The 70,541-nt window shown below is 46.3% G+C and overlaps 5 protein-coding genes and 1 long non-coding RNA gene across 8 annotated transcripts; 4 read left to right on the top strand and 2 right to left on the bottom strand.

Moving 5' to 3' along the window:
* Positions 1-16,484: 16,484 nt before the first annotated feature.
* On the top strand, positions 16,485-19,740 carry LOC136452630 (uncharacterized). Its single transcript, XM_066453232.1, has 4 exons — positions 16,485-17,013; positions 17,098-17,179; positions 18,205-18,419; positions 18,680-19,740. The coding sequence occupies exons 1-4, from the start codon at positions 16,553-16,555 to the stop codon at positions 18,801-18,803; spliced, it is 882 nt and encodes a 293-aa protein (XP_066309329.1). The 5' UTR covers positions 16,485-16,552; the 3' UTR covers positions 18,804-19,740.
* A 4,329-nt stretch (positions 19,741-24,069) lies between these two features.
* Positions 24,070-29,755, top strand: LOC136452631 (CASP-like protein 4A3). The gene is made up of 3 exons (XM_066453233.1): positions 24,070-25,100; positions 25,218-25,353; positions 29,463-29,755. The coding sequence occupies exons 1-3, from the start codon at positions 24,070-24,072 to the stop codon at positions 29,652-29,654; spliced, it is 1,359 nt and encodes a 452-aa protein (XP_066309330.1). The 3' UTR covers positions 29,655-29,755.
* A 3,297-nt stretch (positions 29,756-33,052) lies between these two features.
* LOC136450248 (uncharacterized) lies at positions 33,053-38,854 on the top strand. Of its 2 annotated transcripts, XR_010758286.1 has the most exons (11): positions 33,053-33,357; positions 33,459-33,533; positions 33,650-33,736; positions 34,221-34,277; positions 34,961-35,053; positions 35,927-35,999; positions 36,212-36,287; positions 36,373-36,463; positions 36,572-36,693; positions 37,140-37,221; positions 37,861-38,854. XR_010758286.1 is itself a non-coding variant. In XM_066450626.1 (10 exons), the coding sequence occupies exons 1-9, from the start codon at positions 33,310-33,312 to the stop codon at positions 36,689-36,691; spliced, it is 720 nt and encodes a 239-aa protein (XP_066306723.1). In that variant the 5' UTR covers positions 33,054-33,309; the 3' UTR covers positions 36,692-36,693; positions 37,140-37,768. The 2 variants fall into 2 exon arrangements, 1 of the variants encoding a protein (XP_066306723.1); XM_066450626.1 differs by lacking the exon at positions 37,861-38,854 and having other exon boundaries at positions 33,054-33,357; positions 37,140-37,768.
* Positions 38,855-38,874: 20 nt separating this feature from the next.
* Positions 38,875-41,804, top strand: LOC136450249 (AMSH-like ubiquitin thioesterase 2). 2 transcript variants are annotated; one of them, XM_066450628.1, is made up of 7 exons: positions 38,875-39,048; positions 39,443-39,484; positions 39,569-39,851; positions 39,963-40,052; positions 40,139-40,219; positions 40,324-40,398; positions 41,737-41,790. In XM_066450628.1, the coding sequence occupies exons 1-5, from the start codon at positions 39,041-39,043 to the stop codon at positions 40,214-40,216; spliced, it is 501 nt and encodes a 166-aa protein (XP_066306725.1). In that variant the 5' UTR covers positions 38,875-39,040; the 3' UTR covers positions 40,217-40,219; positions 40,324-40,398; positions 41,737-41,790. The 2 variants fall into 2 exon arrangements, with proteins under 2 accessions (XP_066306725.1, XP_066306724.1); XM_066450627.1 differs by having other exon boundaries at positions 38,876-39,048; positions 40,139-40,398; positions 41,737-41,804.
* Positions 41,805-52,283: 10,479 nt separating this feature from the next.
* On the bottom strand, positions 52,284-53,397 carry LOC136452632 (uncharacterized). Its single transcript, XM_066453234.1, has one exon. It carries the CDS (start codon positions 53,395-53,397, stop codon positions 52,585-52,587), a length of 813 nt encoding a protein of 270 aa, XP_066309331.1. The 3' UTR covers positions 52,284-52,584.
* Positions 53,398-54,663: 1,266 nt separating this feature from the next.
* Positions 54,664-57,974, bottom strand: LOC136452633 (uncharacterized). Its single transcript, XR_010758865.1, has 3 exons — positions 56,789-57,974; positions 56,643-56,697; positions 54,664-55,206 (listed from the first exon to the last, which is right to left on the bottom strand). It is a non-coding gene; the product is annotated as an uncharacterized lncRNA (long non-coding RNA).
* Positions 57,975-70,541: the final 12,567 nt, after the last annotated feature.

The following is a 70,541-nucleotide window of genomic DNA, read 5'->3' on the forward strand; positions in this document are numbered from 1 at the left end:
AATCGGACGTGTTCGGTCAATGCTGACTGGATGCTAATCAGGTTCTAGTTACTGACCGGACACTGCTCAGCAAGTGACCGGACTCTAGAGGTCTAGCGTCCGGTCGACATCAGTAAGGTTCTAGTGAGGGGAAAACATAACCGGATGTGTCTGGTCAGTGTTGATCGGACGCTGCCAGTGTCTGGTCAGTGTTGATCGGACGCTGCCAGCGTCCGGTCAACTCATAACCACTGGAGCTCAGGGTATACTGACCGGTGCATCCGGTCAACATGACTGGAGCGTCCGGTCACCCCGTAGAGGTGCATAACAGTTCATTTTTTAGCCGGTGTTATAAATACCACCTCCGCTCATGTGTGGGGTACTTTTGCTCATTCCAACAGCTGAGAAACACCTTAGAGAGTGCCAAGAAGAGCAAGGTCCTAGTGAGGTGATTGAGATTTGAGAATCCCAAAGAGAGCCCTCAATAGTGAAGATCAAGAGTAGCAAAGTGTGCATCCACCTTCTCATTAGGCTTATCATGGTCAAGTGAGAGTTCGTGCTTAATACTCTTGGTGATCGCCATCACCTAGATGGCTTGGTGGTGATTGGGAGTTCGGTGATCACCCGGCGGAGCTTGTGGGTGACCCAACTCAAGTTGTGAGCGGTTGTGGGTGATTCACCACGACGAAGTGTCGAAGAATCAACCCATAGAGAGCACTTGATCCTTGCGTGGATCAAGGGGGAGCTACACCCATGCGCGGGTGCTCCAACGAGGACTAGTGGGGAGTGGCGACTCTCCGATACCTCGGCAAAACATCGCTGCGTTCCTTTCTCTCTATTTACTTTGAGCATTTACTTTGAGCAATTCAATTCATGTCCTTACATTCTTAGAATTGTCATGCTAGAGTAGGATTGGAACTTAGGTTGCAAGTCTTTTGTGTGGTAGAACAATTAGAAATACTATCTAGGCATAAGGGGTTAATTGGGCTAACCATAGGATATAATTATTGTAAAGAAATTTAGAATTAGCCCAATTCACCCCCCCCCTCTTGGGCATCTTGATCCTTTCAATTGGTATCAGAGCCTCGTGCTCACATATTTAGGCTTAACCGCCTAGAGCAAGATGTCTCACGGGGATGGACCTCCTCCTATCTTTGAGGGAGATGACTTTCCTTATTGGAAAATTCACATGGAGGCGTATCTAGAGGCTCTAGATGTTGGTATACTTAGAGCCGCCTCACAAAGCTTCCCAAAACCTCGGGATGCTACTAACCTACAAGGCGATGAGGTGAATTATGAGAAGTGGAATGCAAAGGCTCGAAACACCATCTTTAGAGGCCTTTGCAAGGATGTGTTCAATCGGGTGAGGAACCACAAAGATGCCCATACACTATGGTCGGACGTTTGTGCGCTCCATGAGGGAACTAAGAGTGAGCGTGAGGAACACTATCATCTTGTCATGAAAAAGCTCAACTCTTTTGAAATGCTTCCTAAAGAATGTGCTAATGAAATGTATTCATGTTTGAATGTTCTTGTAGAGGAAGTCAATGGGCTTGGACTCACTCAAATACAACCATCCGATGTTGTAACAAAGATCTTGAGTGTCCTCCCCATTGACAAATATGGGCATATTGTGACCGTGCTACATCAAGGTGATCTTTCCACCGCTACACCGACATAAATCTTGGGGAAGATCAATGCTCATGAGATGTACATGCACATCACTCCACAAGATGGCTCATCCTCTACCAAGAAGAAAGATAAGGACTTAGCATTCAAAGCTAGCCAAGAGAAGGGCAAGGTAAGACTTGAGTATGAGAGCTCAAGTGATGATGAAGTTGATGATGAAAGTCTTGCTCTCATGGTGAAAAAGACCGCCAAGATGCTAAAGAAGCTCAACAAGAGTGGCATCAAGTTTAATGGCAAGAAGAAGAAGTTCTTCACAAGCTCTAGAAGGAAGCCAATCTCTGAGATGGATTGCTACAATTGTGGAGAACTTGGTTATCTAGCTCACCAATGCACAAAGCCTAAGAAAGACAAGTTCAAGAACAAGAACAAGGGCAAGAAAGATGACTCAAGCAATGAAGATGAAGATGAGAAGAAAAAGAACAAGACATACAAGAAGAGAGATGGCAAGAAGAAGAAGAGTGGAAAGGCTTACATCGTCGATGATTGGCTCACGGACATCGATTCATCTAGTTGATCATCCGATGATGAAAGTGACAACGAGAAGGTGGCCGCCATTGCTATTGACTCATCATCTTCACCGCCACCACCGCCATCATCCTCTACACACCTATGCCTTATGGCCAAGGGTGAACGCAAGGTATCACATGATGATGATAGTAGTGGTGATGATCATGCTCATAATGATGATAGTGATAGTGATAGCGATGATGAATATGAGTCACCTACTTATGATGATCTTGCTAAATTACTAAAGAAATACACTAAGATCATTATAAAGACTAGAGCTAAAAATGAAAAGCTTGAGATTAAGAATGATTCTCTTTTAGCTAAATGTGAGATAGCCGAAAAGGCTAGTGTTGAGCTTAGAGAAGCAAATGATGCTATGTCATCCAAACTCAAGGAGCTCAAATCTTCTAAGAAAGAGCTTAAAGATAAACATGATAAACTTGAGTGGGTGCATAAAGAGCTCATCACTAGCCATAACAAGCTAAAAGATGAATACACTACTCTCAAGATTAATCATGACAATCTTGTTATTGCTCAAGAATTTTTACCCAATAAGCCACATGATGCTACTAACGATGTTGTTAAGATTGATATAGCTACATCATGTGATGATTTAATTGATGAGAGCATTGAGCAAGGATCTAGTGGCAAAGGCAAGCAAGTGGTTGAGTGCAATGACTATGATGAGTATGTCAAGCTCAAGTATGACAATGAAAAAGCTAAAGAAAGAGTTTGAAGAGTTCAAAATCCACAACACCATTGTGCTAGAAAATCTTGATCATGATGGTGACTTGATTCTTGAGAATGAGAAGCTAAAAGAAGAAAACAAGAAACTCAAGGAAGAAAGAAACAAGGTTGCACTTAAGGAAGATAAAAGTAGTGAAGCACTCAAGGAAGAGAACAAGAAGCTAAAGTTGGAAAAAGAGCATCTCAAGATTGGATTGAGCAAATTCACTAGAGGCAAATATCTTCAAAGTGAGCTTCTAATGAACACCATCATGAAGATGGATAGAAGTGGCATTGGGTACATGGCAAACAAAGAGAAGAAGGCTCAAGCTCAACAACAACAATCAAAGCCAAAGCCAAAGCTAAAGAGATGCTTTGAGTGTGGACAAGAAGGCCACTTTGCTCATGAGTGCCAAACTCCACCACCACAACCCTTGCCCAAGCATGCTAGACCCTTTGCCTTCAATGCTCACTACATGCTTAGAAAGGATTCTAGTGGAAAGATGAAAGTAATGTTCTTAGGACCTCCAAATAAGAATAGGCTTAAGAAAATTTGGGTTGCAAAGTCAGTTGTTGAGAAGGTGAAGGGCCCTCAACAAGTTTGGGTTCCTAAAGCTTGATCTCTTGTGTGTAGGTGAACTACAAGACCGGTGGAAGTCATTGGGTTATTGATAGTGGTTGAACACAACATATGACCGATGATCCTCGTATGTTCACCTCACTAGATGAAGAAGTAGATGGGCAAGAAAGAATCACATTTGGAGATAACTCAAAGGGCAAAGTCAAAGGATTGGGCAAAGTGGCAATATCAAATAATCATTCCATCTCCAATGTGCTATATGTTGCTTCATTGAGTTTCAACTTGCTATCTGTTGGACAATTGTGTGATCTTGGTTTATAATGCTTGTTTACCGAGAAGGAGGTTGTTGTATCCAAGAAGGATGATGATCATATGATATTCAAAGGATTTAGATACAACAACCTATATCTAGTGGACTTCACCTCCGAAGATGAAAACTTGAAGGCATGCCTATTCACCAAAACAACACTTGGGTGGCTATGGCATAGAAGACTTGCTCATGTTGGGATGAGCTCACTCAAGAAGCTTATGAATAATGATTTGGTGAGAGGGTTGAAGGATACGAAGTTTGAGAAGGACAAGCTTTGTAGTGCATGTCAAGCCGGCAAGCAAGTTGCAAATACCCATCCAACAAAAGCTTTCATGTCAACCACAAGAGTGCTAGAACTCCTTCACATAGATTTATTTGGACCAACAACATACAAGAGTTTGGGAGGAAATCTTTATTGTCTTGTGATTGTTGATGATTATTCAAGGTATACATGGGTATTCTTCCTTCATGACAAATCCAAAGTTGCATCTTGTTTCAAGAAGTTTGCCAAGAGAGCACAAAATGAATTTGAAGTGAAGCTCAAGGAGATAAGAAGTGATAATGGGAAAGAATTTGACAACACAAACATAGAAGCTTATTGTGATGAAGTTGGAATCAAACATGAAGTCTCCGCAACGTATACTCCTCAACAAAATGGTGTAGTTGAGAGGAAGAACCAGACATTGATCACTCTTGCAAGAACAATGCTTGATGAGTACAACACCCCTGAAGCTCTATGGGCGGAAGCAATCAACACCGTATGCTATGCATCCAACCGCCTATTCCTTCAAAAGTTCCTTGGCAAGACACCTTATGAGTTGCTTAATGGGAAGAAGCTGGACGTCTCCTTCTTTAGAGTGTTTGGTTGCAAATGCTACATCTACAAGAAGCGGCAACACCTAGGGAAGTTTCAAAGACGTTGTGATATTGGCTTTCTTGTTGGTTACTCATCAAAGTCCAAAGCATATAGAGTATTTAATCATGCAACCGGCTTGGTTGAAGAAACATATGATGTAGAATTTGATGAATCTAACGGCTCCCAAGGAGCACATGAGAATCTTGATGATGTAGGTGATGAACCATTGAGGGAGGCTATGAAGAACATTCTGGTTGGAGACATCAAGCCTAAAGATGATGAAGATGATGTACAAGTGATTGATCCACCTTCCTCACCAAGTGTGCCACAAGATGATGAAAAAGATGGGAGAGTAGAAAATGAAGATACTCATGTCTCCCATGAACAAATGATGGTACAAGCACAAGATGTTGATGCTCCACAACCTCCCCCTCAAGTGATCAATAGAAGAAATACACCCCTACTTCAAGATCATCCACAAGATCTCATCATAGGGAGTTCATCAAATGGTGTAATGACTCGATCTCAAAAACTTGCTTCATTTATTGCTCATCACTCTTTTGTCTCTTGCTTTGAGCCTACTAAGGTAGAAGAAGCTCTTCAACATCCAGATTGGATAAATGCCATGCATGAAGAGTTGAACAACTTCACTCATAATGAAGTTTGGACTCCTGAAGAGCGGCCAAAAGGTGCAAGAGTCATTGGAACAAAGTGGGTGTTCCGAAACAAGCAAGATAATCAAGGTGTTGTTGTGAGGAACAAGGCAAGACTAGTTGCAAAGGGGTTCTCTTAAGTTGAAGGTTTGGATTTTGGAGAGACCTTTGCCCCGGTTGCAATATTAGAAGCCATCTGTATCCTCCTTGCATATGCATCACATTATGAAATAAAACTTTATCAAATGGATGTGAAAAGTGCATTTTTAAATGGCTTTATTAATGAACTAGTCTATGTTGATCAACCTCCTGGGTTTGAAGACCCTAGATATCCTAATCATGTTTATAGGTTGTCCAAGACATTATATGGGCTTAAGCAAGCCCCAAGAGCTTGGTATGAGCGCCTTCGGGACTTCCTCATTGAGAAGGGCTTCACCATTGGGAAGGTCGACACCACACTATTCACCAAGAAGTTTGATGGGCATATCTTCATTTATCAAGTGTATGTTGATGATATCATCTTTGGATCATCAAATGAAGATTCATGCAAAGAATTTGGTGAATTGATGTCAAAGGAGTTCGAGATGTCAATGATTGGAGAGCTTACATTCTTTCTTGGTTTTCAAGTCAAGCAAATGAGAGAAGGAATTTTCATCTCTCAAGAGAAATATACTAATGATCTTCTCAAGAGAAATATACTAATGATCTTCTCAAGAGATTCAAGATGGATGAATGTAAGCTAATCAAGACTCCAATGCCAACCAATGGACATCTCGACCTAGATGAGGGAGGTAACCCGGTTGATCAAACTCTCTACCGCTCTATGATTGGTAGCTTGTTGTATTTGACCGCATCTAGGCCCGACATCATGTTTAGTGTGTGTATGTGTGCTAGGTTTCAAGCTAATCCTAAGGAAACTCATTTAATTGCCGTAAAAAGAATCCTTAGGTATCTTAAGCACACACCAAGTATTGGCCTTTAGTATCCCAAAGGAGGTAGATTTGAATTAATTGGCTATTCCGATTCGGATTATGCTGGATGCAAAGTTGATAGAAAAAGCACATCTGGAGGGTGCCATTTGCTTGGTAGATCACTTGTGTCTTGGTCCTCCAAGAAGCAAAATAGTGTGGCTTTGTCCACCGCCGAAGCGGAATACATTGCCGCGGGTGCTTGTTGTGCACAAATACTTTACATGAAACAAACTTTGCTAGACTATGGTGTAGTTCTAGATAAAGTATCTCTTTTGTGCGACAATGAAAGTGCGTTAAAACTTGCAAATAATCTAGTTCAATACTCTCGCACCAAGCACATAGATATCCGTCATCACTTTCTTAGAGATCATGTTGCTAAAAATGATATATCACTAGAAGGTGTAAGGACCGAGGATCAATTGGTGGATATCTTCACTAAACCGCTAGATGCGGCAACATTTTGTAGATTGCAGAATAAGCTCAATGTGCTTGATTTTAGTAACTTCACTAAAAATTGAGCTTGTGTTGTCCCTTGCATTGCATTGTAATATACAACATGTTTAATGCTTTATAATGCATATAGGGCTTGTCTAACATGGTTAAGATAACCGCCGAAAAGCGTGTGAAGAAGCTTAACCTTGGATCAAACTTGACAAGCAACTAGATTCACTTTGAAGTATTGCATTGCATATGCATGATTGTTGTTTGTTGTTTGTCTTCAAATTGCCCTCTTATTGCCTATTTTCTTAAAAAGAATTATAGCCTAAGGCAAAATATTTTGAAAAACTTGAGGGTTTGAGAGAGGTCACTCACATCAGTCCCGATTGGTGTTTATTTGGATCTTATTCAAGTTGGGACTTGATTGGGAACAGGCAGCGCAAAGGACTTTGAAGATTTGCTAAAGAAGAAGTGACCGGACGCTCCACCGGACTTTGTTGTCCAGTGTCCGGTCAGTTCACAGGAGGTGAACATGCTACCGAAGGAGTGACCGGACGCTGAAACAGTGTTTTCCCAGCGTCCGGTAAGAAGGAGCTTCAGCGTCCGGTCGATGATGAAGACGTTAGGGCTAGGTGACTGGACTCTGGCTGCGTCCGGTCAGAGTCCACTGGACGTGTCTAGTCGCAATTCCAGAGGAATTGGACCTCTCTAGAATTGAACAGACGCTGGGTGGTAGCGTCCGGTCGCTACCATCGGAGCGTCCGATTAGTAGAAAACGTGTGGCATCGGATCTCTTTTCCCGTTTCCTTCTCTGACTCAGGGGGGCCACCCTATTTAGTCTTGGCGCATCGTACCGTGACCTAACCCATCTCAGCCACACCGTCATCGCCGTCCCCTGCTCTAGCCACCGAGTCGACATAGCCGCCACCGCCAAGTCACCGGTTCCACACCGCCTAAGCCCCGCGCGCCACCGCCACTAGCCCAAGCGCCTCCTTGTTGCCCATGCGCCGCATCAGCTCACCTGCATGCCGCCGCCGCTCGCTCGTGCACTGCCGCCCTACCACCACAGCAGCACCATGCGCCGTCGCCGCCCGTAGCTTGCAGCACCACCATGTGCCTCGTCGCCGCCTGTAGCGCCTCCCATGCCTCCTTGCTCCCCACTGTCGCCCAACAGCACCGCCGGCTGTAATCACCCCTGTGGTGCCCTAGATCCATCGCCACCAGTTAACCATAACTTTGGCACTGCGAACCCTCGGCTGTCGATTCATCGCATTGCCGATCCTCGTCGACCAGGAACCCTAGCTAATTCGGTGTCCCCCGATCCATTCCTCCTCTCGCCGCTTCGCCGTTTCGACAGGTAGCAAGCCCCACGTCTTAATTTCGTATCTAAATTGCGTGCTTCTTAGGGTTTCACATCTATTAGATATATTGTATTTATTTGTATATCCTATCTATTCCATCATGCAGTGAGTCGGTGCCGTTGAGATCGTGTGGCAGTTGTCAGTTAACTCGAGGCCAAGCTCACGAGTACGGATCGAGGCCAAGCCTTAGAAGCGACAGATTGACAGTTGTTCTTTGTCAGCGGCAATTTTTCTTTAGATTATCAGATGGCTCGCGTGAAGAATGTCGGTGGTGGTCCCGGTGATGAGGATCCGAGGCCCTCACCTCGTCAGCCTACAGAACCTAAAGGCAAGGCGACCAAGAAGCTGGCAGTTAGGAAGCGCAAGTATGAAGATGCAGATACAGTGAGGGCCACCGTAGTTGCAGAGGCCACAGAGCATGCTGAAAGAGGAGGTGCTCGTAGTGGAGTCTGGATTGTCGATCCACTTTCACCAGAGGTGATGGCTACACTTCAGCGTGCTGAGCGTCTTCATGGTGGTCTAGCTGGGACCCTCATGATTGGAGGACAGCGTGTTGCCATTAACAAGGTTCAGCCTCAGGGGGAGCCACAGCAGCAGCCTTAGCCCATATAGCAGACTCAGGAGCCTTAGCCAGCTCAGTAGACTCAGGAGCCTCAGCTAGCTCAGCAGACTTAGGAGGCACAACCGTCATAGCAGTCTCAGGAGGGTGAGCAGGTCCAACAGGCCGAGGAGATAGAGTCAGCACCACAGCCATAGTTACGTTGCTCTAGTCGCACTCATGTCCCAGTTTCACCAAGGCTAGTCACTCAGAGGAGGGGTTCTCATCCACCACCTCAACCACAGGGTCCGCCACTAGTGACCCATCTTGACCTGAGGGCCACCATGGCCAAGCAGGTGCAGCAGTTGAGGTTTGTTGACTTTGAGGTATAGTTTCCTCCGAGGAGGGATTATAGAGCGTTAGAGGGCTTCTATACACCACTCCAGGAGGATTTCTATAATGCATATCTAAACAGTGGAGCAGTTTTCAGATCTCAGAGGGTGTGCCACATTGACTCTATAGTTGCAGCAGCTGGAGAGCACATTCGCCCCTACCTTACATATCTACTGGGGCTATCAGATTTGATTGGATGGACCAGATTATATGTTCCATCTTGGGTTTGTTAGTTCTATGCTTCTCTCTTTATTGACCCGCACCATAACTTCATACACTTTGCATTCAGCGGTAGAGACTACCGGCTGATGAGTACTAGGGTTAGGGAGATATTGAGGCTCTAGGAGCAGCCAGTCAGACTTCACAAGGTGTGCTATGGCCAGACAACACCCCCAGATGCCCTCATGGTGGTAATGTGCCCCCTACTGACTTGGTTCACCACTGCTTCACTGAGCCCTTCAGCAAAGGATCACGCAGGAATCCTAGTGACCTAAATCCCATTGCTCGCATACTTGAGGCTATTATGAGGAGGACACTGCTTCCCAGGATGGGATATAGAGAGGGCTTGACACGTATACAGCTGTGGCTCATCAACTCTCTAATGCAGCAGACAGTATTTGACATTTGGGATCTTCTTCTGTCTAAGATGGAGGACACTATAGCTGAGGGATTCAGAGGTTGTCGACAGCTACCATATGCCCATTGGATCACCTTTCTCATTCACCGGGCAGTGACAGTTAGGCCACCAGAGATGCTTGCTAAGTACAGTGGTGCTACCACAGAGTTCCCTTCTTATAACCTATCTTAGAGGATTCACCATAGTACACCTACAGCACCGAGTCAGCCACGCCGTTGTCCTAATGTGCCAAAGTCTACAGCCCAGCAGGATGAGGTCATCAGGGGTATTGCAGCTACTAAGGAGGAGCAGCTTGAGGCTTAGCAGGAGGGGAGCGATCCCAGTGACAACTCAGATGATGATTACTAGCCTATTCCTCAGATGCCTGCACGTCAGCATGATCATGAGGCTGGTAGCTCCAGTTCAGCACCATCTGCCCCATAGATGGACCTAGCTCTTCTTGCTATACTTGAGCGGATGAGGCAGGACTAGGCACGACAGGCTTAGGAGACAGCTGCTACTTTTACTCAGTTCCAGACTCGACAGGACGAGTTCCAGCGCTAGCAGCTAGTCATTCAGCAGCAGACACAGGCTCTACAGCAGCAGCAGTAGGCCATGCATCAGCAGCAGCTCCTCATGCAGCAGCAGCTTCTTGGATTTATGCAGCATGTAGTGACAGCTATTGGGGCTCCACCGCCATAGCCTACGCCCTAGCTTGGTCAGCCTGCCACCACTTCCATGACTCTAGCGTTATAGCCTAGTGGGCTTTAGAGTTAGGGACAGCCACCAGCACAGTATGCTTCTCCTACAGAGCAAGTATCCTAGTGGTTTTCTATGTCAGTGCCAGCCCTGCAGTTCACACCATTTCGTACAGGCTTCACACCGGCTGAGACGTCATCGCTGCTAGAGCTAGAGACCATAGTGTCTAGGAGCCTTGGTGCTTCCTTCAGTGAGTTGATAGGGCAGCCCACTCCTTCATACCTGCATGTTCCAGGTCCTTCTACGGCTGCACCTATCACAGCGATGACAGAGACACTCCCCTCCTCAGTGGCATCATCAGAGCCTGCTGCTTCAGTCATACCAGCTCAGCCTATAGCAGCACCAGTTCCTAATCCGACCTAGACTACTTTAGTATCAGTACCAGCTACAGAGGGTCAAATAGCTTAGAGCTTAGGGTCAGACGATGATGGCACCCAGTTCCACCTTGCTCCTCGTACCTCAGCGCCCGGCTCATCCGCTGCAGCCCCGCCGACAGACCCATAGGTTTTGGTGTTTGACGCCAAAGGGGGAGAGAATTCGAGTATGTTAGGCTTAGGGGGGCTACTTATCTAGGGGGAGCTTAGTCATTATATTAGCTTATCTATTTATATTTGGAGTTTCTATTTGTGAGATACACTATTATGCTTTTGTGTGTGTGATACATTATGCATTCATGTTTACTACTATATCTATGTGATAGTGATATCTACGTGATCGTGATATTTGACATGTGTGCTCTCTACTTTGAATTCTTTATATGTCATATCACTTGTGTTTTGCTCATTTGCCTTTGCTTCCGCGCTTTACTCCGATGCAAATGAGCTTTATTAATTATACTCATGTTTATTTCATATCTTTTGAGTACATCATGATGGCTTGGGTCATATAAGCTTGTCTAACACTTTTGTTCTTATTGTCAAAAGCTTATATGAACCAAGCATGTTAAAAACCTCATCTCTTTCACATACTCGAGGTAGTATTGTCATCAATCATCAAAAAGGGAGAGATTGAAAGCATCTAGGCCCCTAGTTGGGTTTCGATGATTAATGACAATACGTGATTACTGTGACTAATGTGTGTTTTGTAGAAACAATTGAGTTAGGTCACAATAATGGAGATCGATTGGGCAATCATGGTTGTCATGCCCCTACGATGGAAATCATTTCGATTTTCAAAGGATGGACGACAAGGTTAAGGATAGACTAGTTCTAAGTGTCGATTGGAGTTGGAGAGACACTTAGAGTAGTTTAGGACTTTGTTTTTCCTTTGGCCGTACTACTAAGGGGGGTATGAATGGGTAGCTTGACCTAGGTGAGTCTAGTGAGTTAGGTGTGGTGCACACTTGTTAAAACTAGCACTAGGTAGCTCCACAACAGCCCTTTGATCCAATGGAGCAAACTTCATTCACATATGTTCGAGAGTTGGAAGTGAATAGAGGGTCAAATACTGATCGAACACTAGCTTCAATGTGACTGGACGCTGGCTTAGAGTCCGATCAGTTCATTTGACCAAGGTGAAATCATCTGGAAGTGACCGGACGCTGCAAGGTCATGGTATCGGACGCTGAGAGCCAGCATCCGGTCGACTCCAGTAAGGTCCCAAAGAGGGAGAATCCTAATCGGACATGTCCGGTCAATGCTGACCAGACGCTGATCAGGTTCCGGTTACAGACCGGACGCTGCTCAGCAGGTGACCGGACTCTGGAGGTCCAGCATCCGATCGACATTAGTAAGGTTCTAGTGAGGGGAAAACGTGACCAGACGCGTCTAGTCAGTGTTGATCAGACGCTGCCAACGTCCGGTCAACTCATAACCACTGGAGCTCAAGGTATACTAACTATTGCATCCGGTCAACATGACCGGAGCGTTTGGTCACCCCGCAGAGGCACATAACTGTTTGTTTTTCAGTCGGTGTTATAAATACCACCTCCGCTCGTGTGTGGGGGTACTTTTGCTCATTCCAACAGCTGAGAAACACCTTAGAGAGTGCCAAGAAGAGCAAGGTCCTAGTGAGGTGATTGAGATTTGAGAATCCCAAAGAGAGCCCTCATTAGTGAAAATCAAGAGTAGCAAAGTGTGCATCCACCTTCTCATTAGCCTTGTTGTGGTCAAGTGAGAGTTCATGCTTGTTACTCTTGGTGATTGCCATCACCTAGATGGCTTGGTGGTGATTGGGAGTTCGGTGATCACCCGGCGGAGCTTGTGTGTGACCCAACTCAAGTTATGAGCGGTTGTGGGTGATTCACCGCGACAGAGTGTCGAAGAATCAACCTGTAGAGAGCACTTGATCCTTGCGTGGATCAAGGGGGAGCTACACCCTTGCGCGGGTGCTCCAACGAGGACTAGTGGGGAGTGGCAACTCTCCGATATCTCGACAAAACATCGTTGCATTCCTTTCTCTCTATTTACTTTGAGCAATTCGATTCATGTCCTTACATTCTTAGAATTACCATGCTAGAGTAGGATTGGAACTTAGGTTGCAAGTCTTTTGTGCGGTAGAACAATTAAAAACACTATCTAGGAACAAGGGGTTAATTAGGCTAACCATAGGATTTAATTATTGCAAAGAAATTTAGAATTAGCCCAATTCAACCGCCCCCCTCTTGGGCATCTTGATCCTTTCACCCGGGTCGATCTCTGGAATGGCTCAGGCATCTGCTGGGTTGCAAGTAAAGGAGTAGTGGAATGTCACAAGAGTGCTATGCCGACCCCGTCATGAACGACGGACCCGGATTCCACTCGATCACACCCGTTAGCGAACTCACCGAGTGTGTCACTCGAGCCTAAGCTATCAGGATAAGCGACAAAACTCAGCCCCTCCGGTTGTGAGGAACCAAGGATGGGGTAACGCACGCAACTCACACCGACCCCTACTAAGGCCCAACAGGGCTCGAGGGCTCAAGACAAAAAGCCTAGGACTGTGACCCCAAACTCGCCCCTTCCGACTGTGCTCCAAAAACCTAGGTTTGCGACCCCGATCTTGCCCCATCCGGCTACGCTTTTGACTATGCTCCAAAAACCTAGGTTTGCGACCCTGATCTTGCCCCATCCGGCTACGCTTCCGACTGCGCTCTAAACACCCAGGTCTGCAACCCTGATCTCGCCCTATGACTCTGACTCGCTCGATCCTACGGCGCACATCAACACCAGGATCAGTGAACTCTGTCTTGTCCAAGACTCACTCCCTCGCTCAATCCCACGGTGCGCATCGACGCCAGGATCAGTGAGTTCTGTCTCATCCAAGACACGACTCCGGCTCACTCGATCCCACGGCGTGCATTGACGCCAGGATCAGTGAGCTCTGTCTCATCTAAGACTGACTCCCTCGCTCGATCCCACAGCGCGCATCGACGCCAGGATCAGTGAGCTCTGTCTCATCCAAGATTGACTCCCTCGCTCGATCCCACGGCGCGCATCAATGCTAGGATCAGTGAGCTCTATCTCGTCCAAGACTGACTCCCTCGCTCGATCCCACGGCGCGCATCGACGCCAGGATCAGTGAGCTCTGTCTCGTCCAAGACACGATTCCAACTCGCTCGATCCCACGACGTGCATCGACGCCAGGATCAGTGAGCTCTGTCTCGTCCAAGACTGACTCCCTCGCTCGACCCCACGGCGCGCATCGACGCTAGGATCAGTGAGCTCTGTCTCATCCAAGACTGACTCCCTCGCTCGATCCCACGGCGCGCATCGACGCCAGGATCAGTGAGCTCTGTCTCGTCCAAGACTGACTCCCTCGCTCGATCCCATGGCGCGCATCGACGCCAGGATCAGTGAGCTCTGTCTCGACCAAAACTAACTACCTCACCCGATCCCATGGCGCGCATCGACGCCAGGATCAGTGAGCTCTGTCTCGTCCAAAACCCTTGACTGACTCTCTCGCTCGATCCCACGGCGCGCACCGACGCTAGGATCCACAAGCTCCCTCTCACCCAATCTCTCAAAACAAACTAAAAACTGCCTTGGCTGCACAACGACGTCTTGGGCGACAAAACTCCGTCTTAAAATAAAAACTCCCCCATTGATAACACAAGAAACCCCCCAGACGGTTCTGCCCGAACCGCTCGGGGGCTACACCCACGGGTGCGCTCACGCGTACCCGCCAGCAAGACAAAAATCCTCCGGACGATTTTGTCCAAGCACACGCTTGAACACTTAGCTCATAGCGTAGCTCCTGTCGCTCTTGGCTCTTTCGACCGGAGTCGACCGGACCTCTTGTACACTCCATCTTTCTCCTTCTCGTTTGTAACCCCACTGCAAACTTCGAGCATCTAGGCTTAGGAATAAAGTCATTGACCGACCCAAACTGGATGTAGGGCACGTTGCCTGAACCAATATAAACCATGTGTTATTGAGTGATAGGCCACCTCCGATCACAACGTACGGCAAAACTACAAATATTTATTAGTTGGTCACATTCTGCACCGACAGACCCTATGAGGGGGTATTGGCATATTTGCCCCTGCTTTATTCAGCTTTGCACGTAGCCATGTTCGCTTCGCTGAAAAGTTATGGCTGAAAGTACTGTTCGCTGATTTGTTATGAGAGAAAAATATTGTTCCTTCGCTGAAACAGTATGGCTCATAAGACAAGCGAACAGGGTTATAGTACTCTCTTTTGAATGGAAAGAGCAGGGGGTGATCAAAGAATTTAAACATTCAAGTCGACAAACCATTAGGCCTCAATGCAAATGGCGGTAGAAACGTAGAGTTGGCATCAAAATATCTGGTTTGCGTATTTGGTATCCCTATGTTTGTTGTTTGTCGTTACTCATCACCTCTCATCTTCCCCTTTCTATCTCTAAAATTTAGTTGCCTAAAGTTAAATGCTAAATTTAAGATCACTTGTGTGGCCTAATAAACTAATAGTTTTGTTGTGAAGTTGGTTACTATAAACGTTACTTTATTAGACCATCTATTTGGAGTCTTAAGTGCTAAAGTGACCATTGGATCAGCCGGGCTTATAGCAAGCAAAAATTGGTAAGATCTCTTTTACCGCACCCTTAAATAACCTTTTGGTTATTCTGAACTGGCCTCGGATACATGACTATTTTCTTATAATCCACATGGCATTAGGGGTACTACCTCTATTCCAGAATAAATCAATTCATAGAGTTGTCTTAAGTTAAATTTTTTAAAGTAAGAACAAATTTATAGAAAAGAACTCTAAAAATTTATTGCGTCAAGTTAGTATCATTAGATACATTATAAACTATTTTTCACAATGTGCTCATCAGTAGCTGTCATTTGACACACTGTAACCTAAATTTATAGAAAAAACGCTAAAATTTATGACACCAAATTAGTATCGTTATACAGACCCACTGAATGTTGGCAACGGAACTTCATCGGTAGCTTTGCAGACTACGACATCAATCAACCAAAAGGGCCCTTATGTTACTGTGGTCCAAAACTATTGTAGTTAATTATAAAAGATGGTAATATCATATGTTCTGTTCTGGCTTTATATTTCACTAAGGATAATTCAATCCATCATCTAGTATTGTTTGGACTTTGTACCTTTCAAAGGAGTCACTGATCCGAACTGTTCTGTATTCAAGGAGCATTGCCAAAACTTGGATTGTAAATGTTAAGAGAGTACACACATTTCATCCTCCTTTCCAAACAAAAAAGAAGATTGTATTATTGAAGACTACATTGATATAAGCAAATTATTGAAAGGTGCATTTCTAAATTAATTACTATTGTTTGATTAATACATTATTCTTTTAAACTTGATGAATACATTTCTGATGGATCTAGGACTAGTGATCTTTAGCAGATGAGCCGCCCAATGTTCACTGGGGCCTTGTTTAGATCACCTCCAAATTCCAAGCTTTTTCACTCTCTTTCCATCACATCAATTTTTTGACGTATGTATGGAGCATTAAATGTAGGTAAAAAAATAACTAATTACACAGTTTGGTTGTAAATCACGATACGAATCTTTTGAGCCTAGTTATTCCATGATCGGACAAAGTTTATCAAATATAAACGAAACGTGCTACCAGATTACAAAAATTTCAATCTAAATAAGGCCTGGAAAACTTTTCCGGCCTGCGCCAGTAAGCATCAGGCCGGCCCAACTTGTTGGATATTTTACTCGTCTCGCACTCACCCCGGCCACGGATGCTCCTTTGAGCCGAGCGCACGTCCGTCGTCCAGAGCGCAGACGGCAATGCAGGCCCCCGCGCGCTCCTCCGCTCCATCCTCGCCGCTCGCCTCCTCCGCGCCACCGCTACCTCCACGGCCACAGCGCGTCGCTTTCCCCTCCCTCCGCCGCCGTGATCTCCTCCTTCTCCCGGGGGCGCTGACCCTCCCAATGGCGCCCGCCCCCTTGCCTGCGTCGGCGCGCGGGCTGTTCCGCATGCCCCCGCCGCGGCTGGCGAACCGCTACTTTCTGGTGCGCGCGGGCGAGTCCGTGTACGAGGGGCAGGGCCTCCTCCGCACCAACCCGGTCGCCAAGACCTCCGTCGACAGCGGCCTCTCCCCCGTGGGGCTCCGCCAGACGGCGCGCGCCGCGCTCGAGCTCCAGCGCCTCGGCGCGTGCGAGGACGACTGCTGGATATGGCCGTCCATCACGCAGCGCGCGTACCAGGCGGCCGAGATCATTGCCGCGGCCAACGGGATCAACCGCAGGTGAGGTGCCCGCGCCTAGTCTCTGTTACTTCAACTGCCTCTTTGATTCCATATGGATACTGAATTAACTTGCCTTGATTGCAGTCGCATCGTGCCGGAGTACAGCTTCTTGGATGCACGCGGATTGGGTGCGTTTGAGGGGAAGAGCTTAGACACCTTGCCCGAGGTACTTATTTCTGCACATTACTATATCATAAACAGGCTTTAACTACAGCTGCGTGTAAGGCTATCCTCACTCATCGCCTCTATTTCCATCTCTTAAAAGGAATATTCTATCTAGTCATCGAGATTCTTTACTCTATACACATTTCTCTCGCACTTATGTTATTTTTATCTCATACTCTATACCAACTACTCTATATTTTATTCCCCTTCCTCCCTTTCTCTCTCTCCAACTCTCTCTCTCCCCGCTACAGTTCATTTAGGCCCCGTTTAGATTCCAAAAAATTTTGCGTAGTACCCGTCACATCGAATCTTGCGGCACATGCATGGAGTACTAAATGTAGACAGAAAAAAAACTAATTGTACAGTTGGGTGAGAAATCGCGAGACGAAACTTTTGAACCTAATTAGTCCATAATTAGACACTAATTGTCAAATACAAACGAAAGTGCTATAGTAGCCAAAATCCAAAAAATTTTGGATCTAAACGGGGCCTTAGTGTACGCACAGTGGTCCTTCAGGAGTAGCGTTCGACCGGCCGGCCGATTGCGTAGCGCGCGGTTTCCAGGCGAGCGGTGCGGCCGCGGCGTAGCGCATGCTTTAGAGGCGAGCGGTGCGGACAGCCTAAGTAGGATTTGTGGGAGTACAAGAGCAGCTAGCTGCTAGCTTGAATGGAACAATGTTTCTTATTACAAGACAACAGGGATACAGCATGTTTTCAGGTTCAGATGTTGCTTAACTGCTTCATCATCATCATAAACCAAACTATTGTCAGATCACTGCCAATGCTTTTTTACACTGCTGAATTAATTAGTGATAATGGAATTCCAGCAGATACATAAAGCTTCTGGGCTTACTGGGCATGAACTAATAGTCAATTTTTCACGAATGTGTATCCTCCTAAGATAATGGATTCCTACTTTTCAATTACTTTAATTGAGCTGCATGCTCTACATTAGATTGTTTTTTGCAACAAATTTACTCCTATTCTGACTGAACTATGCTTTTCTTGGCATGATGGCTGCATTAGGTGTATGCGTCAGATAACATTTCTCCAGACATGAAGCCTCCTCCTATCAGTGATGGTACTCCAAATGAGAGCGTAGCAGACGTATTTGTTCGGGTGACGCAGCTCATGTCAATACTAGAGACCCAGTACTCAGGGGAAACTGTTGTCATTGTTTCACCAGATTCTGATAACTTGTCAATTCTTCAAGCTGGATTGATTGGGCTAGACCTTCGGAGGTAAAACGTAGTAACCTGACTAACTCTAGTGTATTCGGTATTGTACTTGGTTATGCAAGTTTTTTCTCTGGTGAACAACACTGCACATTCCTCATTTGGTTCTTAGGACACTTCTCTTATTCTTACTCTTAAGCAGAACTTGTGTCAGATAGGTTTGATTTGTCATTATAATGTTACGCACATAAACGGTCTTCTGGTACTGTTGCTAACTGAAGCCTCAAAGGGAATCGTGTCTTAACTGTTTGATGCTATTTCTGCAGGCATAGCAGCTTATTTTTTCAGCCTGGTGAGGTCCGGCCAGTTGATCCCTCAAGCATACCTGAATACAAGCAACCTCCTTCTACTGTTTTTAAGTGTGCAAATCCGCCAAGTTGTAAAGAGTAGTTCACGGGCCTGTTCGGATGGTATTAAAACAGGCTGATAAGTCGGCTTTCTGTTTTACTGCGAGAGAAAAATATTATAGATTCTAGCTGATAAGCCAGCTGATAAGTTTGCGAACAGGCCCCACTTCTTGACCCTACAGTTCATATTTTTCTGTGCCTGTATGAATGTACCCATGAAAAATGTCTTGGTGATAATCGTATATAGCTGAAAGTATGTTTTGTGTGTCACAAATTAGTGAGTCACCTTGCGATTGCATGGCACTTTTGCTGTACAGTGGATCGCAAGTTCTTAAGGGACACATGGGTGTGATCGATTATATTCTTGTAATAATAACAGTAATTGTATATAAAATGAGCTTCATGCAATGTGTGCCGTACGATTTGCAAAGTAAATCAAGGCTTTTATTTTACAGTAATACTCCTGATAGGGCGTTCGGCTGTCCGGATGGACCCCGCTCGCGTCGCCTACTCGTGGAACCGACCCCGCTCGCGCCGCCCCTGTATGTGTCGCCCCTGTTCATGTCACCTGCTCACTTTGCGGCGTCTGCGCGCCCCTGCTCGCGGGACGAATCCCGCCCTCCCCTGCGCCACCCTTGCTCGCGGGACAGATCTCGCCCTCCCTGAGCCGCACGCCCCTGCTGCGCGCCCGCATCTGGACTCACGCCTCCCGTTGTAGCCACGCTCCATCCGCCTGTCGCGGTCCGTGCCGACGATGAGCTCTACACAGGCGACCTCTGGCCATTCCGTAGGATTGAGCTCCACGCCGGCGTCAAGCTCCGCGTCGACGACCCTCCATTTTCGTCCAAAAGCAGCAACTAGATGTTCACTTGAATGCGCATGTTACAAGCGTCTGTTTCAACTGTTTAAGATGTTTCAGAGGTATGTTGCAAGTGTTTCATATGGATGTTGCAAAAGTATATCAAGATGTTACATATGTTGCAATGGCTATACACGTATGTTGTAAGCGTCTGTTTCAAATGTTTCATCTATTTTATCAGACGTATGTTGCAAGTGTTTTTATTTGGATGTTGCATATGTTTCATTCATATGTTGCAAGTGTTTTTATCTTGATGTTGCGTATGTTTTGCAATGACTTTTCAAGTGTTTTTTCAGGTGTTTTTTAAGTGTTTCACATGCATGTTTCAATTGTTTCATCTACCTTTAGATGCTTGTTGCAAGTGTGTTAATATAGATGTTTCAAAAATAGATTGGATGCTGCACATGTTTGCAATGTGACTCACCCGCCATATCCGTCTGCTGCAGTTGTTGGGGCGCCGTGCATGCATGTGGAAAGTTGAGGGATAGAGCACTGTGCGGTTATGGGCGCTAGACGCGAAGGGGAAGCGCGGGGAGCGACGCGGGAGGTCCCCGCCTAGCGCGGGCGTGCGACAGCTGCGGGCGTCCGGACGCGGGTTTCCATCCGGATATCTGGTCGCTAGTAATTCTGTTTATTTTATGCATGTGTAATCCTAATGACAATTCGATCCCACAAGCTTAGACACAAGTTTGGTCCGTACCCTCGGGTGCCGAGCTAAATTTTGGTCATGTCCTGTAACTTGACTAGAGTTTTGATTCACCACTAAAATTTGATGGTGCCATTGTGCCAAGATAAATTTAGAGTTTAAATACACTGGCGGCCCTGTGCCACTTAGGTTCGCGAACTCTCAAATCCAAAATATACACCCCTAAATTTGTTAAGTCGTGCACCGTAGGTCCAAACCCCTTCATGTAGCTGCTGACTAGGATAATTTTTTTTATCCTAGTCAGCAGGTGCATGAAGCGGTATGGACCTACGGTGAATAACTTGACAAGTTCAGGAGGCAGATTTTGAATTTGAGAGTTCCTGGATCTAAGTGGCACAGGAACACAAGTTTAAGGGCCGCCAGTGTATTTAACTCATAAATTTAGTTTAGCCATTGTGTCAAGATAAGACCTTGTTTAGTTTCTCTCCTTAAAATTTACTTCCTATTATATCAGATATTTAGACACATGCATGAAGTATTAAATATAAATTAAAAATAACTAATTGCACAGATTGTGACTAATTTGTGAGATAAATATTTTAAGCCTAATTAGTCTATGATTTGATAATATGGTGCTACAGTAAATATGTGCTAATGACAGATTGATTAGGCTTAATAAATTCATCTCGCGGATTACTGAGGACTTCTATAATTTGTTTTTATTATTACTATCCAAACACTCCCATGTGACACCCGATATGACATCTTTAAACTTTATTCCCTAGATTTAAACACCACCTAAATTTAGTTTGGTCAGTGTCACATTGGACGTTCACATGCTAACTAGGATGGCTAAACATGAGCTATTTATAAATAATTGCATAGGAGTAGACTAATTAGCGAGATAAATCTATTAAGTCTAATTAATCTATTATTAGCAAATGTTTACTGTAACATCATATTGTCGAATCATAGACTAATCTTCTGTAACTAAATAGGAGATATCCCCTAGCTGATTTTTCTAGCCTCTCCTTAAGCCACGTCTCCTCTCTTTTTTCCTTGCTAATCACCACAACGCGTGCGTTTGTGCTGTGCCTCACTAATCACCGATTGCACACCTTAAAAAAACAAGGGGGAATTCTATGTATGCCATTAAAAAAGATCACAATGCTCTATATATCTCTAAAAAAGTTCAGCGGTCTTCAGCGTCACTGCTTCAACTTTTTCGTGCCCTCCATACCACTTCCGTCAGTTTGGGCTCTAACGCCGTAAAACTGCAGGTGTAAAAAGACGAAAATGCCCTTAAGTGTAAATATGTCATTAATTTTTTTGAGCATCTTAACGACTTCAAATAAAAAAACTCGAAACTAGAAAGTTGTAGATCTCGTCGAGATCTATAATTTTCATATAAAAATTATTTTCATTTAATTTCGCAAAAAAATATGATTTGATATGATTAATATATCTTAGAAAAATAATATTATTTTTTTTTGCGAAATTAAATGAAAATAATTTTTATATGAAAATTATAGATCTCGACGAGATCTACAACTTTCTAGTTTTGAGTTTTTTCATTTTAAGTCGTTAAGATGCTAAAAAAAATTAATGACATATTTACACTTAAGGGCATTTTCGTCTTTTCACACCTGCAGTTTGACGGTGTTAGAGCCCAAACTGACGAAAGTGACATGGAGGGCACGAAAAAGTTGGAGCAGTGGCGCTGAAAACCGCTGAACTTTTTTAAAGACACACATGGCATTACGATCTTTTTTAATGGCACACAGTGAATTGTCTCAAAAAAAAAACAAACAGGCACATGCAGCAGTGCTGTATCGGTTCTTCTACCTGCCACACGCTGCGTAGAACTACATAAAACGAACAGGCACATGCAGTAGTGCTTATCGATTCTTTTACCTCCAAATGTGAAACTGCGTCCTCCACTTTCATCACCAATCAACACAGCTACTATTGCGTAATGAAGGCCTTCTCCATGAATTCTGCTGGGAATTTTCAGTTATATATACATGAATGTAATCACGAGGCTCAAGGATTGTACGAAATCAAGGTTTGTCTCACTCTCTCAACTAAGTTACCAGTGTGAAGATATCAGCAAACAAATGATTGACTATCATGTTCTCACTCTTTAAACAAGTAATTAGATAAACTATTCAATATAGGTAGATGTTCTCATTGCCGATTGACTAACGTTATAAGAAACAGTATTTATTTACCAATGTCTCTACAGCCGTATGAGTTATTTCTTTTCATGATTTCATTTTTTCTCTATGAATTTCATTCTATACAACATTATAAAGTCACCGCTATAACACCCGGGGTATCATCTAGTTAGACTTAATGGTTTCATCTTGTAAATTAGCCTCAATTTATGTAATTAGCTTTATAATTAATTTATGTTCAATACTCCTAATTGGTATCTAAAGGTTCGACACGATAGGGCTAAATTTTTGTCCAAAGGAAACAAACCCCCTACATTCAACCATGCCAAAAAAGCACTATAGCTTGTCAGCTTTGAGGTGGTCACACCAAATGCATTTTTTATTAAAAAACTAAATGTATTTTTTCGATCCCGTTTGGTAGGCCCCGGAGCTCAGCGAAACTGGAGACGTTTTAAAATAGGTTTGGCAAAAACGACTCTAGTATTAATTTTGTAATAATTTACATTAAGTTTATGAGGAGTCAAAAACCGTTCGGACTCCTCGCAAGAAGCCTTTTTTATATGGTTATTAGGAAGGACTCCTTCCAAGAAGCCACAACTGGAAAGAGCCGTGTCAAATAGGTGATAAATGTATTTTGTTAACGAGCTCTAACACATAATCTTTGCTAAACAATACATCCGACTTGTGGTCCATTTGGAGTTTCAGACCACCGTGTTCCTCACAAAAAAAAAATCTGAAAATCAACATCCCTATTATACATATTTCGATATAGTAAACTAATTATTCACGGGTTCTGATTGTCATTCTCAAAGGTATAAGAAAATTGACATATTAAGGATTTTATTAGCTTAGCCACCATCCAAATATATCCGGTATAACTAAATTCTGGTAATTCCTGATTTGGCTATGGTTGAATTTTAACTCGCACTCAGCTTTCTCGCTGCCACAGACTCTTGACGCAGCAAAGCATTCGATGAACAACCATAACCTCATGGCAACTGCCAATTGTCCAAAGAGACATAGTTTGACCGGTAAGGAATAGACAAGTCACTATTGGCATGGAGGGAGACATCGCGCGAGCCGTCTTCCTCCTCGCCCGCACCGCCGCCTTTGCCTTCCGTCCTCGCTGGCACCCCTACTTCACCGCCTCCTCCCTCACACATCTATCACCGTATTCCTTCCCACCACTCGCCACGGCCTCCTTCCTCCCCTCTCTTAGCCGCTGCCATGGCCATGGGCGCGCCGCCCCCAACCTGGCCCCGCTGCCTTCTCCGCTACCTACTTCGGCGGCATCACCGCTACCTTTGTCTTGCTGCCGTCTTTCCCGTCCCAACCGTTTGGCCCGCCCGCCTCCTCCAACCTTTTTGTTTTCTAAGCCCGCTGGCGATGGAGAAGAAGAGAGGGAGAGGGCGCAGGTCTGCGATAGCGCAGATGCGCGACTGAGTTGCGTATTTCAGTTTGCGAATTGGTATCACAGAAAGTTAGCTTTTGATTGGATATAATCGATCTATTGACATGATTCAATGAGGAAAGAACTGAATATTATTCAGGTTAAATTATCATTAAATCAGACTGTGCAGTTAATTAGCAGTGGAGCGACATTGCTATTGAATTGTTAATTGTTATCATGACGGTTCAACCGAAAGACACTGACGGATCTCCCCAGTCCCCACTCGTCACTCCGCAGTATCAAGTATCAACTGGCCTCGGCGGCTCGGCCGCACAAATCCCCCACTCCCCGCGGTCCCCGACTGCCGATGGCAGAGCCACCACACCAGCAGCCCCAGCCATCGAGCAATCGAGCTGCTCCATGGCCTCACCAAACCCAACACCGCCGCCTCCGCCGGCGGTAGAGCCCATCGCGCCTTCTTCTCCTTCTTCAGAACATCCGCCTGTCAAACCCTCCTCCGACGGATCCCTCTCGCCGGAGAATCCAGCGCCAGCTCCACCTCCTCCTCCTGCTGCTCCACCTCCTCATACTCCCGGCGATAGCTCTCCTTCCTCAACTCCGCATCCCTCGTCGCCACAGCCTCCTCCGCCGCCTCCGCCTCCGCCCAGCGCTGATGCTTCTCCACCCCTCCCGCGACAGGGCCAGACGTCACCGCCGCGCCCACTGCCCCCTCCCTCACCCGCTCCAGTATCACCGCCTACTCCAGCGCCGGCGTCCTCGGAAGCCAAGTCGGAGCAGGAGGCGGCGGAATCGGCTAGCGAATCGGGGAGCATGACGCTAGCCGTCGTTCTAGCCCAAACTGAAGATTCGACGCCGCGAAAGGCCTCCTCGGCCGAGGCGTCCCCAACCGGATCGCCGCAGAAGGAATCGGCCGTCACCATCGCGAAGCTCCTCTCCGGCGAAGACCCCGCGGCGACGGAGGCGAAGGCCACGCCGGACAAGGACAAGGTTACACCTCCGAGCGACACTGGGTCACTCGCCACGGCCGCCGCCGTTACTGCCGTTGGGGTAGTCGGAGGCGGCGTGGGGTCCAAGAGGTGGCTCATTGGCGGCGTCCCGGAGAAGGTGCGGCGCGCGGAGCTGAGGAGGGCCGAGCTAGGGTTTAGGGTTTCAGCCGCCGTGTTCTGCCTGGTTGCGCTCTCCGTCATGGCCGCCGATACCACGACGGGCTGGTCCGGCGATTCCTTCCGCCGCTACAACGAGTACAGGTTTCCCTCTGGACTCCTAGAGCGCTGATCTCAGTTAAAACCTTCTTCATTAGTCACAGCTGCCGTTTCTTATTAGTGTTGATGGGAGCTGAAAATTGGTGAATTTTGGCGATGTAGGTATGTACTCGCTGCGAGCGTCCTGGCTTTTACCTACTCTGGATTCCAGTTGGTAGCCGAGGTGCATTACCTTGTTACAGGGAGGCACATGATTCGAGCTCCATTCCGCAGCTACTTCAATCTTGCCATGGATCAGGTAAGCATGAGTAAACTGCTATTCTGCTCTTCTGTATTTGTGTGTTGTTGGGAACCATACCATGAATTTATGATAGCACGATTTCACAAGCTTTGAGCCCTAGTGATTTATCGGTGTCAGAAAACTAGATCAAAGTTTATGGCCATTTAATAATTGCAAAACTAAATATAGTTGCACAAATCGGATGAACTATTGCAGCAATTATTTTCTTATAAAGAAGTCCTAGATTGTGGATGAACGCTAGGTGGCAATTATCGTTTCCCGACTGGTATATGTCTATATCATTATTGTTCCTACTGGATTTGGTTTGGTATATGCCTATTTTGTTTAGTTGGTATAAACATTGTACAAATAAATTACAGTGCGTCATCAGGTGTGAGTAAAAGAGTTGTTCCATGAATTGATGAATAACACCTTTCCAGTTCCTCCAACTTCAAACATTTGTCACGATAAGGGAACTTTTCAGAAATGAATGAGATTGGTGCAGTGCTTGAGGTTTTGACACATTTATGACTAATAACTATGGACTTTGTGTGCTTATGGATCACCTGATTCGCCACCAAAGTCATGTGTTGTTTAGATGTTCCTTGTACAATGCATGTATATCAATTTGTTCTACATTATATTCTTTCCTTTGGAATTCGCCAGACCATGTTTTCAGCAATGTATTGCAACAACAAACAACAACAACAACAACATAGGCTTTCAGTCCCAAGCAAGTTGGGGTAGGCTAGAGTTGAAACCAACCAAGAGCCCCAAGTCACGGTTCAGGCACTTCAATAGCTGCTTTCCAAGTACTCTTATTCAAACATAGATCTCTAGGTATATCCTAAGTTTTCAAATTTCTTTTTATTGTCTCTCCCCACGTCAATTTCGGTCTTCCTCTACCTCTTCTCATATTATTAGCTTGGCTTAGGACTCCATAATGCACTGGTGCTTCTGGAGGTCTTCTTTGGACATGGCCAAACCACCACAACCGATGTTGGATAAGCTTTTCTTCAATTGATGTTACCTCTAGGCGATCACGTATATCATCGTTCCGAACTCGGTCCATTCTTGTGTGACCGCAAATCCATCGCAACATACGTATTTCTGCAACACTCAGTTGTTGAACATGTCGAATCTTTGTAGATCAACATTCTGCTCTATACAACATAGCCGGTCTAATCGTCGTTCTATAGAACTTGTCTTTTAGCTTTTGTGGTACCCTCTTGTCACAGAGAATGCCAGAAGCTTGTCGCCACTTGATTCACCCTACTTTGATTCTATGGCTAACGTCCGCATCAATATCTCCATCCCTCTGTAGCATCGATCTCAAATATCGAAAGGTATCCTTCTTAGGCACTATTTGACCTTCCAAACTCACTTCTCCCTCCTCCTGTACAACTCCGCCAAAGTCGCATCTTATGTATTCGGTTTTAGTTCTGCTCAATCTAAAACCTTTAGACTCAAGGGTCTGCCTTCATAACTCTAGTTTTCTAGTTACTTCCGTCTGGCTTTCGTCCACTAACACTACATCATCAGCGAACAACATAGACCAAGGGATATCCCTTGTATGTTCATGGTAACCTCATCCATTACCAAGACAAAGAGATACGGGCTTAAGGCTAACCCTTAATGAAGTCCAATTTTAATCGGGGAGTAATCTTTGTTACCATCATTTGTTCGAACACTAATCACAATATTGTTGTACATGTCCTTGATGAGGGTCACGTACTTTGATGTGACTTTATGTTTGTCCAAAGACCACCACATAACATTTCTTGGTATCTTGTCATAAGCCTTCTCCAAGTCAATGAAAATCAAGTGGAGGTCCTTCTTCTGCTCTCTAAACCGCTCCATAACATGTCTTATTAAGAAGATTGCTTTTGTGGTTGACCTTCTGGGCAAGAAACTAAACTGGTTTGTTGATATCTGCGTCGTTCCTCGCATGCGCTGCTCGATGACTCTCTCCCATAACTTCATAGTGTGGCCCATCAGCTTAATTCCCCGATAATTAGTACAACTTTGGATATCTCCTTTGTTTTTGTAGATTGGTACCAATATGCTTCTTCTCCACCCCTAGGCATCTTGTTTGATCGAAAGATATTGTTGAACATCTTGGTTAGCTATACTATAGCTATATACCCGAGACATCTCCACACCTTGATTGGGATACCATTAGGCATCAGGGCCCATCGCTTTGCCCCCTTTCATCCTTTTCAAGACTTCTCTGACCTTCGATTCTTGAATCCTCCGCACAAAGCGCCTGTTAGTGTTATCAAATGAGTCATCCAGCTGAACGGTGGTATTCTCGTTCTCACCATTGAATACTTTATCAAAATACTCTTGCCATCTATGTCTGATCTCATCCTCCTTCACCAAGAGTCGCTCTCTCTCATCCTTTATGCACTTGACTTGGTTGAAGTCCCTTGTCTTTCTATCGCGAGCTCTAGCCATCCTATAAATGTTTTTGTCTTCTTCCTTCATACTCAAACGTCGATAAAGGCCCTCATAGGCTTGCCCCTTTGCCTCGCTCACCGCTCGTTTTGCAGTCTTCTTTGTCACCTTGTACTTCTCTATGTTGTTTGCACATCTGTTATGATACAAGCGCTTATAGCACTCCTTTCCTTGATAGCCTTTTGCACATCTTCATTCCACCACCAAGTGTCTTTCGAGTCGCATCTGCTCTCTTTGGTCACTCAAGTATCTTTGAAGCAACCTTCCGAACGCATGTTGCCTCTTGTCCCACATGATGTTTGCATCGCCTTCATCATTCTAAGGGCATTCTTTATTGACCTTTTCCTTAAAGACCTTTGATGCCTCTCCTTCTAATTTCCACCACTTCGTTCTAGCAACCCTAGCTTGTTTGTTCCCACGAGCTTGCACCAGAAAGCGGAAGTTAGCCACCACCAGCTTGTGTTGAGCGACCACACATTTTCTAGGTATCACCTTACAGTTCACGCATGTTCGTTTATTCCTCCTTGTAAGGACAAACTCGATTTGATTAGAGTACTGGCCGTTACTAAATGTCACTAAATGAGACTGTCTCTTACGGAAGAAAGTGTTAGCTATCATCAGATCAAAAGCTATGGCGAAGTTTAAGACTTCCTCTTCCTCCTGGTTCTTACTACCATATCCGAAACCCCTATGAACCGCCTCGAAACTTGCACTTGATATACCTACATGGCAATTAAGATCACCTCCTATAAAGAGCTTGCTACTAGGGACAGCTCTAACCAAGCGATCTAAGTCTTCCTAGAAAAGTCGCTTAGCACTCTCATCATGGCCTACTTGGGGGTATACGCACTAATTACGTTTAAGACCATTCACTAATGACAAGTTTAACTAAGATGATCCTATCCTCTTGCCTTCTCACCTCCACCACACCATCCTTGAGGCTCTTATTAATCAAAACTCCTACTCCATTTTTATTTGAAGTTGTCCCTGTGTACCAGAGCTTGAAGCCGGTATTGCCCATCTCTTTCGCCTTCCGCCCCTTTCATTTAATCTCTTGAACGCATAAGATATTTACACGCCTCCTAACGCGGTGTCCACTAACTGTCTTAACTTATCTGTAAGGGACCCTATATTCCAGCTACCTAAACGGATCCTAGTTGGTTCGACTAGCTTCCTTATCCTTCGCACCCGTCGAGGTAGGTGTGAAGACCCTTGCTTATTTTGCACCACACCCGGGCGTCGATGTGGCGCGCCACTAAGGATGCGACGACCCGATCCTTGCTCACTTGACACCGTATCCATCGCGACACGGCGCGTCACGAGGGTGATGACCCGGCCCTTGCTCATTTAACACCATACTCAGGTTCCGACATGGCGCGTCGCTAAAAGGGTTATGCCCCAACAGGATTCTTTTGGGTTTCATCTCCATTAAAGTGATTAAGTTTTTACATTGACTCATTGCGTCTAACATAACCCTCCTCCTTTACTAGGGCTTAGGATCTGCTATGCTGGGATACCAAAGACGTCCCACTAGTCTCCACAAATTCCTGTTTAACCATGTCTCGGACATTCATTTTTTGTGTTTTGCTCTACTAGTTTTGAGCTTGCAACTTGGCTTAAAATTTGTTAGTGACCAAAATGTGTCTGAATGGTTTTTCATGCTATTGCAGATGTTAGCTTACCTCCTGTTGTCAGCATCTTCAGCAGCACTTTCTCGTAATGGTGTTTGGATGTCTCGGTTTGGAGGGGATCAATTTACCAAACTGATCAATGCCTCAGCTTCCATGGCATTCCTAGCTTTCATTGCTCTTGGTCTTAACTCAGTCATCTCTGCTTACTGTGTCTTCAGCTTGGTTTCATAGAGCTACCGTTGTGCATTGCATGATGTGAATACTACTTCCTGTATGCTTCTTGGGTCACTGAATCTTGATTCATGTGAAATTTCTACATTATTTCTGTGAAATTCCTAAGTTCCAAAGTGGGCTTAATCTCTACAACTTGGGCAAATTGTAGCAGTACAGTGAGTCAAGGTTTGCTTTTAAAATTTTGAAGTGGCTGTACCGAGGTTTCATGCTGGTCGTTTTATACTTAAAAAGTCTACATAACCCCCTAATTATTAAGGGTGGACTACTTCATCCACCAAAATATAAAACCGGATTTTCTATCCTCTAAACTTTTCAAAACCGGTTAAATAGCCTCTAAACGGTTTTGTACGGTGGTTTTGCTATAGTGACAATTGTTTTGTTTTTCCTTTTTTATTTATTTCCACGGAACCTTTAAAAAATTATAGTAAATCATAGAAAAATCATAAAATAGAAAATCTATTTTTTTTTACTCCACATGAGTAGATCTATACAGTAAATATATAATATGGTATGTTTTAGTATAAAGTTTTTGATGTAGCTTTAGATCTATGTTTTTCTGTAATTAATTAAAATATTCTATTGTCCAATTGTTGTGAAATTTGTATGGTGGACTAATTATTATATGCTTAAACTGTAGTAAAAATTTTATACTTATTGGATCATGTATAACTTAGTTATAGATTTATTTAGATTTATGCTTGTTAAATCTATGCTTTATCTGTAACTAAGTTATATATGATCCACTAAGTATGAACTTTTTACTATAGTTTAAGCGTACAATAATTAGCCCATCATAAAAATTTCACCACAACTAGAACATAGAAGCTGCAGCTCTGAATTATTTCAATTAATTATAGAAAAACATAGGTCTACAGCTATATAAAAAACTTTATACTAAAGCATACCATACTATATGTTCACTGTGTAGATGTACTCATGCGGAGTAAAAAAATTAGATTTTCTATTTTATGATTTTTTAAACATTCAGTGGAAATAAATAAAAAAGAAAAAGACAAAACTACTGTCACTGTAGTAAAATCACCGTCCAAAACCGTTTGGGAGTTATTTGACCGGTTTTGAAAAGTTAAGGGTAGAAAATCCGGTTTTATAGTTTGGGGATGAAGTAGTCTACCCTTAATAGTTTGTGGGTTATATAGACTTTTTTCTTTTATACTGAAAGCCTGAAAGATATGCAACTTGGAGACCACTCCCCAGGTACCCGTACCATAGGTTGCGCACCTCTACATATGATATGATGGTCAGCTCTGATGTGGGCTGGGCGTATAGGCAGTTACACTCGCTCTAATCGATGTGCATCAGAAATATGCGATGCCATTTCGGGTTAGCAGTTCCTAAGATCTAAGATATATTCTAATGTTTGCGGGCTGGCTATGCGGTTTTGCACCATTATCATCGTGCAGTCTCTTCTCCCAGACGTGACAAGCCAACAATGTAATGCGGTCAGAAAACTTTTTGCAGATTCGTGCTGTTTTGGAGCATGAAATTCATGCACAAAAACCACATGTCTGAATTCCACGGCGCTGGGATTTTAGATTTAGTATTTTTCCTTCTTTTTTTGTTTATTGTGTTTTTTTTTTCTCATCCCATCGGCCCACTTCCATCCCTTTCAACCCAAACTGGTGGTTGCCGTATAAAATCGGATTTTCCGTCCCTTTCACACAGCTGCCAAGGTGAAAAATTCTATGTTACCTACTTGAATTATTATTGTGATATGATTTTTCTCGTCGAACTCTAAAATCAGATACCTTACCCCTTCAACTCTCAAAACTGTATGAATGACCTCATTGCCTAGGTTATAGAAGTGGTTTTCAAGGCACTTTTCTTCAATTTTTAGTTTAAAAATCCAGTAAATTCCTTATAAATTTTTAAAACATAAAAATATCACTAAGTTTCTTAAAGTTCTAAGAAAAATCCTAAAGATATATTAGAAAATAAGACACCCAAATAAAACAATTTAAAGCTCATGAAAATATCTTTAGAAGATTCCAAAATTTAGATTTAGCTCTAAAAATAAAAATTCAGAAAAAAAATAAATTCCCAAAAATTGTAGGGATGCTTTGTAAATCTCATTACTTTACTTGCATTGTCATTAATTCACCAAAAACCACAGAACAATTAGATGCATTTTCAAAATCTTTCTATAACAAAAACGCAAGATACAACCAGCATAAACACATTCAACATTAATTAGATGTTGCATTTTTTGCCAATCCTATTATATCTCATATTATGTTATGTAATGTTTTTTAAAATGCATTTAGACATCAAATGTATTGTATTGAGAACTTTTCACATTTTGTTGGATATTTTTTTTCATTTTCCTAGAGATAAATATATTAATTTAAAGTTTTTGAGATATTTAATGAGCTCTAGATATTTTATTTGGGTTTGCCATGTCCCAATCTATCACTATATTTTTTCTTAGAATTTTTAGAAGCTTAGTGATATTTTTTTGTGGTTTAAAAGCATTATTAGACCACCTAGAGAATCACTTCTACATGGACATGGAGGTAGTTTAAATGGTTTGAGAGTTGAGAGAGTAAAATTTCTGATTTTAAAATCGGAGATAGAAAATTAGACCTTGATAATTAGTCCAAAGAGTTAGAATAAACTTCTTTTAATTGATGATCGATCCATCGCTGTTGTGTACGAGGCTCGTGAACCGTGACTCGCCCCCTCGGCCTCGTGACTCGCCTAGCGCCGTCGCCCCCCCTCCCCCCCGCCTTCCACCACCGATGGTCCCCTCCTTTCTCCGGCGAGGCATCTTGTCGGAGGCTGAAAGGAGTGGGGATCCATCGTTTTTAATAAAGTTTTTTAGTAGATTGAGTCCTAGGGTTAGGGTCTTTCCATGCAAAGTTTGTTGGTATTGGAGATTTATGCCCTCCTCCTCTTCGGCAACGGCGCGTGAGTAGGGTGGAATTGTTTTTTCCATGGCGGCACTTTTGAAGATGAGAACGACAACTACGGCGTCAACAACTTCATCGACACGACGACATGGAGGCTTTTCTTTTCGGACGATGACATCAAGGCGGAGATGATGTCGCCGCCATAAAATAATTTTCTCTGGTCTCTTCTCCGTTTTGTTGTGGTTAGATCTGGCTACGATGAAGGACTAGGGAGAATAAATTTCAAATCAGGCTTCCTCATTCTTCAGTGGCAGAAAGAAAAAGAAGGAAGATACAAGAAAGAAGAAGTTTCTCAATTCTGCTTGCAGGAATGTTGGCCGTCGTTCGTTGGGCATTTGTTCTCAGGCAATTTGCCGAGTGTTTGCCTGTGCGGTCATTTATACGAAGCGTTATACATGTTTGGGTTTGAGATCTGAAGCTATTCACAGCGTGGGTATAATTTAAATAAAAATCAGTTTATGAGTGTGGTAATGTGTCGATGTATCCAACTTTTATCTCATATAATTCTTCTTTCGTCTAAAAAAAACTTCTTTTAATTGATTGACCACAGTCCACAAGCAGGCGTACAACGTTGAGGCCCAGGCCCATCCCCTCAGCGAACCATACGCACAGGGCGAGCTCTATAGCCAAGAACCCCGGACGCAGGAGGGCCGCCGCCGCGAACCGCCGTCCGACTCGCTCCGCACCTCCAGTCCTCCACGCCGGCGCTCCTTACCGTCGCTGCAATGGAGTCGAGGAGGCCGGCGCCCTCTCCTCTCGTCGACAACTACGTGGTAAGCCTCCCAACCCTATCCCGCACCTTGATCTCTCATTTCCGCTATCTTTGCGGGTCTGGTCATCACCTCACACTTCCGTCGCTGCCCTCGCTGCTCAGGTACCTGGTGACGTCGTCCTGGACCTCTCGGAGATGAACAACCAGACCATTAAGCTCGGCGTGGGCCTGCGTCAGGTAAGCCCTTTCATGGTGGAATGTGGGAGCCGTTGTCTTTTGTGAGACTTAGTGGTTAGGGTTTAATGGGGTTTATTTGGGCGCGAGGCTTATCGGTGATAAAACGGGGCTTGCAGGAGTGTGACACCATCCAGGCGACCAGTGCTGGGAAGCTGCGGTTGTTGAAACCCAACAAGTATTGGATTGAGAACTCCCAGAAGAGGGTAAGTCCGATTTGGCTCGGAGATGCATACATTATGTAAAAATTTGGTTGCTCTTGAGATACTTGCGTTAAGTATTTTATTACCATTGCTGTAGGATGCTGGTTGAATAGATAATTCATAATATATGTGGCCCTTTCTGTGTAAAACTGTAAATTGCTGACCTAATATGTTAGCTTAAAGTGGACTGGGTTATGTTGACTCAGTGCAACAAAAATTCCAGCAGTAACGCACAAACATGAATTGGTCATTGCCACATTTACCTTCTAAGATTGGTTATATGTTATTGCCATTTTAATAAACGTTTCGATTTTCATGACTTGAAATTAGTCAGCATGAAAAGCTTTGATCTGGTCATATCGTTTTTGTCTTGTGTTACTCTGTTCCACCCTCTTTGTTATAGCCTAAATGCGGATAGTGCTACTCTGTTCCACCCTCTTTGTCTTGTGTTTCAGCAGTCACTCATTCATGTTCTTCTTTTTTGCAGTATATACCTTCTGTAGAAGATACAGTTCTTGGTATTGTGGTTGACACCAAACCTGACGTAAGTATACATTTACATTCAGAAGTATGTGAGTTAATACTTGTTTCTAGATATTTATCTTAGGCTACCATGGATCATGGCTGTCAAAACTACAATTATGTTTTATGATTCTACACATTTGCGATCTTAATTAAAGGGCCTGATTCTACAATTCTAGTCAATAGAATATATGTTTTTTACAATCTTTATGTTAAGATTTGTAATTGCGATATTACATAAAACTCTTTGATCTGGTTGACAACCTTGATGGAATCAGATAAAGAAGCACCATACCAAAGAAAAAAATAGCTGGTAGTATTGAAACATGGACAATCACTATCAAATGACATACTACAACAGTACAACTACACAATTCCTTCTACTATAGCATTAAACTGCGTGAAAGCGGCAGAAATATTACTTGATTTGCTTGGTGGAGAAGCAATGTGGAATTGTGTTTTCCTCAAAAAATGGACAAGTGTTGCAAAATGAAGGGGGGTTTTGTATATACAATGTCAAATCCATATATCCCTAGTACTGGCAAGATGATCAGCTGATTACCCTTTTCATACAGTTCTAGTATACAAACAGAAACCAGAATTGGCTTTTGCTAGAAGCTAGATATTTGCTTTTTTATGTTAAATAATTGTATGTATTTTGGCTGTGATGTATTTTCTTTGCTGAAATAGCTTTGGTTATTACAGAACTTTTTGGTAGACATAAAGGGTCCTAATTTGGCCTTTCTACCAGTGCTTGCATTTGAAGGTGGTACAAGGAGAAACATACCAAAGTTCGAGGTAAGACACTGGATCATTTGAACTTTCTAGCATTGTTTAGTTTCATAGTTTTGTCAGTCTCTATACTTGTGAAATGTGTATACAGTAGGCCACATGTGCAGTTCTTAACATATGTTCAGTAGCATGTGGATTGTTTTTATTTTCTGTTCCAAATACTCCTTCCATTCTTTTATGCTTGATGTTTTAGCACTTTTTGTGCTCAAATTAAGAAAGAGTACAAAATAACCACATGCTTCTATTAAAGCTGTCTTTTTCTACTTCGTAATTTAAATTATTTCTCCTAAACTACGTACATTTGATGTTAGTTATTACTAATGAACAAGTAGATTGAGTCTTTTAGATTGTCAATTTTTTACTTTGGTAGGAACATTTTAGGGAAGTAAATTAGGTATGTTTCTTCTTAAAATCCTATAACATCAAATAAAAAGGAACAGAGAGAGTAAATGCTATAGTCAGGTCCTGAACATAGTCAGGTATGATAAAGCTGTGCGGCCTGCGCGCTGTTCTGGGCAGGTGCCCTGTAATGAACACTTGATGTGTCTGCAGGTTTTTTTTGGTAGTTTAAGCTTTATCGTTTTGGTTTGGTAAGTAGTGGGTGATCATGAGTTGGATCCCTGGGTGATCAACTCCATGATCACGATGGTAGTCAGGTAGTGGCGTTTCGTTCTCGTTAAACTGTGGAATCTTTGTAATTTTGTTACACCAGTAATGAAATTCGGCTATGGCCATTGTGGAAAAAAAGTTACTGAACATGTCTATGTCCACTGTGATTTCAACTCTGAAGTGGTGCCATAAGTTGTTTCCACAGTGTTTCGAGCTTTATATTCTCTTTATTGATTATATATTTGTCTTACGATGGGAATGTTCCTGCAGATTGGTACGTTAATATATGCTCGAGTGGTGAAAGCAAATAGTATCATGAATCCCGAGCTCTCATGCATGGATGGTAAATTTTTTAACTTACAGCTCAGTGTCCATTTTCCTTAATTGTCCATCAGAAGTATAGAGTACCAAATTTTATTCATCTTAGCAAAGCAAATATATCCTCGTTGCTTGTGAGAACCTTTCAGCTTGTGGGATGATACTCAGTCTGGACCGTTTTCTTTTGGCTTTATCTGATCGTTCTTTTACTGTATTAACACTGTTCCTATTTTCAAGCTTCTGGGAAAGCTGCTGAATTTGGTCAGCTGAAAGATGGTTATATGTTTGACACATCAACTGGCATGTCACGAATGTGAGGATAATACAGCGCCCTCCATTGAATCACTAGCATTGTTTTTTTTGTTAGATTTTGAGTTTTTGACATTAGTTGCTTATAGGTTGTTAAGTTCGCCAACATGTCCAGTTCTGGAGGCCCTTGGGAAAAAACTGTCGTTTGAGATTGCTGTTGGACTCAATGGTCGAGTCTGGGTATGTTCTAGCTACTGTTCATTTATCATGATTTTTTATCCCACCTTTTTTGTTAAATTGTAAATGGTAATGTTTCTTGTGTTTTATTTCTTGGTTTATATTCTGTAGGTGAATGCTCCTGCGGCAAGTACTGTCATTCTTGTATCAAATGCAATTATGAGGTCAGAATCTTTGAGTGGCATAAAACAAAGAGCTATGGTAGAAAATCTCTTGGAGAGATTGTCATGATGGTAAGTCAGCAGGCATTAGTCATTTTGTCATGATGGTAAGTCAGCATGGGGGAGTTTCCATTGTGTCAGTTCAAAGTAAAAGTAGAAAAGTTTGAGATCAAAGTGGCTGTCCACATCAAAGATTATTATGCATCACGTGTAGTAGTACACTAATACTTTTTTATTAAACTTATAAATATATGTTCCCATTTCTCCCTATGAAAAAGATTAAGTCTTGCTTCTGTTGTTTAATATCCCACATATTGTTATTGTTGCACGCACAACTCCATTGCGTTTAATTTTGTCAAGATAGGTTTCATTTCACACTGGATCAGTGGTAATGACTACATGTTTCTGAACTTAACATCATCCACATTGCAACATGCCTATCTGATTCGTTTTACTATTATCTTTTTCATAACCGTTTTTTAGTCAGAATTATGTGAAATTTATTTCCTTGTGTGTAGGCAATGTGCGCTTATGCCATCAATGTATTTTGGAGAATTGCTTGTTTAGATGCCACAACCGATTCTGCGAACAGGAAAAATGGTAATGTCTATCATTCCAACAGGGCACGCTAGATGGATCAAGGATGTTGCACATAAATTAGATTTGACAACAAGCGGCTGGTGTTTTTCGATGTTGTAGACTGTAATGATAGATTGGTTAGTTTTGCAATGAAATTTGTGGAAAATGCTCCATTGTTTGTTGCCTATCTGAAGGCGCTGCAAGCCTCATGATGACTCGGTTTCAACATTTTTCATATTCGTTGCAGTCAGAAATCCACTTTTGGTGATCCCAGCTGTTAACTTTAGGTACTACTTTTAGGGGACTGGATATGATTTTTGGCCGTGTCCCGTGAAAACTGAACTCATGCTGCGGCTAATTTTTGTGACAAGTTCAGCTGGTGTAGAAATGGTTTGAGCTTAGAGACCGACGCCCGCAGTCAAATGAAAACTGTTTTTTTTAGTTTCTCATGATGTCATAGCCTATCCTAACGCTAGCATTTGCTTTCTTGTAAGATTTGCCAAAGCTAGTTGATCAGGTTGTGCTTTTACTGACTCGCTCTCGTATTGGTCATGTTCGCTTGTCTTATAATCTGTATTTTTCAGCTTGTTTTTTTAGATGGAACAGTACTTTTCTCTCACAACAAATCAGTCAGAATAGTGTTTTCGCTTGTTTTTTCAGCGAACGGGGCCATTACCATCAAATCCTGCATGCTCGGTTGCTCGCCACTCTTTGCTGCCTCGTCGCAATCAACGTGCCATCATCTTATACGCGACTGACGAGGCGTGCACTAGTTTTCCATCCACGGGTACACACGCTGCTAGCTTGCCTCCACGCCTCTACCTTTTGCGATGCATTACTGGCTGACCTGGCAAGGCCAAAGAACAATATCTGATGATACAACAAAAATCTCAATCATGAATGGACCGAGATTCTGCCACGGGCGCGAAGCGGCACTAGCCTCCCATGCCAGTATGCCACCCTCGAGCGCGGCGCAGATCCGGGAACCGCCCACGGAGGACGGCGCATCGCTTTCGCGCGCGGGGGCAGGGAACACGACGCTCCCCCTCGATTCTTCCCCAGATTATTAATCGATGCACCGCACCCGGTATTGCCGTCAGGAGCGTGACGAGCGTCAGCCCCACGCGGCCGCGGCCGGGCCAGCACCTCGTCGTCCCCCTACTCCCCTATGATCCACACTGCGGTGCGGCACTGCAGCTGAGCTGCCGACGTCGCTCGCTCGGCTCGCCGTGCCAGCGCAACCGCGACCGCGACCGGCGCTTCCTTCGTAGCAACGTCTCATTTCTCCCCATCCGTCCGCTCTCCAGCGCCCCCGGACTTTTCGTCCCTATCCGGAATTCTCCCTCGCTCTCGCCCGCCCAGCGCCGCGCTCATTGTGATGTGCGCGGCATGCACGATGGCGACGTGGTGCCGTGCGTGCGCCAGTCCAATTCCTGAGCGGAGGGTGGATTCGTGTTCGCGTCAGAATAACGGCAGCCCAGCAGGTCAGCACTCTCTTGTGTCTCGTCGCTCGCCTTTCCCCAACTTTCTCCCCCACTCCGCCAGACGGACGGCCACTCGCCTCGCTGAAGCCAACCGCCTCTGCGCGCTCTCTCGCCAATCCTTCCCACCCCACCGATCGCTCCTGAAGCGGCTCAACTGCTCCAGATTTTCTCGAGGTGAGTGAGCTCTGTCTCGTGTCCGCGGACCTACTTATTTGCGGTAGCTGACTGCTGGCCCGTGAGATTCGCAGACCGCTGTGCGTGAGATTGTGCTTATCTGGTTGGTTTTTAGGGTTTAACTTCTAGTGGGGAGCTAAGGATTGGTACTACTTTTTGTGGCTGCTTCTGGGTGGTTAGTGATGAAGAGGTCGTTCTTAATTCAAATTATTGTTGGGCTAGCTATTACTTTTAATCAGCACAGGTTGATTTTCTGTTTTTTGAACTTTGAAGCAACGCAGTCTCCAATTGCTCTGCAGATTAATAGACTAGTAGTTTGGGTGGAGGATGTACCTCATTGTTTGAAGGGAATATGGCAGATGCTCTGCCTATGCATTTATTTAATAGGAAGCAAATGATGTATTGTACGTGCCGTGAACTTTTTCGATTGCTTCTCAATGTTTTTGTTAGTTCGCCTAAGTGATGCTCAACAATAACAGTGCTCTGGTGTTGTTAGGCGCCTTATCAAACTGCTGTCATTTCTTTCCAGAGTCTCAACTCTTTTGTCTTCAGTGTTTCTAAATTCTAACTGTTCCAAATCGCAGGCTGAAATTTTGGTGTCCTGCTCCAGCCATGGGTAGCAGGAGGTATGCCGTGCTTGTACCTTCTGTAGCAGTTGGCGATTTTGTTTCTGATACAACATCATGACATGATCAATGCAAAAATGGCAGATACGGCATCGATATGAGGAGATGTGGGATTCACTCAGCACCAAGTAAATCAATGTATCTGGATGCTCAACAAGTTGTCAGCTGCCAAGCCACAGTGAGAGACCACGATGTTGGTTCCTGCGCTGTGAAGCATCACTTCCCGTCTCCAATTGTATCTTGGATAGAAGACCTTTCGAGCTTTGGCAATGCATCTTTTAGCTCTGACTCTGAATATGTGGATGAGCAAGCCAGAGCTTCAGTGGGACAGTCTTCAACATCAAGTAATTTGCATGACGTGCAAATAGTACGTTCCCTTCCATTCCCCATCTTTTTATTTTAAAACATACAGTGTCTCTTGGAGGCTGGTACGAACTGAAGATTGAGATGAAATAACATCCTTATGCATGTTATTCAGTCAGTGAGATTGACAGACGAATTCATGGAGCTTGCAAAGGAGAATACAAGCAAAAATCTAGAGACTTGTGGAATTCTTGGTGCTTCATTTGTAAGTGCAGTCGGCAATAAATTACCAATGTGACAAACATACCTAATTTTCAGATTAGATCTTGAATATTTTATGTTTGTATGCAGAGGGATGGAACTTACTTTGTGACAATGTTGATTATACCGAAGCAAGAAGGAACTGCTCACTCAGTATGCAGTAATTGAGTGGTTTTGAACATATACTTAATATATTATTATTAGATTATTAAATGTCCTGACAAATATCTAGCTATGCCATTCTGAAGTATTCCTCTCCTTTTTTCCAAATACAGTGCCAGGCTGTTAGTGAGGAAGAGATACATGCCGTGTTATCAGAGCAGTCGCTTTACCCTGCAGGATGGATTCATGTATGTATTCTAGCATTTCCATACTTCATGAACTTTGTCTTCGTTGCTGGTTCAGTTGAAATGAAAAAAAATGCACATACAAGTTACGTGCTTCACCTAATCTGAAAAGATAAATAAGCTGATACCTGCGCTAGATGCTTTCATTGTTGCAGCATGTAACCTCATTCATCATGTACACATAGTTTTCTTTCTTTCTTTTTGCAGTTGAGGGCCAAGCCTTCTTCTTTCATTTTGGCTTGCTGCAATTCTTTCTTCTAATCAATGAAATTTGCTGCCCTCCCACTATTTTTCAGGAAAAAATGTTCATCAATTTAGCATTGACACTCGCTTTTAATAAAGTTGGACGAAACATATTTAGTTCATCTAGAAAGTAACAATTATTATCAAGATGAACATTCAGACAGTCAGATTATTGCTACATCGAGACATGTTTTGGCAATATGAAGGAGCAGTAGATAATGTACTGGATTCTTTCTGAGAAATAATGTACTAGATAATGTACATCGAGATAATGTACTAGATAACATACAACATTCATCGCAGAAAATACTACATATAACATGCCTTTCTTGCATTAGCCATATGAAGGAGCAGTAGATAATGTACTGGATTCTTTCTGAGAAAAGCAACATGCTGACCTTGGCATCCTGCCCCATAGTAGTATGATAGTGGCATATTTCACATGGAATCAGAATTATCAGGATGTTGTTGTTATCTTGAGTCCTTCACAATAAGCGGCAAGGTGAAATTTCATAATTTGTTCACTTGTTCTATATACTGTCTCTGCTGTTTTGACTATGTTGCATATATATAAGAAAGATGCATGTGTCATCATAAATACACCCAGAACAGTGAATTCATGCAATAAGTAGTAATCTACTCCCTCCACTTCAAATTGTAAGTCATTTTAGTTTTGTCCTAAGTTAAACTTGTCTAACTTTGACCAAGTTTATAGAAAAATATATTAACATTTACAATATATCAAATAAATGCATGTCAAAACATATTTCATGGTGTATTTAATAGATCTTGTTTGTTGTGGTAGATATTTGTGCTTTTTTCTGTAGACTTGGTCAAAGTTAGACTTAAAACAAAGCTAAATGACTTAGAATTTGGAATAGATGGAGTACCATTATAAAAAAAATGAAGAAAGAGTGATATCATGTCCAATTCAAATTCAACTTGACTTGTTTTATCACTGCAGAGCATGGACCTCATCTTCTTTACTATTTGAACATTCTTGCTCTTATTCTTTTCTAGTGTACTTCAAGTATTGGACAGAATGGTCACTTTTCGTTAACTGTTCCTGAGAATTGACACTTTTTCCCCCTTTTCCAGACTCATCCTTCACAAACATGCTTTCTATCATCGATCGATTTGCATACTCAGTACTCTTACCAGGTAATTAAATAAGCTGTGCTGAGTTGATCTACAAAAGGGAAGGTGTTTTTTATATTTATATAAAATGATAGGACTTTTAAAAGTATTCAATTTTTTATGTGGCAACTTCCGCTTGAATGATCTGCTGTCAAACATCAAATTATTGACATGATCTTGCCATAGAGTTTGGTCTCAATGTAATCTTTTTGCACTTACTTAGATGATATATGGTATTACATGGTTCCTTAATTGATGAGATGATCTCTTTAGGTACCATGAGTATCTAGATGCACCACTGATTTGCATAAATCAGCCATACAGAATCATAGACACTGCCACACATTTAAAGATAGCCAAAGATTGTGGTCTTGGTGATTAGCTAAAAAGTTTAACTTATTTTTCACCCTGATATCTGAAAACTATGCCCTAACCTTTATTTAGTAGCCATTAGGCTTAGAAGCTGATATTTGTCGGTTACATACCTTCCCCACGTGTCCTGATTAAAAACACTAGTCGAATACTGAAAAGGCAGGCCAACGGATACCATCTATTTTTTAAGTTTTTGTGGTCACTGGTTGTGAATATAATCACATCGTACGAGTAGCAACAGTGCTTCAACTATTTGCATATTTCAATTCCGTAGAATAAAAATCATTTACCTAGCAGAAGGATATTAAGTTATTAACTAACACCAGGAATGATCAACCATGCTCCTAGAGTTAGCAAAATCATTATTTGACCAGTTAGCATTTTCATGGTTGTACTAACATTGAGGATAACTTGCACTGTAGCTCATAATTATTAAATACTTCTGTGACACTGTCAACTCAGAACTTCAAGCTGACTCTTTCACCTACTTTCACTTTGTTATCACACTTTGCCGTGCCGTTAACTTTGATTGATGAAAAATGCTGGATTCCCGTAGGTTATGCTATCAGAGGCTGTTGCAATTGTGGTTGCTGTTATGACCGGCGTGGGCTATTCACGCCGCAAGCCCGCTAGTGGCTAGGACCCTAAAAGCCCATACTTATCTTGATTGCCATATTATTAGAATATTTATTAGAATATTTCCTATTTTAGTTAAGAGACATATAAATACTTGTAAACATTATTGAGATGGCAAGCAGAAACAATTATTGTTTCCGGCTTCCTCAGGGAGCCGGGAGAAACCCTAGCCGCCTTCTCTCTTCCATGAACAGTACCGCGACTGTAGCGACGGTACTGTAGCGCCGCCACCTCTTCTTCCTTCTCTCGCGATCGCTGGCTCCTCGCCGCCGATCACCCTTCAAACCACGCCCACCGATCGTCCACACGTACAACCTCCGATCGGTGAGGGGCAGGGAGCAGCAGCATATCAACCTGGTATCAGCCACCTTCGATCCGATGTCGCTGCCGCTGCCCGCTTCAACAGCGCCGCCGCCGGACCCCAACGCGTCCGCACCGATGCCGCCATCATCTCTGGCCGCGGGATCGCTGGCGCTGACCGCAACGTCTCCGGCCGCGGGATCGCTGCCGCTGGCCGCCAGGGCTTCCTCCTCCGCCGTGGGGGTGATGACCAACGAGCAGCTCACCGTGGCCGTCGTCGACCTCGGCAGGATGATGGCCGGCGTCCACGCATTCCTCTTGGGACCGCAGCCAGGCGGGGCGCCGACTCACCCGCAGCCGCAGCTACCGCCGGCGCCCAAACCGCAGCAGCCGCCGGGGCCACAGCAGCTGTCTTCGCCCGCCTCGACCGCCGTCTACACCTACGGGATGCCGCAGGACAGCACAGCGCACAACACCGCGCCAGCATCGGCGGCTCCCCACGACAGCGTTCCCATCCAGGAGATCCAGTTTCCCCACTCGCCGTCCCCGCTTCCGCCGTGGCTCACCGACATCGCGCCGCCGGTCTACTCCTCCGCGCCAGGGCGACCGTCGGTCCATTCGACCCCTCCCACCACAGCGGGCTTCGGCCATGGGGGCGTTCCGGCGTCGGGAACGCTCTATGGCGGCGTTGACGGCCCAATCTTCCACGGCTCCACCTTCTGGTCCGCGCCGGCTGCAGCTCCACCGCTCGGCGGGGCGCCCTCGGCTGCCGCTCCCGTGACGTTCGGCGAGACGCCTTTCCAGCCTCGGACCTACAAGATCGACTTCGCGACGTACGATGGCTCGGTCGACCCGCTGAATTGGCTCACACACTGTGAACAATTCTTCTGGGGCCAGCGCACTCCGGTGGAGCAGCGGACGTGGATGGCCTCCTACCACCTCACCGACGCCGCTCAGACATGGTACTACGCCCTCCTGTTGGACGAGGGCATGCCATCCTGGGAGCGCTTCAAGGAACTTTGCCGTGTTCGTTTCGGACCGCCTATATACGGTTCGCGGTTGGCCGAGTTGGGACGCCTTCCCTTCCACTCCACGGTCCAGGAGTTTGCGGACCGCTTCCAGACGTTGCTGGCGCACTCCAGGGACATCTCCACGCGACAAAAGGCGGAGCTCTTCGTCGGTGGCCTCCCGGAACACATTCGGGTCGACGTCGCGATGCGCGCCCCGGCCGACCTCCAGACGGCCATGTTCCTCGCCCGCGCCTTCGAAACACGGGCTCTGGCCGCGGCAGCACCCCCTCCGCAGCGCGGCGCCCGCCCTCCCCCGCGGCCAGCCTTTCCCCCACGCCAACAGGGGGCGGCTGTGGCCGGGGCCCCGGCTGGCGCACCAGCGCTGCCTGCGCCGCCCGCCGCAGTCGCTGCAGCACCGGCCGCAGCAGCCCCGGCGGCACCCGTGCGGCAGTACCGTCGCCTCTCGCCGGCCGAGATGCAGGAACGCCGTCGTCAGGGCCTTTGCTACAACTGCGACGAGCAGTACGTGCGTGGGCACGTGTGCCCCCGCTTGTTCTTCCTGGAGGTGGACGACTTCCTCAACGACGACGTGGAGGGCGCCGCCGACGACACGGCCGCGGCCTTGCCCGAAGAAGCCGCCGCCGCAGCGGATGCTCACGCTCACGCTCTTGTGGTTTCTGTACACGCTCTTGCAGGCATCAGGACGTTCCACACTATGCTCCTGCCCGTGACGATCAAGGGCGAGCGCCTCCTCGCCCTCCTGGACACCGGATCCACCCACACTTTCCTCCAGGGCGCAGCCATGCGGCGCCTTGGTCTCGCTCCTCAGGGGGGCGACCAGCTTCGCGTTACGGTGGCCAACGGCGAGCGCGTGCCCTGTGAAGGCATCGCACGCGACGTGCCCGTCGACATCTGCGGGGCGCCTTTCTCCATCACCTGCGTCGGCCTCGCGCTCGGCTGTTTCGACTTCATCCTCGGCGTCGACTTCCTTGGCACGCTGGGCCCCCTCACCTGGGACTTCGAGGGGCTCACCGTGTCCTTCCTGCATGAGGGCCGCCGCGTCACGTGGCGATGTGTGGGCGCCCCGGGCGCGCCCTCCCAGCAGCGGTCGCTGGCAGCGGTCGCTTCGGACCCGCACCACCCGCTGCTGGACGAGCTCCTCATTCAGCACGACGCCGTCTTCGACACACCGCGTGGCCTTCCACCAGCCCGCCCCTACGACCACCGCATACACCTGCTGCCCGGGACAGCGCCGGTGGCAGTGCGGCCGTACCGGTACCCTCAGTTGCAGAAGGACGAGCTCGAGCGGCAGTGCGCCGCCATGCTGGAGCAGGGCATCATCCGCCCCACTACTTCGCCGTTCTCGGCACCCGTGCTCCTCGTCAAGAAGGCGGATGGATCGTGGCGCTTCTGCATCGACTACCGCGCGCTCAACGACCGTACGTCCAAGGACAAGTTCCCGATCCCGGTGGTTGACGAGCTCCTCGACGAGCTCCACGGGGCCAAGTACTTCACCAAGCTTGACCTCCGCTCGGGGTACCACCAGGTGCGCATGCACCCGGCAGACATCGAGAAGACGGCGTTCCGCACCCACCACGGCCACTTCGAGTTCCTGGTGATGCCGTTTGGGCTCTCCAACGCCCCTGCGACATTTCAGGCGTTGATGAACGATGTGCTCCGCCCCTTCCTCCGCAGGTTCGTGCTGGTTTTCTTCGACGACATTTTGATCTACAGCACGTCGTGGTCTGAGCACCTGCAGCATGTCGGCCTCGTCTTCACCGCCCTACGAGCCCACGGCCTCTTCCTGAAGAGGTCCAAGTGCTCTTTCGGGTCCCTCTCCGTCGCCTACCTCGGCCACGTCATCAGCGCCGACGGCGTCGCCATGGACAGCGACAAGGTGGCCGCGGTCGCCTCGTGGCCGCTACCGCGCTCTCCGCGTGGGGTGCGTGGCTTCCTGGGCCTCGCCGGCTACTACAGGAAGTTCATCCGCGACTTCGGCTCCATCGCGGCACCACTCACACGTCTCCTGCGGAAGGATGCTTTCGTCTGGACGGCGGAGGCGGATGAGGCCTTCGCTGCCCTGAAGCGGGCGCTCTCGTCGGCGCCGGTTCTACAGATGCCCGACTTCGAGCGCCAGTTCGTGGTCGACTGCGACGCGTCCGGCACCGGCTTTGGCGCCGTTCTACACCAGGGGGGGGGACCCCTGGCCTTCTTCAGTCGACCCTTCGCCGCCCGCCATGTCAAGCTGGCGGCCTATGAGCGCGAGCTCATCGGGCTGGTGCAAGCCGTCCGGCACTGGCGCCCGTACTTGTGGGGGCGTCGGTTCCTCGTCCGCACCGACCACTACAGCCTGAAGTTCCTCTTGGATCAGCGGCTGTCCACCGTGCCTCAGCACCAGTGGCTCAGCAAGCTGTTCGGGTTCGATTTCACCGTCGAGTACCGCCCCGGGCGGCTCAACTCGGCGGCCGACGCGCTGTCCCGCCGCGATGAGGAGACTGCGGCGCTTTGTGCCCTCTCGGGGCCCTCCTTCGACCTCTACGCCGACATCCGCCGCGCCACCGCGGCTGACCCGGTCGCGCGCGACCTGCTGCAGCAGCTAGAGGCTGCGTCTCTGGGCGAGCCGTGGGCAGCCGCCGCCGGTTTCCTCCTCCACGGCAAACGCATCTACGTGCCTGCAACCGACGACTTGCGCCACCAGGTGGTGCACCTGGCCCACTCGGCTGGACACGAGGGGGTCCAGAAAACCCTTGTGCGCCTCCGCGCGGATTTCTACATCCCCGGCGACCGCCAGCTGGTGCACGACTTCGTCCGCTCCTGCGACGTGTGCCAGCGGAACAAGACGCCGACCACACAGCCGGCCGGCCTCCTTCAGCCCTTGGACGTTCCGTCGCAGGTCTGGGCGGATATCTCCATGGACTTCATCGAGGGGCTGCCGAAGGTGCACGGCAAGTCTGTGGTCCTGACGGTGGTGGACCGCTTCTCGAAGTACGCCCACTTCATCGCGCTCAGCCACCCCTACACCGCCGCCTCCGTCGCCCGTGCCTTCTTCGACGGGATCGTGCGCCTGCACGGTTTCCCCAGCTCCATCGTCAGCGATCGCGACCCGGTCTTCACCAGCAACCTCTGGCGCGATCTCTTTAAATGTGCAGGTGTCAAGCAGCGGCTCAGTACGGCCTTTCACCCCCAGACGGACGGCCAGTCCGAGGTCGTCAACAAGATCATCGCGATGTATTTGCGCTGTGCGACGGGTGATCGGCCTCGCTCGTGGGTCGACTGGCTCGCCTGGGCGGAGTACTGCTACAACACCTCGTACCACACGGCGCTCCGAGCATCGCCGTTCGAGGTTGTGTACGGCCGACCCCCGCCACCCCTCCTGCCACACCACGCCGGGGCGGCCCAGACAGAGGCGGTGGACGCCATGCTGCGGGACCGCGACACGTTCCTGGCGGAGGTTCGCGAGCGTCTTCTTCAGGCCCAGCAGTACGCCAAGCGCCACTACGATGCGCACCATCGCGAGGTGGAGTTCGACGTGGGCGCATGGGTGCTACTCCGACTTCTCCACCGAACCACCCATGCGCTCGCCTCGCCGTCCAAGGGCAAGTTGCGCCCACGCTACGCCGGGCCGTTCCAGATCGTCGAGCGCATCGGGCAGGTGGCTTATCGTCTCCGACTCCCCGCGGACGCGCGCCTGCATGACGTTTTCCATGTGGGGCTGTTAAAGCCTTACAATTACGCCGGCTCGCCACCATCAACACCGGCCGTGCTGCCACCGGTTCAGGACGGGCGGCTGCTGCCAGCCCCTGCGCAGGTTCTGCGCGCCCAGCTCCGTCGCGGCGTGTGGCGCATCCTCGTCAAGTGGCAAGGACTTCCGGAGGACGACGCCACCTGGGAGCACCTGGACGACTTCAAGACTCTCTACCCGGATGTGCAGCTCGAGGACGAGCTGTTTGACGAGGCGGGGAGAGATGTTATGACCGGCGTGGGCTATTCACGCCGCAAGCCCGCTAGTGGCTAGGACCCTAAAAGCCCATACTTATCTTGATTGCCATATTATTAGAATATTTATTAGAATATTTCCTATTTTAGTTAAGAGACATATAAATACTTGTAAACATTATTGAGATGGCAAGCAGAAACAATTATTGTTTCCGGCTTCCTCAGGGAGCCGGGAGAAACCCTAGCCGCCTTCTCTCTTCCATGAACAGTACCGCGACTGTAGCGACGGTACTGTAGCGCCGCCACCTCTTCTTCCTTCTCTCGCGATCGCTGGCTCCTCGCCGCCGATCACCCTTCAAACCACGCCCACCGATCGTCCACACGTACAACCTCCGATCGGTGAGGGGCAGGGAGCAGCAGCATATCAGTTGCACCCACAGATCCAACCAGGCAAGTGTTCTTTGCTAATAACTACTACACTTGCACATAAAGTGCCTGTCATACATCTGCAGTTCCTTTGTTCTTAATTGCTTTTGGTCCTACCTTCTGGTTCTGGGTAATATACTAATATTCAGTCATGCTACACTTGTAGAATGAAATCTGAAACTACCCTATTTGTTTCTCAAATCTTTCAGGAGTTATGGAATATTCAGGCTGACTGATCCTGGAGGGATGGATGTGCTTAGGGAGTGTGATGAAAGCGGGTTCCACACTCACCGAGAGACAACCAACGGCAGTCCAATCTATGAAACCTGCTCGAAAGTGCACTTCAACCCCAATTTACGGTTTGAGATTGTTGACCTGCGCTCTGTTCAATGATCAATGGAGCTAAAGCTATAACAGCATGTGCTTCTTTATGCCCTCTTGGCAGGATTATATACTATACTATAGAGCTTGCTGAATGCCTGATAGGTATAGTAGTAGCACAAAACCGGAACCAAGATGCTCATGGTACTTTCTGTGATATAGTGATAGCACCAAGCCTCTGGCAACTGCGCTGGTATTCGTCAGAAAAAAAGGAGTAACTGAAAACTAGCACTGGTTGTCTTCAATCTGGCTGTTCGGTCAGCCTTTGAGCTGGTATTGTAAGTAGTACTGTATATAACATACAACTGGGGCAATAGTACACTGATTAACTTGGTCTGGACTGAAGTCTGATTGTAACATAACGCTCGACTGTGGCACTGCAAAATTACTTAGTAATTTGTCAGTGACTGGAGTATGAAAAAATACACTGATTTGAGGGATTCAGTCTCTCTCATCTCACACGGTGCAGCAAAGCAACAATAACGTCCTTAGTTATTTACTACTAGTAGATCGATTGCTTTGCTCTTAATTGGCGTTTATTACTCGACGTCGAAATCCAGCGTTGCGTTTGGTTCGGCGGCCGGCCGGGACCGAAAGCTGGCCTGACACCTTCCGCCGTCGCGATCCACCGAGCCAAGTGGTGGTGGCACGGCCGCGCTGCGTTTTGCCCGCGCACGCACGGCATGGCACCGCCAACGCCGAGGCGGAGCCCACTCCGCTTATCGGCACCCCCCGCGCGCACTGATCATCACTGGCGCTCGCTCCGACCACCTAAAACCACCCATGTCCTGGCTGTGCGCTCCGCATAACGCCCGCGTCGGCGTCGCGCGCGGTGCCTGGCGAGGAAGTGAGGAACACCGAGTGGGACGCGCGCGCGCCCTTGTCTCCCTCCCCGGCGACCGATCGATGGAGATCAGTCGGCAGCACCCGTTGCTATGCTAGCAGCGACGCGCGCATGAGCCCACCGCACTAGACGCGTGCGCTAGCTACTATATCTATCCCACTGGTGGCCGCACTTGTGCGATCTAGCTAGAACGCAAACAAGATGATGTCGCTACTATAGCTTACTTATACTATTTAAAGCAACTCCAGCGGGCCCCTACTTAAATCCCTATAATTAAATATAGGAGCTCAGTTAAAAAATCCAACTTTAGTAGAGCTCGTACTATGGACCCTAAATTTATGGAGGCACCAAAATCCTCCCACCAGACCATATTCTGGTTGGGCCAATACCCCAGCCCCAATCCGTCTCCACACGCATCTGGCGTAGTCGCTGCTCCTCCCCTCCGGCACCGTGCCCCCTCCCCTCCGGCAAGGAGCTCCGGTGGGCGGTGGCGCGTCTCCCTCTCTCCTCCCCGCACGGCCAAATACGCAGAGTACACAGACGAAGGGCTCGGCGATGAGCGGATCTGCGACCTTGGCCGGAGCTCCGGCGGGCGACGACGCTTGTCCCTCTCTCCTTTGGTGGTGTGTCTCCCTCTCTCCTTCAATGGGCAAGCGCGGACCCGGCTGGCCGCCGCGCGGGAGCAGCCCGAGCCATGACCGTTGCGCGGGAGCAGTCGGGCCGCGCCTCCCTCCGCCGCGCGGGCGCACTGCCCCGCCCGGGCGGGCGCCTCCCTCTGCCACGCCGATGGGATCTGCATGTGAAGGATGGGGAAGAAAAAGTTTAACTCAATGACACGTGGGTCTCTCGTGTCATTCTCTGCTAATATGGATTTGGGGGCCTGACTTTGGATATTGTTGCTGGAGTAGAAGAAATTTATTGGGCCAACAAAAATAAGGTTAGGCACCTAAATAAAAAATAAGGGGTCTGATTTGGAGGACAAGCTCTTAGGCAGTAGCCACCGCTCGCCGGATGGCTAGCTAGCTAGCATTGCGCTTCATTGGACAGGAACGAGAACCAAAGCTTGTCGGCTGGTGAGGCCTACATGTCGGAGTACCCAACTAGCCCCGCCTGATGAAAATGGAAAGAACGCAGACGCAGCAAATGATTCCTGAGAACGGAGAGAATATATAAAGGAGGCGCTTTCCCCTTTAACAAGACAGGAGCTCGCCGCTACTCCGTACGTGTGTGGCTGGCTTTGCCTCGCGCCAGCGTCTGCTGTGGCGCTCCGATCCGATGGATGCTCGTCGCGATCACGCCGCGCGCACCCGTATACACAGTGTAGCTTTGGAAGAGGATGGCGAGTAGGAGTTGGTGGACGAGCCCGGGGAATTTATTTGATTCCCGATCGACTCATCTGCCGCTGTCCCTCTCGAGTCGACATCTCATCTGACGACGACGGAGGGAGCGAGATAACTGGCCGGCGTGCGTATCTTTTGTTTCGTAACAGTTAACATTGGACGACGACAAACAGGACCTGATTCGGTACCACACAGCTAGGATAAGTTGAGAAAAAACAGAATTCAGATCATATCACATTGTGAACCATGGTTGCTTCAATTTGTAGAAGCAAAAAAGGAGATATTCAGCATTCAGTAGTAACCAACCCACAGATAAAAAATGGCCAAGTGGGGAAAATGGTGTGTGCTGTGCAATCGGATAGCAATAGCAACCGGGTTCTTGCTCATTGTAGTACTGATACGTAGTGGGGATAATGTGATCAAAGAGAATGTGTCACTTTTACATGCACAACATAAACGGGAACCGTTGGATTCGACTGATGTTTGGCTTTGAAAATGCATAACTAAGGTCCGGTATAGCGTGGGTTCGTCCAGTTCTAGCTCCGGTACTATAAACCCCAATAGCGGAGGCCGAGGGAGCTTAAAAAACTTTCACTTTCACCGTGCTTGCTTCGGTTTGGACGGAGCTCTACCAGAAAAAAGAAGCCTGATTTCGTGGAGATCACTGACATCATCGATATCTCACTGTGACGTATTCAGTGATTGCTTCGGGGAATTAACATGATGTATGTATATTAAGGAAACTTCAAGTTGTCTACGGGGTAATTTGTACGACACGTCGACACCACCCCGTATTGTACTACGCGACACATTAAAATCAACTTCTTTTTCTTTTTTGCGAAGATATTAAAATCAACCGTCACTGCCGCTGACGCAAACCAAAAGCTAACCAATATACATCGCCAAATAGGATGCTTCTTATCTGATCTGAATTCTGCCACACTATTTTTTTTATAAAAACTTTAAGAAGATCTTCTCACACAGATCGAAGAAACCTCCAAATCCCTGTCCCACCCTTACGTAGCTACACCGCACGCTCTATGAGATAAGTTGGCTATAGACCTATGCTTTGGATATGGAAATGATGAGAGGGTTTTTCCCTCTCCGATCACTATGGCAAAAACCATGAGAGCGAATCCCTAAAGACTCGAACTCTAGCCACCCTGGAGGGGAGGTACTGAGTCTGCACTGACCACTCGGGCAGCCAGCCGTTCCCCAAACACTACTTTTAACATAGACACATTGTAGAGAACACATGGAGAATAAACAAGCCAAAAGAACACCAATTCTGGATTTAGGTTAAGTATGTGAACAAATGAGTAGTAGCATTACACACTCTACTTCACCTCTTCTCCTGTTTTTTTGTGGTCCTTTTTTCACAGCTATTTCCATTGTTGAGGTTCTGCTATTTTTTTATACCAAAAAAAAAACAATTTAGAGAAAACACGCAGATCTACTTCCGCCGTAACTGTAGAAAACAGTAGACAGAATAGGCAGTACTATTATGCACAGAAACACACAAGCAAGATCGGACCGTACGGATCGAGGACACGGAGAAATGGCGTTAGAACGGGTGATAGCTCCGGCGCAACCCACTGACGTTGGCGAACAGCCCGACGAGTTCTTGCTTGTACGGCAGATACGAACGCCTCCGGCTGCCGCCGCCTCCTCTGCCGTAATATCTCAATTGATGGGCCACGCTGCCTGCGTCGCCGCCTTTGTTGATGCCGCCGCCTCCTTCCTCCTCTTCCTTGATACTAGGACGAGGCGGCTCCGGAACGGCGGTGGCGGCGGTGGTGAGGAAGACGAACTTCTCCTTGCCGTCGCTGTGGCTGCGGCCGACGAGGCGGTCGCTGATGCGGCGCCAGCGGAGGACGGAGCCCGTGGAGCCGCTCTTCCGGCACCGGCGCGGCGACGCGGGCGCCGACGACTGCCCGCCGCCGCCGGGTGCCCACAGGCAGTAGCTCTCCGGCGGCACGCCCTCCAGGTCCTCGTCCCCGGCGCCGCCGCCGCCGGAGGCGTCGTCGTCGTCGTCGTCCTCCTGCCACGCCCGCCGCGCACTCGCCGATCGCCCGTACTGCTCCCGCACGCGGAACTCGCGTTCCTCCAGCAGGAGCCGCCCCAGCGGCACCCGCACGGTGGCCGTCCCCGGCTCCTCCACCACCGCCACCACCTCCCCCCGCGGCGGCGGGGACGGCGGCCGGCCGAAGATCGGGTACACGGGAACGATGCACGCGTCGGCGGCGACCGGCGGGACGGGGAAGCTGAACTCGTCGTCGTCGTCTGCTTCGTCCTCAGCCTCGGCCTCCTCGGCTGGCGACAGAGGCTCAGGCTCCGGAAGGTTCTCGGCGGGACCTGCCTGGCCGGTGTCCTCCATGACTCCTCTCCCGCGGCTTCCAAGATTTTTTTTTTCAGCTTCGGCTGGATTGGCTGCGGTTTTCTGATTTGTGCCAGGAAAGTGGCGGCGCGAACAGAGAAGGGCGGTGTCGCGGTGTGGGATGAGAGGCGAGGCGCGGCGCGGGGGGTACCGACTGAGCCCGCAGATAAGGGGAGCTTTCCGTGACGCTGGCCGGTGGGCCGCGTCACGCGACTGGGACCACAGCTCAGTGGGAACACAGCGAGGACAGTTGCCTAGTTGCGGGGGGTGTCGTCTCGTTGGAGGCCAGAGACGCCAGAGGCGCGGCGCGGGACGCGGGACACGCGCTGGTCGGAGGGTACGGCGCGCCGTGCTGGAGCCAGGGGGTGGCGGCGGTTGCAGAAGGCCGGGAGTCCGGGAACGCGAATGGGATGGGGTCAGCACGCGAGGCGGACGGGTTCGCCTTTCGCGGAAGAGAACAGAACCGAAGCGGAAGCGAGAACCCGCGATCCGGCTGAGAGTGAGAGGGTCCTCCCTGTTCTTCTGGTGGTTCGTGGAACGCGCGCGGATGTGGCTTACCGAACCGCGGCGGAAGAAGGGGATCAGGGGGCAGGCTATGGAATTTGGTGGGTTTTGGTGACCCAAGTCTGATCTCTCCTTGGCCCTTGTCCCCCCCAGCCTCTTCCTCCTGCTGGCCGGCAACTCAAATTGGTGTGTTGTGTGTGCTCGATGTATTCTGGGTCGGAATGCAGACAATCGCCCAAGCCCTGGCCCCGACAGATTGGCCGTCGTTTGCAGGGCTGTTGGCCGGTGCCGTCAGCTTCTGTGCTCTTGGAAAGCGACTCATGGTAGCCTCTAGTAGGTGACATATTCTCTAGGCTGGGGGAGAATGAAACGCTAGTAGGATAGGATGGGAGCACTACGTGAACAGTTGTGTGCGGCCACACCAAGGGACCAAGCTGTGCAGTCCTGCGCAGCAACAAACGAGCCCGCTAGACGAAACTAGCTGTAGCTGTTCCCCGAGGGCCAAGCCGCGATGCCCCCTCTGGGGGCTGGACCTTGGTCCGTGGTTTCCTTCTGGATGGACTGGACCAGGTGACGGCACAGGCTCGGGGCGCACAGGCACAGCTTCCGTGCTATGGTCCAAGCCCATCACGCCACGGCCTGTAGAATCGGATTCTCAAAGCCTACACAGTCCTGGCAGAGCTCATTTGGTTCTGACGAATCCTAAGTTTGTAACGGGCTGCAGTATTGTGCCATTCCTCTCTTCTGGACCCAACAGACGTATTTGAACATTTCCCTATCAAGTCTTTATGATGTCCCTTATTTACAACTAGGTAGGTAGGCGCGCTCCGCTGCGCCTGTATACTATACATAGTCACGGTGATAATCCATTTGTTCCATGCTATTTGGTGTTGAGTATAAGAGCTTCAGCGGCACATAGACCTTGGCATAGTTTATTTCACTATTGCCTTGTACAACTTTTAAGATTGTGAGGAAAACTGCAAGAGGAAAATACAGCTATGCTAATCTATTCCACAAGGAGTATCAGGCATACTAACTGGGAAATACAGATGCATGATATAACTAATATATACATAGCAGTTAATGCATTATATAACTAACATATAGTGCCTACTAATTGAGTCAAACCAACGCAAGAAATGGATTGCCTGAAGTCATCTGTGAAAAAGCAAGAAATGGATGGTCTCAAATCATCTGTGAAGCTTATGAGGAGTGATCGGTAGCATTATTTGATCCTGTGGGAACCTTGCAAGCTATGCCGACTTAGCCATAGCAATGCTAGGCGCTATGTGCAGCGTGTTATACCTGCATGAATAAATCAGAAAATGTCATTTGTTTGATGACAAAGGAGTAGTAATATTAATTCAAGAAAAAAAAAACTTAATATAGCTTGGCAGGCCAAACCACATGGCTCACAGGGGCTGGACCCACCGTACATGAACAGAAAATACGATTGCTATAAGATCTCTTGAGTTGAGTCTGTCATTTGGAGGCATATAATGTAAATGAACCATCTATAAGAACCATCTTCTGTATAGTAGAGCCCCCATATTGGAATCTAGACTACACCAACAATGGGTCAATGGGTGATAAGTTTACTTCAGTAATTAGGCAAGACCAGTGAGTTCTCATTGGTGCACTGGATGGCTCAAATATGATGCATGTTCCTACACTTATTTGATTTGAAGGAACAAATATATATATGTTGAGTGAATGGACCATAACAAAACTAAACAGGAACTGCACTTTCCTATCAACTTCCCCACTTTCTCCAATTTGGATGCAACTTATCTTATACACATTGTAAACAGGTAACGATTTTTGCAAACCGTGAAAAGAACATCGTCATTGCCATCAAATCCAAAAGGATAAGAGGGTGCTATAGCAAAGATAAGGAAACTTTAGGATGCATTTGTGTCTTGAGGTGTACATGTAGCTAGTACGGATATCTATTTTTCGAACAAAGGAAAAGACTGATAGTAAACGGAAAAGGGTCCTATAAGAACTTATTATGTAAAAATATAGAATCTGTTTCCTAAGAAAAGGTACTCCTACACTGCGGAAGGCTAACACCATAATCTCAGCATATCATGATAAGGATACTAAATTAAATAGAAGGAATGAGCTCTGCAGTGAATAGAAAAACATATATTTATACAGGCGATTAGAAGCAGAGGCCACACTAAAACACTCCATGCTACTGTATGTCCCACAGCAAACATAAGAAAAGAACAAAGTCAGCAATGTTGGTTGTTTGATAAAAAAAAGTACAGGTCTACAACATAGGTATTGTCTATTGCTAAATAGGTTGTCGTAAGTAACATAAGCATTCATTAATTAGGGGCAAATGCCCAGCGACTAAAATGCATTATGTAGACAAAGGCCCAAAATGAGAATAGAGATTTATACAGGCAGAACTGACCTTTAAATTTGGAGGGAATAGGCAGCACAACAAAAACAGTTTGGTTCATGGAAACAAAGTAAAATAAAATGAGGTTTGCAGCTCCAAATCTAGAAGTAGGCAAACTGTAACAAACTAAATGCTCTCTGCATTAAGGGAATGAAGTGCAACTTCTGAATGTACTGGTACAAAATTACTGGTGAATCTATAAACTATTGGCATCTAATCTAACCATAAAAAAATTAATACAAACAGAAATAACAGGATGAGTACCTGAAATTCTAAAAACACTATTAATCTCACATTCTCATTATTGAAAGAAGAAAACTGGAGACCATACCCAGCATGAGGTTCCATTGTGAATCAAGATCTTGCAAATCTCCATTGGCATATAACTGTAAAAATAAAGTGATTTTTAGCATAAATCAACAATAGGGAAATGCTATAAGCTGCATTTGTGTACATATAAAGATGGCACGTACATACATTGACACATAAATAAGCACGGAACCATAGTATGAGATAATCCCAGTCAAATTGGTATGCAGCAAACTAACTATCATAGATCAATGTTTTCTGAAAAATAAAATGAATTGGTTTGGACACTGCCACCGCTGCTCCACCAACGGACCTGGCTGCCTGGAAGAGAGGACATCGAATCAGGAAAAAAAAAAAACGAAATCATCATGTAGCATATTTACATAGCTGCTCAGGTTTTTTCCTGACCATATCGGGCTTGCATCTGAACTTACAACTGCATAAACAACAACTGGCTATATGTGCATCCTCCGCTCGCACCATGATCTGCTCGAACCCTAGTATGAAGAACTAACCAGTCTAGGTAAATTTGAGAGAGAGGAGCGATGAAGGGGTGTGGCACATAGAGAGATGGGGATGTTCAGCCTGGAGCACTTCTCGGACTTGGAAATCACACAAACGCAGGTAGGTAAGACCTACCCAAACAGCAAGCAAATGAAGATCGGAAAACAGATCGAGATGAAAGAGGAGGGGGCGTGAACCTCAGTGTTAGGACGGCGGCGAGGTACACTTGGGAGCCCATGCTTGCTGGCGGAGATGAGGATGAGGACGGCCTCTTATCGTCGCTCCTGCCTCGTGGATGCCGACGGCCCAAGCGCCGTCGCTGTCGCCGCCTCTCCGTCTGGTGCGGCGCGCAACCCTAGGCAAGGCTGGCCGCCGCTCCTGCCGGTGGAGAGGAAGAAGCGACGAATGAAGCGGTCCATGCCCGCAGGCTCCATCAAGCAAGGACACCGTATCAGTGTCCGCCGCCGCCTCTCCGTCCTGGTGCGGCGCGCAACCCTAGGCAAGGCTGGCCGCCGCCGCCGCCGCCGGTGGAGAGGAAGAGGCGATGAATGAAGCGGTCCATGCGCGCAGGATCCGTCAAGCAAGGACGCCGCATCGGCATCCGCCGCCGCTGGGGGAGAGGAAGCGGCGCATCTACGGGAGAGGGAGAGGAAGAGGAAGAAACATGGACGGAGGCGGCGAGGCACGCTGCTGGCTGAGGATTTTTTTTATATTACTTTGACGGAGAGAGCGAGGGCGAAAGCGGTGAAGGAAGAGAGGCTCAGTTAATCCGGAGAGGCGAAACCGATGCCTACACACGCACGAGTCCACGTGGCTGCGGGCGATTGGTGAACAGTAACTAAACAGTACTTAAATCGCTCTCCTTGCGCCAATTCTAGGAGCTATATGAGTTGTATATGTGGATTTACCGATGGAAATTGCTATAAAACAGCGTCTGTTTTATCCCAAAAGAACAGGTGATGTTTCTTGACCGTCAAATTGCAATCTAGTGGTCATATTCTTTCTTCCTCCGTCGCCTAGTAGCAAAGCAAAATACAGTGCCCCTTCCTCCCGTCATTCTACCCTGTCCTCCACGGCATCCCCATTCCCCCCCTCCCCGCTAACCTCTGTGTCTATCTAAAAAAAATATCTCCCATGCCTTAAGCTAACCGTTCTCCTCCTTTACCCGCGGTAGTCCCCTCAAGGGTTGCTAGCCGTGTGGACCCTCCAATTAACCAAACTAGGTTAATTTAAGCTGTCACCACTGGCCTATGCTCAACTTAATCTAGCTAATCTGAACGTCCACTGGTAGCATGCTAATCCACTAGGCAACCTTCATCCAAAATCATGTCACATAGAGCACAAACCGATTAAGGGCGTGTTCTTTTCCACGTGAGAAGGGACTAAAGACTAAATTTTAGTCTCAATTAGTTCATTTGAACCAAACACTATGAACTAAAACAGAGATTAGGGACTAAAATAAAGTAGTCTCTTGGGGCTGCTAATTGGGACTAATGGACCATTTATAGCCCATACCCTCCCTCTCTCTCCTCCCTCGCAGTCTCTCTCCTCTCCTTTAGTCCCTGGAAACAAACACCATTTTAGTTCCTGTTTTAGTCTCTAGTACTGGGACTAGAGAAAAGAACACACCCTAAGCAAGATTGGAGCTCAGCCGTACACAAGTCCTTTCATCGCACGCACTCTAAAGTTACACTAGTGCAAGGCGCGCGTGGGTGGGCACAGGAAAGTTTTTGGAGACAGGCAAAATGTGTTGGATACATAGATTGAAATATGAGTAATAATAGAGGTAAACATATGCTAAAATTGTATATTTATATATACACGCTGGTGCATAGGTATATATTACATCCAGTTTTTGACACGAGGCTACTAATTTTCATCTTTTGGAACAAAGCCTGAGCAGCGAAGAGAACAAAAATAGACACGCGCTGACAGTATATCAAATTGAGGATGCAAAGAATAATCGAATGCTAAGCAGGTGGAACGTACAGGCGTTTATCGGACAACCAAAATTTTATCAAGATACAGCAGCCAGCTAGTAACCTTATTCGAATCCGTAGCAGAAACCTGTAATGCCCTGTTCGTTGGTCTGAAACTGGCTGAAAACACTGTTCTAGCTGAATTATTGTGAGAGAAAAATACTGTTCTAGCTAAAAAAAATAAGCCGAACAAGCCGATTATAGATAAACCGAACGAGGCCTAAATGTTTTGAAATGTCAGAAACCATGTTGATCAAAGTCCCAAAGTGCTCTGTAAGCGGTCAACGGCAACCGAAGAATAATCGAGTAGCAACACGACGGAGGTGGCTATAAATAGAGAAAACAACACAATGCCATCCACACGTAGAGAGAAAGAAATTGAGTAAATCCCAGAAACTTTGTAACTTGTCAACTTATATGACCATTTATAACCTGTTGACATATATGAATTTCTAAGAATCCATGGTAGGTGCTAAAAATCATCAAACTGGGACAATATGTTCCTGACGGTTCCAAGTATTTGTAGGAATTTATGCATATATGTTTTAGGATTTGCTTTATCTGTGAATTAACGAAGAACATGTAGAAATGGGCAGATTCCTTTTTGAGCTGTTTAATTTTCTCAGCAATTATCTGAACTCCAAGGTGTAGATCAGCAGATGTCACACCAAGGGGAGGTCACCTGTCACCATACAATTCCTCGATTTTTACACTACAACTAATAGCTTGTAAAGAGCATTTAAATAAAAGGTCAAGCAAGGTGATGTTGTGGCTTCCTACACATTACCTTACCTGTTAATAAATATAGCTCCACACTCATGCTCAGCCCATGTTCCAGGTCTACAGTTATATGCACCATCAATATATGATGTATTATTCCATCAAGTTGAAAGAACTCTAAACATGTATAACTGTAAAAAAGAAATTTTCAGAACAAGGTTATGGCAGAGCGTACCAAAAAGACATGCGCTTTCTTTAGCATTTACTCCCTCTGTCTTATATTATCTATCGTTTCCAATTTCCGTGCCACAAGTTTGACTCGATTTGTAGAAAATACGTACAACATTTATATCTCCAAATAAATTTATTAAAAAACTAGATTCAAAGATATTTCCAATGATACTAATTATGTATCATAAATATTAATATTTTTGTAATATATATTTTATCAAAGTTGTTTCTCGGGAAGCGAAAGCGATAGATATTTTGGGACGGAGGGAGTAGATCATTTAGATCTCGATCTTTGTTTTCCTCATGCTTTTCTTTGTCCCAAAATTATTCTGTAGATGATCTCTGTTCAAACAAATAATGCAGCCATCTTCAGCGATGTATTGACCATTTATAACTTGTCAATTTATATGAATTTGTAAGAACCCATGGTAGGTGCTAAAAATCATAAAACTGGGACAACATGTTCCTGGCAGTTCCAAATATTTTTAGAAATTTACACATAATATGTTCCTGACAGATCCAAAAGAATTGTAGAAATTTACACATAATAATCATACAATATTGAAATCACCAAGAAAAATCTAAAATTAAGTAGGAAATGAAGAGACACAATAAAACAAAATAAGCCATGTAACATCATGGAGAGGTTCTTAAGTTTTTTCTAAAATCATGGGGCTATTCGTTACCACTGGCCATGAACTGTGAAAATGGATAGCAATCCAAGCTATCGTGGCAAAAATACTATCACGCGCACATGTAAATAATGGCAAGAAGTTTCATGACAAGCTCCAGCACCACACAGAAGAGAGAGAGAGAGAGAGAGAGAGAGAGAGGAGTCGGGAGCGGGTTCGGCGTTAGGCGCTCCTGACCTAGGGTTTGCTGTAGCACAAGAACGGACGCGGGCTAGAGGGAGGATGTGGCGCCAGGGGGTGAAAGAACCTTGATGTCGCCTAGAGGGAGGGTGAATAGGCGATTCTGAAAATTAACAACAAATAAAACTTGCATGAAGGACCGGAAACGACGACCAGAGGGGGGGTTGAATGGGAGCCTCAAATTTCTTTCGAAATCTTCGACCACTGTCCCAATATCAATCCCCAAAAAGCATACACGATAGACTTGATGACCACGACCCTAAAGAAGGGTGGATGCTCCCTCAGAACACAGCGGGTCACCACAAAGCAAACAGAACACAGATCGGAGCCCAAACGAGCAAACTCCCAAAAGAAAACAGCACTGCCCCTGCAAATATCGGACACGTCCGGTATTATATCGGACACGTCCGGTATTTTCGGACACGTCCGGTATTTTCAGCAGCAAGCTGACTAAGGGAGAAAAATCCAAAACCCCGTCAAACGGTGTCTAAAAAACATGAAATTTTTAACCATAGCTCTTAGACACCAAGGGAAGGTCTCCACCAAATTTCAGCTCAAAACTCCAAAGTTAGAAATATCGGACACGTCCTAGATCATATCAGACGCATCCGGTATGAGCGAGCAGTTTCTCGGGAAAAATCAAATGAAGCCATAACTTGATCAAATCAACTCCAAATGACTTGAAACTTTGCACAAGGGTTCACAATGGAGTAGAAAGGCAACCTCTAAAGGATCATGGCCTGAGACAAACTCTAACTCCGTGAATCGAAGGAATTGAAGAATCCCCAAAAAATAGGTCAAGAACTAAAATTACCCGGATCTGCGATCTCGTGAGGAATTAGTGGATTTCCTTCGGTGGAAAGCTTCCACTCATGTGATTGATCGATCCAAGGCAACAAGAACGAACCAAAACAATCCCAAAACAAAGAATCGAGAGGGGAAACAAGAGGGGACAAAGGAGCTCATGAAGAACACCAAAATTACATCAAGAACACAACTAAATCATGAATCCCGGAGGGCATACGGTGGTTACGACCACCGATTCCTTCAAAACCATGTCACAATTTGAGTTGTGGACCTCTCTCATACATGGAAGCAAACTAGAGGAAGAAACCCTAAATGAGAAAAATGAAAACTAGAGGAGGTAAGGGAGATGGGGGCTCCCTCATCCTATTTAACAGGGCTATTACACATTCCCAGTTTTGCCCCTGGATACAAATGAGTTGAACTGCTAAGCCCAAGGGCGTTGTTGTCCAACCCGGTGTAATCTTGATCCGACGACCACCGCGCTTTCTCACCGGTAGCTTCGCTTCGACGCGAACTCCCCAATGCCGCCACGTGCCGTCCGTCCCTCCTCGGAACCTCCGCTCGGATTTTGAGGCCCAAACCCGTAAACCGTCCATCCGATGGTTTTGAGACCCAAACCATCAAACCGTCCACGGGTAGCGTACTCCATACGCATCCCCCGCCATCCGACGCGTGTCACCGTCGTCCTCGACCGGCCGGCCTGCCAAGTCCTCCGAGCCTCACTCGACTCGCGTGTCCGCCGTCTTGGCCCGGTCAACACCATCACTCCATGTCTTCTTGCACTTGTCGATGTCCCAAGTGTCAGCCACCACGGCTAGTCACCTGGCCTCTGGGTCCCTCGGTCCAAGCCTCACGTCTGTCCTTCACTGCTCCCGGTCTGTCGGCACGGCACGTCCTCCTTGACCTTCACCTCGCCGTCGACCACCGCATCCGAGCTCCACACCTGCACAACACAAGCCAAAAGACATGTCGCACACATAGCTTTCGCCATGGTAGGGTTAGTCACCACTCAACCCACTTCATGGATCACATTGACAATCACTCATCACAAAACGAACACACAAGGGTACTTGTCAACCTTGTGTTCGCAATCTCTCCCTTGATGAGTGCATTGTCAACACCAATACACGAACAACTTGAGCAAAAGAAAAAGAGAAAAGAAAGAACTCACCCAAATGACCAAAAGCCAAGAACTGGGTCATTTGAAAATGAGCAAAACTTGGTCCCCAAAGACATGGGCAACGGCTCGACGCAACCAAGTAAAACAAAGCTAGCCCTCAAGAAGAGGCAACGGGCTCAACACCACTAGCAAAGCTCGAAAAACCAAAAACCTGCTAGACCCTCCAGAAGAGGCAAAGGCTCAACACATCTAGCAAAACACCTTAAATGCAACTCCCCCTGAACAAGTGCAATCTCTCTCAAATGAATGCATATCTCTCAACTTTAGGTGAAATTGGAAGTTTTCTCCCCTTGTGTCTCCTTGTGACATTGTGAGTGTGGAAACTTCTCCCCCTTGTTGACACATGCACTTATCAAGCTAGAGCCCAAGAATTGCAACTCCCCCTCAAAACAAGCTATGAATGCAGAAATGCATGAATACAGAAGCTTCAAGATTATAGCAAGTAGATTGAAAGAATGCTCTAGTGGATGCTGTCATGTATATATAGCAACACATACAAGTGCTAGCAAATGCTCAAGGTGACCAAATGAGACGAAATATGGCATTTAAGCAAGTTTGATCAAGTTTGAGCAATTTTAAAAGAGGGTTCACCACCAAAGGAGCACATAGCAAAAATAGACAGGAGATTGACCTTGTGCTACACATGTATGCAAAGTGAACTACCCCAAACAAAGTTCACACATCATGTCAAGAGACAAACTGGTGGTTTGATCAAATTTTAGACACCAATTGAAATTTATCAGAGTTATGCAGCTTATTACCAAAGTTTGTCAGACAAGTGTGTGCGGGAGGTTATCTGTGCCATCAAAACCTAACTTAGCGACCATGTCAAGCCTATGCCAAAGGCAATCAGAAGCTTAAGACAATGATCTCGGTATCCATTACAGAGCTCAAGTTCACCAATAAGTGCAATTTGGAGCTGTCTCGATACTCTGACATAGGATAGTACAGACCCATCCCGATCTTTTTAAATCACTGAGTTTGATTTTCAAGTTTTAGCACAAATTCAAGTTTCTTAAGCAAGTGTGTAACTCAAAGTATGAGCCGTAGCAACTAAGCATATACATGAAGCAAGAAAAAGATCTCGACACATTCTACACATGCTAGTGCCACAAGTAGTGGTGAACACATTTCATGTTTCAACAAGTTTTAATCAAGTTCACAGTTTGGAAAACAAGCTTAGCTCATAACATGCATCAATTGATCAAAAGGAGCCTAAGCCAAAAGCACATCATGTATATCCATAACATCCCCAACAAGAGCATAGTGTCAATCTAGCTACTATAAGGATGAAGCTCAGGATGCAATATGATACATGATGATATGATATGCAAGTATGATATAAAAACAAAGGCTAAACTTTAAAGAAAAGCAAAACTAGAATACAATAACCAAAGTTTCCCTCCTCTAAAAAGGGAAACAAACTCCAAGCTCCCCTCGCAAGCGAGCAAACTAGGCTTGGTCAAGTGGTTTGGTGAAGATATCTGCGAGCTGGTTTTGGGTATCAATGTGGTGCAGATCGATATCACCTTTCTCATAGTGGTCACGCAAGAAGTGGAAGTGAACTTCTATGTGCTTTGTCTTTGAGTGAAGGACTAGGTTTTTGGCTACACTTATGGCACTGGTGCTGTCACAAAACAAAGGCACTCGCCTAAACTCTAACCCAAAGTCTCTCAGAGTAGCTATCATCCAAAGCAACTGGGAACAACAAGCAGCAACAGCAACATACTCAGCTTCTGTGGTGGATTGGGCGACGCTAGACTGCTTGCGAGAAGACCAAGACATAAGAGAAGATCCAAGAAACTGACAAGTTCCCGAAGTGGACTTCCTCTCAACATGACAACCAGCATAACCCACATCAGAATACCCGCAAAGAGAAAGAGAGGAGGAGGCTGAAAACCAAAGACCAAACTCGGGTGTGAAACGAAGGTACCTGAGGATCCGCTTGATGGCTTGACGATGAGATGTGCATGACGAAGACTAAAAGCGCGCGCACAAGTAGACTACGAATTGGATGTCCGGTCTCATCGCTGTTAGATACAGCAGGGACCCGATCATGCTTCGGTATTCCTTCTAGTCCACGCCTTCTCCCTCCTTGTCCTCATCCAAGGCTGTCGTGGTTGACATAGGCGTCGAAAGAGGCTTGGCCTCACCCATATCAAATTTCTTGAGCACGTCCTTGGTGTACTTGCCTTGGTGCACGAACGTCCCCTCACGAGTTTGCTTGATTTGCAGCCCGAGGAAGAAAGTCAATTCGCCCATCATGCTCATCTCAAATTCCCTGCTCATAGTATCTGAAAACTTGGCAACAAGAGCATGAGAAGAGCCACCAAAGATTATATCATCCACGTATATCTGCACCAAAAGGATGTCTGTGCCTTGCTTGAGGAGGAACAAAGTCTTATCTATGGAACCCATCCTAAAACCCTTATCAAGCAAGAAAGCTTTGAAATGCTTATACCAGGCTCTCGGGGCTTGTTTCAAACCATACAAGGCTTTGTGGAGTTTAAAAACATGGTTGGGGTACTTTGGATTTTCAAAGCTAGGGGGTTGCCTCACATAAACCTCTTCCTCTATGTACCCATTCAAGAAGGCACTCTTCACATCCATCTGATACAGCTTGAACCCTTTCGAAGCTACAAATGCTAAAAGAATCCTAATGGCTTCTAGACGGGCAACAGGAGCAAAGGTTTCTTCATAGTCTATTCCCTCTTTTTGGCAAAAACCCTGAGCCACTAATCTTGCCTTATTTCTCACCACCACCCCATCCTCACTCTACTTGTTCTTGTAAACCCACTTTGTACCTATGGGGTGGCACTCTGGTGGAGGTGGAACTAAAACCCACACTTGGTTCCGCTCAAAGTTCTCTAACTCCTCGTGCATAGCATTAACCCAATCGGCATTAGATAGTGCGTGTCCAATATCTCGAGGCTCAAAAGAAGCTACGAAAGCAGAATGAGCGAAATGGGAAATATGATAAGACTTGGAACGCGTTACCCTTTCGTCGATGTCGCCGATCATGGTCTGAGGAGGATGGCGTCGCTGGATATGTCAAGGTGCACCCAAAGACAAAGTCGCCTCCCCCTCATCCACAGCTGGGGCCTCCTCAGTCAATTGAGGAAGCGGCTCGCATGGACCCCATGAAGTAGAGGTGGAGGGCTCGGGGCCATGAGCCGAAGTGGTCGAAGCTGGCTCGATCGGGGCAGCCAGTTGAGATGGCTTGGGATCATCCCAATCGATGTCATCGTCATCCTCAACGAAAATGCTGTCACCCATGTCTTCATCACCTGCATGTTCAAAGACAAAAATAGAAGAGGGCATGGTTTCGTCGAAGGTGACTTCACAAGTCTCCACGACACGGTTAGTCTCAAGATTAAGCACATGGTACGCATGTGAATGAGAAGCATAACCGAGAAATATACCGTCCGAAGATCTAGATTCAAACTTGTCAAGATTACCTTGCTTAATAATGAAGCACCTGCGACTGAAGACTCGAAAATGACTCACCTTGGGTGGACGCCCAAACCGCAACTCGTAGGATGTCTTCTTTAAGAAAGCACGAAGAAAAATGCGGTTTGAAACATGGCAGGCGGTGTTGATGGCTTTGGCCCAGTAACACCTAGGAGTCCTATGCTCATCGAGCATCATCCTAGCCATTTCAACCAAAGTCCGATTTTTGCGCTCAACAACACCATTCTGCTGAGGGACATAGGGCAAAGAAAACTGATGTTTAAGACCCAAGGAAGCACAGAAGGTGTCAAACTGAGAGTTTTTGAACTTAGTGCCATTGTCACTATGGATAGCTCATATGGCATTCTTTGGTAACTCAGTTTGCAACCTCAAGATCAAGTCACGAGCATGAGAAAACGCTTCGTCCTTGCCCTCCATGAAAAACACCCAAGAATAGCGAGAAAAATCATCCACGATCACAAGAACATACCACTTCCCTCCCTCTGACCGAACCCGAGCCAGACCAACAATGTCCATATGGAGTAGCTCACCGGGTCTCGTGGTCATGACCTGAGTCACTGGAGGATGGGAAGTAGCCACCATCTTTCCGTGGCGATAGGGATGGCATACCAGATCCTTCTCAAACTTAAGTTTGGGCAATCCTCGGATCATGTTAGAGAACTCAACCTCACTAGGAGATCGAAGCTCAAGTGACCAAGTCTCATATGCCACTTCCACAAATCAGAAGAAGATCCGGCAACCAAACAGCGAGAAGAACTGAAAGACTGAGAGAAATTAGCTCTGAAAACTCGGCCGAAAGGAATGATCTGACAAACTAGATGTCCCTGAGAATCGAGCACACGAGAAAGTCCAATCTTAAAGCGCACCTCAAACCCATCTTGAAGGAGTTGCGAAATAGAGAGCAAATTGAAATGGAGGCTTGAAACCAAAGCAACATCCTTCAAGATAAAAGACTCATTGACCCGAATGGTCCCACAAGATAGCACCTTACCTTTGCTATTGTCCCTAAATGTGATGTACTCCTTGTATTGCATGGGGTCGAGGCTGGAGAACCATTTGGAACTTCCAGTCATGTGGCGCGAGCAGCTAGAATCAACAAGCCACGTGTTCTCTAGGCCTCCACTCTGCATCAATAGAAAGACAGGGGGTGAGCAAATGGCACAACACTGGGGTTAGTGAAATGAGGAGAATACCAGTGTTGAGTCATTTGCCCTGGAAAAGTGTTAGGAAAAACACCCTACATGCCATGTCCCATTGGAGAGAAGTGATCACCACGTGGGGGAAAATGTGGTTCGCTAAGAGTGCCGGACTAAAAGCCACGGTCGTGAGGTCCAGAGTCATATTGATCATGCACTTGGGCCATGCTGGGCACTACCACCTTGTGGTCTCGCCACCTGAGGCCTAGCACCTTGAGGCATTGCACCTCTTGGCCTAACACTATGCCTCTGAATAGGTGGTACATGTACGCCATGTGGAGGATGGTACATGTTCCAGTTGTTCAACTCATACTCACGCCGCTCATCTCTCTTCCTCCTAAAGCAAAACTCAGCCAAATGACCATCTCTATGGCAATAGTCACAGTGGTACCTCACCTCTCTCTTGGGTGGTGGTTGACTCACTCTCTTGTGGGTGTGGTTCACTCTCTGAGGCTTTTTGGCTTTAGGAAGGGGTGCACTAGAGATGTTGGGTAGAGTATCGAGTGAGTTCCGAAAGTGGTTCGGTTTGGGAACCCAAACTTGCTTGGATGGTGGAGCTTTTGGTGGTTCTTCAAACACACCATCTTTGATCATAGGCTTAGTAGGCTCTGGTGGAGGGATCTTGATCAATTTGGGAGTGTTGGTGGGTTTCTCACTTGGGTTCAAACCACTATGTTCACCAACCTTGCCATAGACATGCTCACCCTTCCCACCTATAGCAAAGCCTACTCCCGATGAGTCAGTTCCCCGCCTGAACTGGCTCACCATCATGCCCAACTGGGGCTCACTACACGACACCTAGCTCAAGATGGACCGAAGTTGTGTGTTTTCTTCCTCGGTTCCCATCTTGTCGTGCCTGCAGGACTCAAGCTCCAACACCAAAGCTTCACATCGAACACATGTAGTGGTGGTGCTGTCGTAGAACCGACCAATTTATAAGAGTACAAGTACAATGGCAGTCCGCAAGCGGTCGCACTGTCATACTTGAACCCATATAAACTCGGTAGTCCGTCGAGTACCACAACGGGTCTCGATAAACGATTTACAACAACCAAGATCGTACAGGATTCAACATACATGCCACATTACATAAAGTTCACAGATACATTTCATTATCAGAGTACGAATAAAAGTTATTACAAACCAAGTTTGATAAATAAAGCGGAAGCAATTAAGTTCGAAAATAAAGTTTCCAACATAGTTTGATACAGTGCCAAGTAGGATCACAGTCCACAAAAGCAAAGATAGGGATTAATAAAGAAGCCTGCCCAAGGCTTACTCCTCATCCACGGCGGGATAGAAGCAACTCTTGCAATAACCATGATACATAGTGCCATCTGCAACAATGGGAAATAAAACCCTGAGTACAAGAAGGTACTCAGCTAGACTTACCCGTCATGAACCAGAAATAAAATGACTCCAAGGATTATGCAAGGCTGTATCATTGGACGTAACTCGACGACATTTTGCATAAAAGCAATTGACTCATTGCACAATTTCGATTCCTTTATCAAGTTAATTATAACTATCCATTTCTAGATTAGCAACTATCCTGTGCCAAACATGTGGTATATCAATTTAAAAGCATACAATAGTAACCATAGTAGGTATTGTACTTCCATATTCATCCAAACCATCATATTCCATAACATAGTTACTACGATGTTGGGACTAGCCAAGTTTCTCACTATCTGGGAGAGACGGCGATTCGAATCGATTTCAACCAGCTGGGAATTTATTCCTAACACAAACCTAGGTCTACCAGCCATGATAGCCTTAGGTCACCTTTGGTACAACTCAGCCACGATAGCCTTAGGTCACCTTTGGTACAACTCAGGTACACATTTCATGGGTCCGTACCATGCCACACAATCTGGAACACCAGATGCCAGGACGTTCAGGCCTAGCCTGCCCTTGGGCTCAGTCTGATAGTTCCCCAGAAGGAGCGCACAATAGAACGGTTCCCGGCCTAAGTTGAATTACTTGGCTTCGCGATCGAAACGAGTTATCCGGCCAACTAAGTGAGAGGCATGCGTTCAATCTTGTCATAAGCGCCAACAACAGTACGGTCCTTAATCGACACAGACGGGGATAGATCCACACCCAAGACCTCCATGTCTTGTTGCTTCTCTATCGACTTCCCGTCCGGTCTCAATTTTCTTTTACCCCATGGTTCTATTCCACGATAGCAAATATAGCCAACCGTGCTCCGGTGTCCACCTATATCTCGCAGGTGATAGGACATCACCTGACTTCTACCGGTCTAAGCATGGCTAAGCATATATTCGATCCTAGACCTATACCGGTTAAAGGTGTAATATCTAGACAAGGAATTTATATGCATCAAGTGGTTCCATTCAACTCTTATAACCTAATGCATCAATCATAAGTACTTAAGTAAACATTTATAAATTACTGGGAGACTTAGAATGCTCCAGGGCTTGCCTCATAGAAAGGAAGTAGGGCGGTGGTCAGGACACTCTGGAAGCTCTTTAGGGTTCTGCTCCACGCCTTCGGGAGCTACGGCCTGCGGATTCTCCTACTGGTCCCCTTCCTCTGCTTCTTCGAATTCCAGCAACGTTACCTCTTCCTCCGATCCTAGATGCATGAATATGGCATGAGTATTATGAATGCATATATGTTAACAAGTGCATCATGTTTATTGAGTAGGTGCATATCTCTTCTCGATTATTTAATTATCTACTTCCACAATGCATCGATTATACCACAAAACAACAGCTACTTGTTTCACTCATAACTGGAGTTCTACTAATCCAAATACAGTAAGCTTAGACTTTCCGAAAAGCTTATCAAATTATCTACAACTTTGTTATTAAGCATTTTTACAGCAAACATCATCCCTATCATGCAACTTATCCAACTACATAATCTGTCCAGAAGCTAATCTAATTCGCATTACAATGTAACAATACTTCTACTTCATGTAATCATTCAAAGTTT

The sequence above is a fragment of the Miscanthus floridulus genome, chromosome 5 (assembly GCF_019320115.1).
Source record: "Miscanthus floridulus cultivar M001 chromosome 5, ASM1932011v1, whole genome shotgun sequence".
Classification (NCBI taxonomy): domain Eukaryota; kingdom Viridiplantae; phylum Streptophyta; class Magnoliopsida; order Poales; family Poaceae; genus Miscanthus; species Miscanthus floridulus.

Bases quoted from the DNA above. Each gene is read 5' to 3' on its own strand.
- LOC136452630 (XM_066453232.1), top strand. From the start codon at position 16,553: ATGCAGGCCCCCGCGCGCTCCTCCGCTCCATCCTCGCCGCTCGCCTCC. The intron at 17,014-17,097 runs GTGAGGTGCCCG...CCTTGATTGCAG, and splicing joins GCCAACGGGATCAACCGCAG to TCGCATCGTGCCGGAGTACA. The intron at 17,180-18,204 runs GTACTTATTTCT...TGGCTGCATTAG, and splicing joins GCTTAGACACCTTGCCCGAG to GTGTATGCGTCAGATAACAT.
- LOC136452631 (XM_066453233.1), top strand. From the start codon at position 24,070: ATGACGGTTCAACCGAAAGACACTGACGGATCTCCCCAGTCCCCACTC. The intron at 25,101-25,217 runs GTTTCCCTCTGG...TTGGCGATGTAG, and splicing joins CGCCGCTACAACGAGTACAG to GTATGTACTCGCTGCGAGCG. The intron at 25,354-29,462 runs GTAAGCATGAGT...ATGCTATTGCAG, and splicing joins TCAATCTTGCCATGGATCAG to ATGTTAGCTTACCTCCTGTT.
- LOC136450248 (XM_066450626.1), top strand. From the start codon at position 33,310: ATGGAGTCGAGGAGGCCGGCGCCCTCTCCTCTCGTCGACAACTACGTG. The intron at 33,534-33,649 runs GTAAGCCCTTTC...CGGGGCTTGCAG, and splicing joins TCGGCGTGGGCCTGCGTCAG to GAGTGTGACACCATCCAGGC. The intron at 36,000-36,211 runs GTAAATTTTTTA...CCTATTTTCAAG, and splicing joins CGAGCTCTCATGCATGGATG to CTTCTGGGAAAGCTGCTGAA.
- LOC136450249 (XM_066450628.1), top strand. The intron at 39,852-39,962 runs GTACGTTCCCTT...CATGTTATTCAG, and splicing joins ATTTGCATGACGTGCAAATA to TCAGTGAGATTGACAGACGA. The intron at 40,053-40,138 runs GTAAGTGCAGTC...GTTTGTATGCAG, and splicing joins GAATTCTTGGTGCTTCATTT to AGGGATGGAACTTACTTTGT.
- LOC136452632 (XM_066453234.1), bottom strand. From the start codon at position 53,397: ATGGAGGACACCGGCCAGGCAGGTCCCGCCGAGAACCTTCCGGAGCCT.